We start from the raw sequence: 72,089 nt of genomic DNA on the forward strand, positions 1-72,089 counted from the left end.
AAGAATCAATCGTGGACGAGAATTTGTTTCTGATATCTGCAAGCAATGAGTGGTATGGAGATATAATAATTTATCTCCAGACCCAAAGATTCAGGCCAAATACCTCTCACTCTGAACAAAAACGTATACGATACCAAGCAAAAGACTACATGATCGTCGGTGATACGCTTTACCATCGTGGTATCGATACAGTTCTGAGAAGGTGCCTCACCCATGAGGAGGCCGAAAAAGCCCTGAATGAGTGTCATTCAAGCGCGTGTGGAGGGCATCAGTCTGGATTTGCTACAGCACAAAAAATCTTACGAGCAGGATACTTCTGGCCAACAATGTTCAAGGGTTGCATAACCGCAGTCAGAAGTTGCCATGCTTGTCAAATTTTTGATAGCAAAACCAGAAGACCACCCGCACCATTACAGCTGATAGTTGCTGTTGGGCCTTTCGCCAAATGGGGCATCAATTTCATGGCATGGGTATATTATAGTCGTCGTTGACTACTTTACCAAATGGGCCGAGGCGATGCCTACATTAGATAACACTGGTGAAACAGTTGCCCTCTTCTTTTTCAATCATGTAGTCGCCAGGTTCGGGGTACCACAAGCTATAGTCACAGATCATGGATCACACTTCTGCAATCACATGATGGTTGAATTAGCTACCAAGCTAGGGCTATCTCACGACAGCTCTACTATGTATTATCCGCAAGCCAACGGACAAGTTGAAGCGATCAACAAGGTCCTGAAGCGTATGTTGCAAAGGATGATCGGAGTTCACAAAAGAAGGTGGCACCTAATCCTGTACTCAGCCTTGTGGGCTTATCGAACATCGGTAAGGAATGCGACCGGGTTCACACCCTTCCAACTGGTATATGGCCTGGAAACAGTCTTACCAATCCAGTGAGAAATATCGTCTCTTAAACTCGCAATTGATCTCCTCCCCGGAACTTCAGAGGAAGAGGCTCGTTTCTTGGAATTAATCCAATTGGATGAAACCCGTCGTGATGCCGCTTTGGCTAACGAAGCCCATAAGAAACGAGTCAAGGCGCAATTCGACAAGAATGTCAAACCCCGTGTCTTCTCAGAAGGTGACTTGGTCTTGCTTTACGACCAAGAATCCGATAAATTGGGAGCAGGTAAATTTAATTCTTTATGGATGGGCCCCTATATTGTTAAATGAGTGTTAGCAAAAGGAGCCTACGAGTTAATGGACTATGACGGAATTCCACTGGCGCAACCTCGTAATGGGTTGTACCTCAAGCGTTACTATGCTTAAATAGTGACCAGTATGCTTTTGTTGTATTTTGTTTTCGCTAAAGTGTTCGTTTTGGTCGAGTAATCCACCTTTTTACATTTTTTGCAGATGTCAAACCTTTTAGAGACATGTGTCGGATATGCCGACAGAGCGAGTCGTAGTTTGCGGAACCTGTCCTCCGCAGCCTGGGCCATTTTTTATCCAAGCGGCGAGTTAGTAAGTTTCAGAGGTGTATGTATCGGTCAATCAACAAATAACATCGCTGAGTATAGCGCATTGATAGAACTGCTCTCTGATGCCATCACCCATGGTATACACCGACTAATCATCAGGCTAGACTCACAACTCGTAATACTACAACTCAATGGTATATATTCCGTCCGAAACCCGACCATTTATTGCATGTTCCTAAGGGTTAAGATTTTGGAAAGACAATTTGATTTGATTCAATACCAACATATTTCCAGAAACTTAAATACATTAACTGAGTCATTAGCAAACTATGTGTTAGATAGACATTTGCGACATTTATGAAAAGAAACACATCATCAATGTTTTACATGTGGATCATATAAATCAACCAGAATAAAACCCCGAAAATCAAAATATATATATATAGCTGTTTATGGTTTACATATAATGTTCTGTAACAAAGACAAAATCGGTCGCATGACCCAAAAACTCAAAATGCTAGGGGGCACCCTAGTCTAGTGATGCTCATGATAGCACGTCACAGCCTGTGCGATCATGCGTAAGAGACGAGTCCATCATCTAGGCACACCAATAGTATGACGCTGCAACTGTAAAGGTAACTCCTCGATCCTCACATCTGGAATACCGAGAGTAAGGCTCTCAACCTGCTCCTGCACAGCTGAGAGGGTCTTGGCCACATCAAGGTCACGAAGGATAACCCTCCCAGTGGCCTCTCCTGCTGGGGAAGCGGCTGGCACTCTCAGGCGAACTACTGGACGAACAGGACCAACATCTGCATGCACACATGAGTTTGATTAAAAGTCTTGATAGAATAAAGCACAAGGACATTATAAATAAAAACAGTAAACAGTGATATGGTCGAAGATTTTACCAATAGCGCCCCACTGCTCGCCATCCAGCAGTACCAAATCCGGATCACCCCGGAAGTCCATGCCAACATATGGATGCTCGGAATAGAGCATCTCCTGACGCTCAAACCACCTGAAGAAGGTATCAGAGAAATAAATCCGAGATTGACCAGCATGCCTAGACATATGGTCAACCCATCTCTACATGTGTGGTTCAGTAGGAGAAGGTAAGTCAAGTGCGATGTACTGTGGCTGCATCAGTGGTATCTTCTCCAAGGCAAAGGCGGTCAAAATAGAACCGAACCCAAAGTTCTTCAACCTCTCGTCCTTTATCTTGGTCAACTGACTTTTCATCACAAGAAGTACTGCATCACACCAGTTGAATATTTTCGGTTGGAGGCATTCCAAGGCATGCTGCATATAGGACCTGTTGGCTACATGAAGAGACGCACTCCCGGCCATCCTACCAAAAGTATATAGGATAGACCTAAGGGACCTGTCAGAAACATCACGGATGGCGATCTTGCTGTCTTTACTCGGCTGAGATCCTTCCCTGCAATACTGGCAGACATAATCTCTCACAGAGTCACTCCCTCGGGCCGAACCTGACAAAGAGATGGGGGCACCCCGCCTCGACAAGCCAGTCAAGAAGTAAATGTCTACTGCGGTCAAGGGGATAGATTTGCCCCTAATCTGGAAAACTTGATTGATAGGATCCCAAGCATCGAGCAAATACTGCAGTAAGTTGATCTGTTGTCTCATGCTAGAGATGCGGAAGAACTTCAACAAACCACAGTTCCGCAGCGCGTTCACCGTGACCGGATCATGTAGGGCAATCATGTCCTCTTCTTCATGTTCTCGTTCTCGCCATGTAAGGGTCATTTTGCTCCAAGATCTCTGAAAAACAAACATGAGAGGAGTTAGATCCTGGTTTTGATGAGAAACAGGCAAAAATTTTCATCAAAAACTGTGCAACAAAATCCTTTTCTGCGCCGAGCGCACCTGCACAGTGTTCCACCTGCATTGAAGGTCAAACTGCCTTCATACTGCTTGACATTCAGTGCAAGTTTCGAGTGCCCAAGGTGCGCTGATGGCAGAATGACCCCATCAAACCCCAAGGGCTCAGAAAAGCAGGGAATGAAGCATAGAATGCAGAAAGGAAACCATGAAAGGAAAGAGCTCAGGTTTAGCTCCTACCTGGTCTAGACGGCGCCGAGAATCGTCCACAGAATCTCCCAAAATCAGCTGGTGAAAATCAAGGGGGGAGAGGCACCTCCAAAGCTCCAACAAACCAAGTTCAAATGAAATGGTAAAATGAGAGGTAAAAACACTTTTTAATTGCTTTTTACGTAGTTCAAAGTGAAATATTAGCGTTTTAATCTCATTTTGAAGCAAATGTTATTCATTTCTAACTAGTTTGATGCAGCAATTGAGGGTACAGTACTATCTTTGAAAAGGCAAAGCTATTTATGGTAAAAAATCAAAACTAGACCATGTTATCGAACAGTTTTAGCGCATAGTTCATGCTCGTTAAAAAATAAACATAAGATCAAGCAGTTTTAGCACATAGTTCATGCTCGTTAAAAAATAAACATAAGACCAAGCAAGTGTTTCAATCCGCGTTTAATCTCGTTAAAAAATGAACTACCCGGTAAATAACCACCGTGAATGTAACATTATCAGCCATTAAAGCCTTGGTCGTGTTTGCACCGTCACCTTCACTTTTCCATTGGCCGATCATTCACCTCCATTTGATTGTTTACCCATTTTGAGGAACAACTGCGAAGAGTGATTTCACTAGCCATCCTTGTGACACTGCCGTGCTTGGAAAATTCCAACCCTTACCTGGAATCAGCTGCTACCCATCTTATCACTCGTTCCTCAAAAGACGAGTCTTCTTTAAGCTCTTTTCATCTGACTCGTAAAATATGAAAAGATTGCCGAGTTTTGGCCTTCCAGCTCGTTAAAGCGACCGGAAGTGCTATCCCTCCTCTATATTTTAATCTTTTTGGACCTGAGGGATTATTGCACAAAAAGATCGAGCGCTTGTATTGTTCGGCTCGTTAAAACTATCGAAAATTCATCCCTTCTGTATTGTTTTATACCTTTTCGGACTTAAGGGATTAGATGACGAAAAAGGACTTCCGGAGTTATCTTTACGTTTCTTTTCAGACTCTCTAAAAATGAAAAGGACCGAGTTATCTTTGTCGTTAAACTCGTTAAAAACATTAATAGTGACAAACTTGTCTTTAGACGAGAACGAGTTTCACTATCGCTAGGCTCGTTAAAACATAGCGATGGGTTTGCCCGAAGGGCAAATTATAGAACAAGCATATGTTATCCTCCTCAAGCTTGACAAAAATAAAGAGGTACTAGTCAGCAATGAATGGGGAAAAATTGGGAAGAAACTCAAAGAACCTTTATTGGTAGCAGGTCGCTCTTGAACATGACACTTCCACTCCATGCCTGAGTCGGGTTGGGTTGTTTCATTCACCGGTCACATCACCATGGTCTCGCCATACCATCCACCTTTGGGGTAAATGCTACCAATCCATCACACAAGTGTCGCCGATATGTTCAAGAGAAGTCATCCAGAGAAGTCACCCGTGTCCCATCCACTACCATACATTATACTTCATTCTTTCATGACCGCCACCCTGAAGCATATATCATCGGATCGTTTTCACCTCCATCAAAATCATTTGCTCTGTTCCGTGTCATCGATGTGGGATACATCAAGGCCCTCCTTTGATGGATCGCTTCTTGTCGACATCAGCTCATTATCCAAGAAGTTGATCTAGGAACACCCCCTTCAGTACTTTGAAGCTTGCATGCCTCAATGGCAAGTTTCTCACTTCCGGCGACAGGTATACATCAATGACCTTCGACCAAAAGATTTTGCGTGGTGTTCGATGCCAAGTCCTTTATTCACATCACGTGAATTGTACTGCAGTACCTTGAGGGTAATTATCATTATCGGTGATTCCTCTCACGCTTGTTAACAGTTTACATCATTGACTGGTAATCAAGCGATGTCTTTCCATGTTCGACTTCAGAACATTTCTCACATGGATCGACTTGTACTTAGAGTGAAGATCGGACGAGATTGAAGACCCCGGATCTAGTTTCATCCATCCGGGCTGTGATATATATTCAGGGAAAAATAAAGTCATTGACATGTACAGCATTGCAACACAGATAATCATCCTACCAAAAGGATGGCGATTTCATCAAAATCATCAGTCTACCATCAGACGATTGTCTGTCCTATTTACAGAAAAATGAATTTATAAAGCTGAGCATGGGAATTCCCACCTCAGCTAGATCATGAAAATAGTATGAAAATAATGTATTGTATTGTATCTTATTACAGGTCTCCTCCCAACATTGAAAGAACTTCGGATCCTCCTAATAAAGCATTTCACCCGATAAACGGCCTCATACTTTAGGGGGCAACTGTTATAGACATTTTTGTTCCTTACAGCTATAAGCATGAAATGTCCATAAACCAAGGGATCCTAAGTCCCTAAAGATGTTGTTCCAGCTCCTAAAGAAACAAGGTCAACAAATGACAGCTTCTCCCAGAAGTTCTCCACCAGAAACTGCTCAAAACTAGTCAAATCAGGATCAATTCAGAGGCTCCACTAGCTGCCTGCGTTGCAATGCACCCCAGTACACTAGCTAGGTGCGTTGCAACGCACCTAAATGCACTACCACGGTGCGCTGAGCAAGAAATGCCAAATGGAAATGTCATTCCGCGAGGTGTACAGACACTGGAAGCTTCCAGAATCTTCCTCAATGACACTTGCCTCAATGAATTCGACCAGCGATGAGTAAGAGGCTCTCAGCCTCCAAGTGGAAGCAAGAACTGACAGAGAGAAGCCACAAGTCAAAACATAAACTGACTCATCCTCTCTGCTTTTATTTATATATGGATCCCTCACCCAGAGATCCAGGAGGCTGGAATTTGGTACTTTGCAGAGAATTGTTGTTGGTTTGAGATTGAGATTAGTACATTGGGTGATTTATTCTTTGTTGGAGGAGAGGAAGGGATTCCTTTGCTGGGAGGTAGATGCTGGATCGGGACTCACTTGGTTGTATCTCCTCTTGGACTTTCTTATCATATCAATACAACTATTTGAGTTTCTCCTATATGCTTGTATATCAATGACGCTTTGTTATATTTGCATGTTTAGTTTAAATCTGATCCTAAACTAGTTATGAATGTAAATCTATGTCTTCTGTGTAGTTTTTCTCTCTTGTGATCTTGCAGGAACTTGGTGAAGCTGGACCAGTGAGAGAGCAGGCAGCGGGAAGCGAACAAAGGAGAGAGCGATTGGATCAACAAACTAGCGAAAGACACAGGTTAGTTACATCCTTCCTCTTTGTTTACATTTCATAAAGAAGAATACGAAAATAGTTTTCCTTGTTTGTTGCTAAGGCACTGTCACACCTTAGAGTGGGATAGGGGCATTCTGAATGGATACTTTTCCCAACAACAAATCATATGGATTGAAATCCTTGGGGATGAACTCAAACTTCTCTAAGTGCTTGACCTCGACATCCACATCCTTCGAGCTTCAGATATCATACAATCCAATCTGCAAAGGAAGAGCAGGCTATGGCACCTTCTTCCTCCTTGTGCAATCCTGCTGATAACCCTGTGGAGATGTGATATGCAACCTATTGCATGACCAACTTATCCGTGGCAAACCTTGGTAGCACATGCAAAGACTTCTCTCCACCAAACATCAGGATTAGGTGCCACTGGGTTAGGCATACCAATTTGAAATGTTAAGTAATTCTTGCATCGCTTCTTGGGACATGCAAGGTGGATCCTTCTCAAAGATCATCTTGTAAACTGGGGTGATGAAATGGTTAGATAGACTTGCCATGAATCCTCGGTAGTTGCACTCAAAAAGAAACTTGCAATAAATGTTCACATCATTCTCTGATGGTGTCCATGTAGAACCCATGCCAGGAAACTAATGTTGGGCACATATTACATGAAGAAGGTACTGGGACATATAGAATATCACTTGCTCATCCTTGGGCAGATTCCGAGAATTAGTCACATGAAATTTCAGCTGAAGAGCCAACATATCCGACCATTTGAATGACCTTCCTTTATTTTCCAACTGATCCAACACAACCACCCAATTCTACAGAAAGGTCTCCGTGCTCTCTTGACAATACAAGCGACATGCAAAGATGATCAAGAGTTGGTAGGCCTTTCTGAGTGACTTAGACTTGTAGATCTGATTGGGTGATGGCTCTTTTACCCAATGCTTCATGATGTATCTGGTGTTCACATTACTGTTGGGAGTATAAAAGAGTGCATCCATGTGTTTCATTGGCTATGGTAAGTCATACATCTGATGATAGTTTTCTGTCTTGAAGGTAGCAAGTTGTGTTCCACTGGCACTTCTAAATGGCATCTCCTCCGGATCGGTATGTAAGACAATCCAGTGAATGATGTCTTCACATGGGAAGGTGGGGTACCTACATCCAACCTTATACAAGCTTGACTTGTGGATGTTGACATAGACCTGTAGATCTTCCATATCTTCCTTGAAGCTGCCTACAAATATGTCCTTAATTTCTTTCCATGTTATCTTCATGTCCTCTATGAACAACTATGTGTCTGAATAGACTGACAAGTTCATTGACACCTGTTCAACTACATCTCCAGTGCTTCTCTCTATAGTATCCTTTGATTCATCTCTCTTAGAAGCCATGTTACTTGTACTGTTGAGAAGCTGCTCAACAACTGTTGTACCTGGAGACAGAGTGGACACTCATGGCATGCAAATGTTAGCCTGAAATCAAAAAGCACTTCAAGGGAAGATCATGCAAAAGACTAGGCAACTGCTGGGCAATATTGCACAATTTTGTGTTTCAGAGGTGAGGGACTGTCAACTAGATCTATGCATTGCGTAGTCCCAGCTGCCAGTGAGAGGTGATGATGATTGGAATAGCGTAATGCGAAGTCAAGTGTGGCTTGTAGATGACTGGAACTACACAATGCATAGTTCAGTCTGGCTTTGATGTTGGCTGGGGCTGCACATTGCGTAATCCCAGTGGGCAAGACTCCAGGACTGGCTCCTGGAACTGCACAATGCACAATTGGAGCCAGTCACTGGTAGCCTTTGTGCAATTCCTGGAGCCAAGGCAAAGCCTTGAGATCCAGAAATGTGCAGTGCATGCTGGGAAAAGCTAGATCCAGGCCAAGGAAGCCCAGATCTGCCCATGGGCAACATGAAAACGAGTAGATATGAATGTATGAGTGAAGCTTGGTGCAGATATGAGTGAATGGTGATGCATGCAATGTACACAAATGCAAGAATCAATCAAATAGAAGAACAACGAAGCTTGTGGAGAGAGTCACCGACCCGACGAATGTTAGTGCAAAAACTGGGTTATGCATGCGACGCTTAGGAAAGACAATGCAAAGCTTAAAACAACACTTCTACAAGATAAAAAAAAAAACAAAAAACAAAACACCAACAATTTTTCAATAAAATGGGTAAAACAACACTCTCATAGGCCAAGGAAACAAAAGCGACAAAAAAAGAAGAAAAAGACAAGAAAAACAAGACTTACCCAGAAAAGTTGTGTTGACTGTGCCAAAGATTCCTAGATGCCTCACGAATGCCAGAGCTCCAAGATTGAATGTGAAAATGATCTTTGGTGGCGTCCATTAAATAGATTTGATCAATTTAGGCTTTATGACGCGAAGGCCAAAAATTTAGGAAAAAGCAACACATGGCGGCAGTTTGTAAAAATAACTCAAGTGTAACTCCAACTACCAAAAATAGATCCCTAGTTTTTAGGGATGTTCTTTTTCTTTTTCCTTTTTTCTCTTTTGGGAAAGGATGCCATGCATGCATGGAGAAATTGTGTAGTTATGGGAGAACTAGGCAACTCACTGGCACATGCATCGGACAACAGCTGAGGGAGTGCTTCTGCGCAATTCCTGGGTTGAGTGGCTCTCACTGCCCCTCATGCTCTCCGCAATTTCCGAGCTAAAGACAAGCTACCAGCTGGGTTTGCACAATTCTGGAGTCAAAGCTCACTGTTGGGTTGAACTATGCATTTCGTGAGAGTAAGGTTGGTTACTTTCTAGGATTGTGTTGTGCATTGAGGTAGTGCTAGAACCAGATGAAACCAAGTCACGAGGTCAGCTTGTGGTTAGACAACACAACAAGTAAGCAAACAAAAGCTGCAAAGCGAAAGATAAAACTCAAATGAAACCACAAGTACCTGGGTAGTGTAAGACAAGTTGCTGAGATTTTAGTAGGGAGGCTCCAAAACGAAGCATAGGAAAAATTTTGGAGGGTGGTTATAGCCGCTACATCATTGGCGACACACTGGTATATTCCCAGCTCTTTGTATGGACCTTCTCTCGTGTAAAGTGAGTCTAACTCCTCCGGAAGTATTGTTCAATTCTTTGATCGTCATGGTTCCTTCAGTAGCTTGAGTTAAAGAAATAGTCCCTGCCATTCTCTTGATCGGTTAGCACACATACCAAGCCAAGTCAACTGAGTGTTTCGATTGGGGATGAGGGGTATATTGATGCATAAGTAATATATACTGTTAGAGTTTAAGTTTCATCTCTGTTGTTGCTCCGCTGCCAGCAGGTTTGGACAGTACCCCGACAAAGTCACTTCAGGAACACAAGCATCACTCTGCTACCACGAGCTTGGATAGTACCCCAACGGAGTTACTTGCTTCACCTCTCTGTGTAGGAAGCATTTCTCTTTTTTTGCCTTTATTTTGATTTTTTTTATTTTTCATTTTCAAAGAATTGTGCATAGGAACTTATATATTTCATGAGGCGGAAGAGCGATACCTCCTTATTGAGAGCAGAAGAGGTTGTCCCTTCAGAGAAGGATGTTACACATACCTATACCATACTTGTTAAGGTTTCCCCCCTCACCTTACTCTACTTAACTGAGTTGACAAGGTTTAACCGAAAATAGAAAACTGACTACAGTAGGTGGTACTAGTTAAAAGTGCAAACGTTGTGTTTTCACCAAGACTCACTCTGAAAGGAACATATTTTCCATGAGGGTATCATCGACTAAAAGAAACACAAGATCTTCATAAGGAGAGGGAATAGACAAATAACCAAATGTTGATAGTTGTACAAGTCCTCTTGTATTTCACCTTGCTTGTCTCAAGAAGCCAAACACGGTTTCATGGGAAGCTAATCCTATGGGTTCATAAACAAACAAACAAGAAAATGAAAGTAGTAAAACAAAAGAAAAACATGAAATAAAAAACAAACAAGAAAGAAAACACTACTCCTACTCCTAAGCTAAACAATGCATGGGCCTACTCACATGAAGTGATATTTCCAATGCAACCATTGGCACATTAGTTGGCCCATGTAAGTGAAGGCATGGTTGACAAGAAAGATATTAAGGAAAACCAGCAAGCAAGAAAGATAAAGCAATGGAAACCAACACGCTTGAAATTTAGATGCATCCACAGAAAAGAAAAGAGTAAAAGCACATGACAGGCACTTTGTAAACGTACCATGGTGTAGCATCACACTGTGCACAAATGACAAACATTTACACTCCTTCGATCCTGACAAATGAGCAAACATGCAGAAAGAAGAGAACTTTCATTTCGCAACATGACTTGCTACGTATGACTCCTCTAATGCGTGAGCGATAGGATCATGAGATTTTGGTGGAGGATGTAAAAACTGTAGATCATATTGATTTTCAATGCAAACAAGAGAGTAGTGAGGAGCCTCGGGTGTTTCAACAAATTTCTGATTGGAAGTGGAACTGACCTCAGGGTTGCGAGAACCTTACATAACCATCAGCTTGGGCTAAAGTGCCTTGGTAGCTTGAGGGATTTCCACTTCATCAAAATATGTATCATATGGAAAAATTTAGGGGCTAATATTCACAGGTGGGCTAATTTTCCATGCTTTTTCTAAAAAAAATATTTGCCAATTTCCATTTTTTTATAAAAATGATTCGCCCAAATTTTACAATATAAAATTAATTTACCTTAAAAATAGCCAACATTATATAGAGGGTATATATAAAATCATTATAAAATTGAATAATTTTATAAATACATCAATAAACATTTTATAGTTTGCATATTAGGGACTAGTGAGATTCGCCAATGTTTTTAAACTTCAAGATAATTTTCCATCCTTAAAATTTTCCCTAAGATTCATCAAAGACTGGTGCCTTAGAAATATCAACATTAAGTGAATCAGAATCGTGATCAAATGTATGAATAAAAAGATCGCGACACCCACGATCAGAAAATTTGAGATGTGCATCGACATCCTCATGATTTGACAAATCATACAGAGGGGGTTGATGAGAAACATAATTATTCACCCTTTGAATTTTCAGAAAGAAAAGATGACAGATTGGGTGGATTTGAAAATAAATATTTGTCCTCCCCGCAATCAAATGACGAACTGACATCTTGTGTGTTCTATGAATGATCAGAAGTAGAAACATCTGGGAATGAATTTTCACAAGGAAAATCAGAAATAGAAAAATCACAGAAGATGTCAGGATAGAGCGGATGAGGTGTGAACGAAAGGAGGTCATCCTTCACTACAGGTTCTTCTTCAGATTCCCACACATCGTCATAAAAAATGACAACGCAGATTGGCTTCTCAACAAAAACTCCGTTGACAACTTGATCCTCGTGAACAACATATGTGGATTCCGGAACGGATGAACACAACACAGTACAATACGGAGGATCATAGGAACCAGAGGATGAAGGTTTATATAACGATATCACGTGACAACCATCAAGGTTGCAGTCCAAATCTGCGCAAATATCTAGAGTAGGTGGGGTGGGAGGAGGTAACAATTCAACATAAGGGTTAACAACTTCTCCCACCTTGACCTGCGGAGCTAGAGCTGTTTGATGAGAAGTGGATGGAGGGTCACTTGTGACAACAACATTTTCAATCTTAGATTTGGAAGACCTAACACCGAGGAATGCTGGGAGGGGTTCGAATGATTCTAACTCATGTGGATTTTTAGAAATGTGAAGAAGATATTGAAATATTTCTTTGATAAATTTCCAATCCATTTCATCTTCCGAGATTTGAAAAGAAAGATTACGAAAAAGATCCCAAAATTGTGCAATAGATTCATCAAGTGTTTTTCGTAATTCCATAATTTTTTTATTAAGTGCTTTATGGCCATAACGGAAGAAATCATTACCTAACACTCAGATCTTGTGATTAAAAGAGTGAATAGAGGTTGTGGGCAATGTGAGACACCATTTCTAAATGTGTCATTCAAATGTGTGAGAGAATATCCCACAGGTAATGTCGTCCTAAGGGACTTCATTCCTTTCATAGAAAACTAAGAAGGCAACTTCGTGTCTTAACAGGGCTATTCCACCTTCATCGTTCTATTCAAGTCATGAAAAGCCATCTATGGCATCCTCTGACACTTTGAAATCATGTGCATGAGAAAAACATGCCAGATTTGAGATTGTAATAGTATTGAATGATGTGCAGAGATTCAAAACAAACTTTGAGGGCTCAACTTGTCATTTGGCCCTCCTTCTAGCACCATAAATGTTGACGGTGTTGGACCCACCAACATGTCAAGGGATCTCCTCGGTAAGAAATCCCAGCGAGACCTCAGACCATTTGGAGTAGGAGTCCCAGTAGTGGGTAGTAAAGTAGTGCCTTAACCATGGTAGAGTGCAGAGGTAAGTATGATAACTTTGTCGGAAGCAAGTGTGTGACCTTGCAACGAGTCAAGTGAGATGCATGGGGGTTCTAACACACAAAGGGAAAAAGGAAGTGTGTCCCTTAGAATCTTGTAATAGTACGCAACCGGAAAAGAACACACGAGTGGAATGACATCACAAAATGGAAAGCAAAATAGTCCACAATCCAATGTGACAAGTTAATCCAAAAACACAACTCCAACAAGATTCATACAATTTCATACAAAATAGTTCATACACAAATGCGTAAGTTAAATAACATACATTGCTAAAGCAACCAAAATAGTCCAACTACAATAAAAACATATCACTAGTACAAAATGGCTAATTAGTTACTAAAAAAATGACTAAAATTTGCATATAAACAACCATTTTTTAGTTGGTGGCTAATAGTGGCTAATTTACAATATCTTGTAACACGACCAACTTTTAGTCGTTTTTAGATTACTCATTAATTGGTTATCTCAATTTTATCGTATAGTAGTAAATTTAGTCATTCACTTAGTTATTAATTTGCATAATTAATGACCAAATACAGAACAAAATATACTACTATATGATCACCCAAAAAAACCAATTAATGACCAAAAAGCTAGTCGCGTTGTAAGATACTGTAAATTAGCTACTAATAGTCATATATATGAAAATTTTAGTCATCGTTTGAAACCAATTAAAGACCAAAAAAATATGACTAAATTTTGGTCTTGTTATAAGATACTGTAAATTAGCTACTAAGAGTAGTATATATGCAAAATTTAGTCATCATTTATAATCACAAATTTATCGTTTACAGTAATCACTTAAAAAAAATTTGTAGTTTCATATTCATTATATAAACAGCTAATTTAATAGTTTATATTCGTTTCACTTTCATTAATAAAACTATAAATGACTAATTTAGTCATATATTCATTCGTTCATTGTTAATCAATATAAACTACTAATTTAGTAGTTTTAGATTGATTTTATGTGTTCATTATTAATCAACAAATTAATTAGTATGATTTTGCGACTAAAAAAAATGTTATACAATGTGCACGTTCATCTAATATGAAAACAAAAAATTATATATGTTAATTACAATACTAAATAATATCAAGTACAACTCTAAATAATTTCAACCACGTAAATTATATTATATGAAATGTCAAATATTACAACATGAGTTTCCAACTTAATATTGGTTGGACTACAATTTATACATAAAATATTGTTTCATCACTTCAAAACATTATCATTGTGTTTCCAAAGCATTGTAGGTGAATTCACCAACTCTAAAAACTTGACAATCAGTCTCTATGTGTATATCTCATGCGAGATATTGGCTTTAAGGGTATCACTAGACCGGTTCTCTTATCTCTCTCTCTTTCTGCATTTGCCGCTTCAATGTTATTGGTCTGCTCTTTCTTCAACTCCTACTTCTTACCATCAATACTTAGTTCCTCTTCTGAAAATGAAAGAAGATACAATGAAGAGTATAAGATATGAAAGAATATGAATGTTGGAATATAAACTAAAGTAGACTATAAAAGATTTATAAGACATATACCTCAACATCAACTACGCCAATGCTACTTTTCCGCATAAACGGAAGAAACTCAAACAAGTTTTATTCAATTGGGCGATAGTAGCCACTATGTCGCCAGATGACCTACATAAACAAAGCAAATAAAGTGTCACCATAGAAAAGAACCCCTGAAAAATCTGCATCCAATAACAAAAATAATTATTTAAATTTTCCCATATATTAACTAATCATTGACAATACTAATATGTACTTGTAGCAGAAAAGGGCATATATTTACTGAAAATGTGAAATATAGGAAAAATGTCTTCTTAAGCTAATACCCTTAACATATTTAAATGTCAAAATATCAATGATATCAGACAACTAAATTTAAGGACTATATTAAAAAAATGAAGGAATCAATACAAAAAAGTTATACAAGCCTTTTTTCCGGCATAGAAAAGATACATTGTCACTTAAAATAGTTTTGAGATCTCCTTATCATGTGATCTAAATTTATGGCAAAAATATCAATCATGAAGCTCGAGAAACTCAAACTAGTTTTATTCAATTGGGTGATAGTAGCCACTATGTTGCCAGATGACCTGCATAAACAAAGAAAATAAAACGTCACCATTAAAAAAACATCTGAAAATTTTGCATCCAATAACGAAAATGGCTATTTAAATTTTCCCATATATTAACGGATCATTGACAATACTAATATGTACTTGTAGCAAAAAAAGGCATAGATTTACTAAAAATGTGAAATATAGGCATAATGTCTTCTTAATCTAAGACCCTTAACATATTGAAATGTCAAAATATCAATGAATTCTTTATATTAGACAACTAAATTTAAGGACCATATTAAAAAAATGAAGGAATCAATACACAAAAGTTGTACAAGCCTTTTTTTTCGGCATAGAAAAGATACATTCACTTAAAACAATTTTGAGATCTCCTTATTATGTGATCTAAATTTATGGCAAAAATATCAATCATGAAACTCAAGGGAAATTTACCTATGTCGCTTGCATTAAATAGCTTATGGAGCGCAGATGACCATCAACCAAGTCTACCACATGAATTAGTCTCGAACCTAATAGCATTGCAAGTATAGTAGAACAAAAATAAATAGTTGCAAATAGACAATCTAAAATGCATAAACAAATAAATGAGTGAGGAGTTAAAGTAGCATATTAAAGAGTTGACAATAGTCAAAAACATATGCAAGCTTCAAAAGAAATAGGTTCAAAGATCTATGACCTATAAAATGGTCTCTTAAAGTTGTCCAAGTATCAATGTTCAATAAGTAGAAAGTATTGCATAATCAATATGTTCTAATATATAATAGTCTCATAAATTATCCTAAGAGACTGACTCTGCTGCATACTAATATGACATTTTTGGAAAGCTCTTATTCTGCTAGTAATTTCATGTGTGTAGATTCAAAACCACAAATTTCTATGTTATCTAAAAAACAAATTGGCATCTCTATAAAAATTTATAATAGCATCAAATATTGAATATAGTATTCTATCCTACCACTGTGCCATCCTTTGTTGGGAAATCATTACCATAAATGTTCAACATTGGTTGCCTACCATAACCACTTGTTGGATGAAAGCCATGAGGTTATTTGGAATTCCCTTCGGATATTCACCAATCTGGCTACTTGGGTGAGCTCCAACTGGGTTGAAGTAGCTTAGTAAAATCATTCTCCACTCTAGATCTAACTTATAAATATCATGGGCTATATCTTCAAGGAAGAGTTGAAGAAACAGATGGAAAAGTCATTAATTTCTGTAGCTACATGGTCCATCTAACCACTAATAACGAAATTATTTTAAGCAAGAAAAATGTAAGAATCTACTTAGAAAATATTAATAGTTATTAAAATAGCAGTCGCACTCAACAACTAAAAAAATACAATATGGAGATATAACTATTGGTGCACACATCAAGTTGAACAACATATCTTAGTGCATCCATAGGGATTCATTGCAAAAAGTTGGAAGTATTCTACACAAGGAATCACCTTGGGTTGTCCATAAACTATAGCTGATGATGAAAAAACCATTTGATAAACATATTTGAGTAAAACATGATTATGCTTCAAGTTAAATTACTAAAAATAATTTATGAAATTAACATCTAGTAGTGTCATAACTGAGCAACATTGATACCCATATCCTTGTATGCAATGGATATACTAAAATGGATCAAAATCATCCATAAATGAGCAGCAGACAAGATCACAATAATGCCCAACTATCTCACTCACTTGCATCAGCTTGAATGAAAACATTTTATATATTGATCTTAGAGCAACACTGAAGAGAGATGTTATCCTTCCTTATAATTTTCATTTTTTTCTCTATTGACCCATTTATTATGCCACTAGGGAGGAATTGGAAGCATCAAGATGATACACATCTTAATTAGAAAAAATAACAAAATATATTCTGAGATTCTATATCAAATTAAACACGAAACTTTCACACAATCAAAACAGATGACAAATTTGCTTAAAATCAGGAATTTTTGTGCTTGTATGCTATGAAACACAAGTATTTTGAAAATCCATACCATTACATATTTCATATATTTAATCATAGTGAATCAAGTATCACAAAAAATTATGCCATTTTAACCAAATGGATGACTTATTTAGATCTAGGTGAAACAATGTAAATTTTTGAAAATTTTGCTCAAGTCAAATTGGTTTTATAATGCCCTCTTTGAAAAATATTTGGGAACTGATTTATGTACTTGTAATAAATCAGATAGAATATCAAAATGATGATTTGATTAACTAAAATATCTCAAATAATTCCTTGATAACTCTACTATCATTCGAACTCGTGAATTAGCTTGAGCTGGCGCCACGAATAACCACCAGGATAACAAATTTATGAGCCACTACATTTTGTGGTTGCACAAGTTTATTAGTTATTTCAGAATTGTTTCTAAAGTTGATCCAATTCTTACAATATAAGAAAGTATCTACTAAAAAATGAAGTTAAAAAAGAAATCAAGAAAATCAAGGATATTTCAAATCCACATACTTCATCCTTCAAGGAATCAGATATGAATAGAATGAAGAAATAGCCATGGGATCACCATTGTCATCAATGTTCACTAATATGTACATCAAGTACATTGAAAAGAAGGTATTAGGATCCCTTCCACTAAAACCAGATCAAAGGGACCAATTCATAGATGTATGAATATCGAATGCTCTCATGGAATGAAAATCATGAATGAATTTCTCAATCATCTCAACAACCAAAATGAAAGCATCAGATTCATGATGGAGGTGGAAAATAATAGGAGCATTCCCTTCATTGACGTTCTCATAAAAAATAATTAAGATGGATCCTTATTGGCTTATCCCATCAAGTTTACCAGAATAAAACCCATACCACTAGATACTTGCACGTAGATTCTCCTCATTATCCAGTGCAAAAACAAGTTGCAATCAACACTCTAGTAATGAGCCACTAGGCTCTTTGAAGATGATCATAGAGCAAGAACTACAACACTTGGAAAAGGTATTCAAAATAGATGGCTATAGTGAGAGACAATATAACAACACTCTCCTAAAGGCAAAGATGATCTCCAAAGAAGGCAAGAAGAAGAGAATGCAATATCAAAAATAACATTGCCTTACATCAAGCACTGACATAAAATCACAAAAACTATGAAAAGGGGTAGCGCAAAATTCACCATCTCCCCCCAAATACCATACCAGGAAAGTTAAACTATGTAAAAGGCCTAATCAATCCTAAAATGAAGAAAGGCATCCACACTATAACATGTTCCTTTGGAAAGATTTACATTGCAGAAATTGGTAGGTATATGCAAACTAAACTTAAGGAGCACTATGCTAATATCATTTGATAACTCTACTATAATGCCTCTACATTGGCACAATTCTATAATATACACAATTATAAATATCATTAACAGTGGCAAGGTTTAGAATTACCTTTCTGCAACCATGTTTGGCCATAATCTCATATAGGTTTGAGGTGCCAACTAGATTGTTCTTATAATAATGTAATGGAATTGCTACACTTTCACCAACATCCTTCAATCCAGCAAAATGTATCACGACATCAAATCTACACCATGACAAAGCAAAGATTCTAATTAGATTAAATAATTTACTACTCGTAAGGGTTCTGGTGCAACAAATGGAAGGATAGTACACAAATTCAAGAACAGAGAACCAGTCACCAACAACTCAACCATCGGAATAAGTAGTCTAAAGCTAGATAATATTTGACAGTCTGCAACTATCTCTAATTTATATATGGTGCTAATCAACATACTAAATTGTAGATGACAAAACACAAATTATGACCTAAGCAATCTTGAAACAAAATATAGCTATAGATGTCAAAAAAAAGGCATACAAATGGAATATGTAAAGGAATGATTCATAACATTTTATACCCAATAAAAACATCAAAATAACAACAATAAACATATAAAATTTGATTTAGTATTTAGAATGTAGAATGTAACATGCATAACCAAATATACTACTTACTTGGCCAATGAAAAAACCTTACTTATATCCTCTTTGTTGCAAATATCTCCCTGCAATCATAAGAACAATTCACTTTGATTATTCTTGTCATTTATAGTACCATTTTTTCTATCATTACACCCTAACCATAGTTTAATATATATTCAAAGATATAAGTGACTCTTCTAAGAAAACAGAATACAACTAATTTACAAAGGAGACATCACTGTTGCAAATGACATGCAAATTGAAGACTTGTTTTCCATGATGATGGATGTAATGTCCTCTCGAAATATCAGACATTTTACAAAATTTACACAGTTCAATATCCAGAATTCCAGCATCATGGTTTTTTGTTGAAATCAATGCAATCCAAAGGAGGTGAAAGGTACAACTAGTTAAAATGATCTATCTAAAAAATGAATCTTCCCAAAAACCACAGTAATACAAGCCTTAACAATTTAAGAGTAAGTATATATTTTAAGAAAATATGAAAGATAGGTCAGACCATCTAAGGACTTATGCTCTGTCACAATGCTTACCAATTTGTTTTGTTGAAGTTAAAATTTCCTCAAATTTCAAAGCCTGCAACTGATATCATAGTGTTTTATAGGAATTCATTCTTTTAACATGACTTTTTTGGGTTATATAAAAGTAAATTAAAATAAAATAAAAATTTGATACCTTCACCTGCCATACATTCTTGTCAATGCTCCCAATACATTCTCTCTTGTTTTTGCTGCGAAATCGACTGTAATTTGTGTCCCTAAACACCAATGGAAGCTGAAAATTTGTTCCTGAAGCAATACAGTCTGTGCCTTTTCCTGAAGAAATGCAGTTTGTTCCTATGCTTAAAATACATGTCGCTGTTCAAAACCTAGAGATTTGAACAATTCCCTATATATGTGCTTAAACCTAAATCAACCTGTCAGAACAATGATCTATGTGGCACTAGAAAAAACTACTGCAACACTATAACTCCACAAAATAAACAACTTCAAATTATAATTCTTAGAAATCTCTACCAAATTTTGGGAAAAGGACCATTTCCTCCTACACTAATAAAACCTAACATTGAATCGTTCGAAGAATTCGTTTCCCTATACTAGCTAGAGAGAGAATAATAGAGTACAATGAATGTGCCATTATTGGTTCAATTCATATCTAAGGAAAATTATCAGGACTTGTCATAATTAAATATTTATTACCAACCAATCCTCAACCTGAGGTTAACTACTTCCTTCACTTGTCATCCCTGAGTCAGAGTTTTATCCATGGCATATTCAAACAATGGCTCACTATATTATTCTTATTACCGGGGCCACACAAATATCATTACCATAGAAAGAGGATCCACATGTCGATTTTGTTGTTTCTTTTTCAATCTATGAGCATGACACCTGTTATCACCCTAAAATCTTTGTCTCTAAGCTTTGGAAATTTGCCTTGTTTCTAGTCATAGTCTTATAATTTTTGAGTCATCCCATCACAATTAGTGTCATTCTCATTTACAAACCCTTCTTCTAGTCATGGTGTTAAAGGGTCTCTAGGTCATAAGGTTAGAAGTCTTTTAAGATCATATCTCTTTTCCAAATAATGTTTGACAGCCTCATTCCATGTTTTAGAAGTCTTACCAGGTGTTTATAGGTCATATCTCACATCATTTTGGAGAAATTTTGAAAGTAGCTACGAAATCACTGAACTAGGAGTTTTCGTAGCGCGCTACGAAATCCCTGTAGTAGCCTGTTTTAGCAGAAAAACTGTTTTTACTAGTTAACTTCCAAAAGCTTTCCTAAGCAGCCGAGAACTTAATTTTGCAAACTGAAAGAGGCTTTTCTTCCTAACATGCTGCACTACATAAACCTCTTTCAGTTTCTTCAATTCCATTCTGAGGTGGGAGAAATTTATGGTTAAACTTTCGCTACGAAACTGCTGAAAGTCAGGCTTTGTCTTCTGGTTTTAGCAGTCTTTTTCAAGATCCGTTTCTGGTTACAAGAAGATGTATTTTGGAATTCTGAGGGAGGTTTCTCTTCATAAACTCTCCAGATACAATAACGTATCTCACTTTATTCATAAGTGTTTTCAGTTGAGAGATACTAAGCTTTCATTGAGACCCTACTTTCAGAAAACGGATTTTTCCTGTTTGCCACGTGTTTTTCAAGGATAGTTTCTGGACAGCTGGAGAAATGTTTTAAAAAAACAGGGGAGTTTTTTGTTCTGGAAAACATGTGCTACAAAAACATCCTTCAGTTTCGTAAAATGTGTCATGGATGAAGAGATAAAGGCTCTGTCCCACGTGCCAATTTTCAAGGATCTAAACCTAAAAACAGGGAAACATGTTCCCTAATTTCTAGGGTTTGTCATCAGCAGTTGGGTGACCACGTGGGAGGCTTCATCAAATTCGACTTCTTGAGGTTGCAAGTTGTCAAATAATGCTTTAAATGCTTAGATAAGGTTGTTGAATCATGATAAGGAGTTACACTCCTAGTTGTATTAGGTCACTAGCACTCCTAGTTAACAGCTAGTTCTAATTAATGGTTTGTTTTATGGTTAGAATAGGTGTCACTGATGGAAAATTCGAATTCTCTTGATGAGGGATGATGGAATCCTAATTGTAAATTCTTTATATAGAGCAAGAGGTCGAATTAGCAAAGGGTTGGAAAATGTTAGAGAAAAAGACTACTTTTGTAAATGATATGCAGGGATTGATATATACAGAAGCAGTTGGACTTTTCTGAAGCTGAGATTCTTAGTGTACTTCAGTGAGCTTCATCTTTTATCTTTGAAATGCTTTACTTCCATAGTCTTAATGCTTACTTCTCAGGATTCATGAAGGATTTTTTATGTTCAGAATATGTGATGTTGTCCTTTCCTTAATTCTTATAGTGGTATGGATGTATAATCACTCAGAATTCATTGAATGTGCTCTGACTTCCTGTATACATTCATAAACTGTTGGTCCCATATGAGTTTATGTTCTGAATGTTTAAATGCTAAATGCCCTGACTTCCATGTAGGTATTAAACTCTGATCTATCACTTGAAATTCTTTCCTTTTGAATACCTTGATGTATCATTACTCAGAATTCATGCCCACATGCTCTGACTCCTATGAACTTCAAGTTATTGAGACTTTCTTGAATGTGTCACTCTTTCATTGAAGTATATACAAGCCTCAGTTTTATAAGAAGAGATATTCGTTATCCTTATCTCTGTCACTGACTCCATAGCCCAATGGTAGCAAGTCTCCATCTTCCAATCTACAAACATATAAAATCACAAACCATAGAGTTAGCCATCTATCCATATCTTTAATCAATATCATTAACCCTTTGAGAGAGACCTCTCAGGCTAAGGAGGCTAAGCCTCAGACTAAAGTAGGTTTGAAATAGTTACTTAGAGTCATCCTGACCAGCAGCCTATCAGGGTCTGATTTTGAGATAACATTTTGGTGCCTCTGCCGAGAACCTGAAGTCTATTCATTCCCGAAATTAAGAGGTTGAACTTCTGAAGGTAGCAGGAGCTCAAACATCTATTTGAGGCTGCAAAACTACCTTGGCAACTCCACACATCAAATAACAAATTGGAAGGTGACTCCACTGCTAGAAGATCAGTAGCTTGATGAAGTTCCAAGATGAGTTCCACTGCAAGAATGAATGCCAGGTATGCTCCTATGAATTGGTCTCATATCCCTGGTTTTCCAAATCCTATGCCAAAGGTTGATTGGTTAGAGGATCTTCCTATATTCAAAGATGAAAAGAAAGACAATGCTGCTCTTCATTTGGTTAGGTTCCATATGCATGTACGCAGTCTTAAGGTTCAGTTCCCTGAAGATTGTCTCATGAGGATGTTTATGACCACTAGAAGGAAAGGCATGGTCTTGGTATAAAAGTTTGGAAAATGGTTCATTATATTCTCTTGCTGATTTCCATGATGTGTTCTATGACATGTATAAAGAGTGTCATCCCTCCTTATTGCTGGTCAAAGATTGTTGTAAACATTCTACGAGTTTTATTCAATATTTGGAGGATTGTTATGATGATGATGAATTTATGGATGAAGAAATTTTAGAGGCTCTTCATAACAATGCATTTCAACACCAAGAAGAAAGTATAACATCTCATGAAACGCAGCATGAAGATCAGCAGGGGTTTATTTGTGAAAACCATGTTTCATCCTTTGATATGAATGAAAAGATGCAGCAGATTTGTCAGTCTTTTGATCATAAAGAATATGAAATTGATTGCAAACACCAAGAAGAAATACTGGAAGAAATTTTTTATAATCCTCAGGCAGAAGAAAAGGTTGTTCATTTTTGTGATTCCTTGCAGCAGCTTACATCAAAGAATGATCACAATAGTGAGGAAAATTACATTGTCTATGGGAATCATGCAGAAAGGCAGTTGGATAGCACATCAAAGGAATTTTGTGTGGCTAAGGATCAGTTGTCTAAAGATATAGAAAGTTGTGAGAATCATCAAACTAACCATGTGTTTTTTGACCCTATAGCTGAATACATGGAAAAGATTTACTGTTCAGGCTTCCAGTTATATTTTCATCTTGAAGAACAGTTACACCTCATGCTGCCTTGGTTATTTCAGTATCTGGTTTATTTTTGTTTCAAGCACAGTCAAAGGATTCAAGTGTCAGATCAGATTGATGATTGGCTTCATTGGAAGTTTCATGTTCCTTGAGCTACAATTGGAGAATGCAGCTGATAGGGTAGGTAGGAATGTGCAAATAAGCTCAGGGTAGGTTGACTGAGCATCTATTTCAGTAGGTGCAGTTTGAATTCTTCGTTCAGAAAACATAAAGGCTTGAGGAGAAAATTGGGCAGAGGTTCAGAGTTTTATTCTAGAGGATGGATAGCGGCACTGGAGCTACAGGTTCTTAATGTACCACAAGGGCACACTATCCCTAGTGGAGCCACTGTTATCACCCTAAAATCTTTGTCTCTAAGCTTTGGAAAGTTGCCTTGTTTTTAGTCATAGTCTAATAATTTTTGAGTCATCTCATCACAATTAGTGTCATTCTCATTTACAAACCCTTCTTCTAGTCATGGTGTTAAAGGGTCTCTAGTTCATTTCATGCTTTACGGGTTAGGTCATAAGGTTAGAAGTCTTTTAAGATCATATCTCTTTTCCAAATAATGTTTGACAGCCTCATTCCATGTTTTAGAAGTCTTACCAGGTGTTTATAAGTCATATCTCACATCATTTTGGAGAAATTTTGAAAGTGGCTACGAAATCACTGAACTAGGAGTTTTCGTAGCGCGCTACGAAACCCCTGTAGCAGCCTGTTTTAGCAGAAAAACTGTTTTTACTAGTTAACTTCCAAAATCTTTCCTGAGCAGCTGAGAACTTAATTTTGCAAACTGAAAGAGGCTTTTCTTCCTAACATGCTGCACTACATAAACCTCTTTCAGTTTCTTCAATTCCATTCTAAGGTGGGAGAAATTTATGGTTAAACGTTCGCTACGAAACTGCTGAAAGTCAGGCTTTGTCTTCTGGTTTTAGCAGTCTTTTTCAAGATCCGTTTCTGGTTACAAGAAGATGTATTTTGGAATTATGAGGGAGGTTTCTCTTCATAAACACTCCAGATACAATAACCTATCTCACTTTATTCATAAGGGTTTTCAGTTGGGAGATACTAAGCTTTCATTGAGACCCTACTTTCAGAAAACAGATTTTTCCTGTTTGCCATGTGTTTTTCAAGGACAGTTTCTGGACAGCTGGAGAAATTTTTTAAAAAACCAGGAGAGGTTTTTGTTCTGGACAACATGGAATACAAAAACCTCCTTCAGTTTCGTAAAATGTGTCATGGATGAAGAGATAGAGGCTCTGTCCCACGTGCCAATTTTCAAGGATCTAAACCTAAAAACAGGGAAACATGTTCCCTAATTTCTAGGGTTTGTCATCAGCAGTTGGGTGACCACGTGGGAGGCTTCATCAAATTCGACTTCTTGAGGTTGCAAGTTGTCAAATAATGCTTTAAATTCTTAGGTAAGGTTGTTGAATCATGATAAGGAGTTACACTCCTAGTTGTATTAGGTCACTAGCACTCCTAGTTAACAGCTAGTTCTAATTAATGGTTTGTTTTATGGTTAGAATAGGTGTCACTGATGGAAAATTCGAATTCTCTTGATGAGGGATGATGGAATCCTAATTGTAAATGCTTTATATAGAGCAAGAGGTCGAATTAGCAAAGGGTTGGAAAATGTTAGAGAAAAAGACTACTTTTGTAAATGATATGCAGGGATTGATATATACAGAAGCAGTTGGACTTTTCTGAAGCTGAGATTCTTAGTGTACTTCAGTGAGCTTCATCTTTTATCTTTGAAATGCTTTACTTCCATAGTCTTAATGCTTACTTCTCAGGATTCATGAAGGATTTTTTATGTTCAGAATATGTGATGTTGTCCTTTCCTTAATTCTTACAGTGGTATGGATGTATAATCACTCAGAATTCACTGAATGTGCTCTGACTTCCTGTATACATTCATAAACTGTTGGTCCCATATGAGTTTATGTTCTGAATGTTTAAATGTTGAATGCCCTGACTTCCATGTAGGTATTAAACTCTGATCTATCACTTGAAATTCTTTCCTTTTGAATACCTTGATGTATCATTACTCAGAATTCATGCCCACATGCTCTGAATCCTATGAACTTCAAGTTATTGAGACTTTCTTGAATGAGTCACTCTTTCATTGAAGTATATACAAGCCTCAGTTTTATAAGAAGAGATATTTTTTATCCTTATCTCTGTCACTGACTCCATAGCCCAATGGTAGCAAGTCTCCATCTTCCAATCTACAAACATATAAAATCACAAACCATAGAGTTAGCCATCTATCCATATCTTTAATCAATATCATTAACCCTTTGAGAGAGCCCTCTCAGGCTAAGGAGGCTAAGCCTCAGCCTAAAGTAGGTTTGAAATAGTTACTTAGAGTCATCCTGACCAGCAGCCTATCAGGGTCTGATTTTGAGATAACAACACCCTCAAATCTAAAACACTTTAAACCCCAACCATGGAGTTGTTGTAGTAATAATGTTATCCATCCACCCACGTTACACACAAAAACTTGTAGGTTCAACGCACTCAATCCAATGGAGATGGTAGCTTCTAGCTTTTGAAAGAAAACAACATCCATCTACATGAATACATAATACATAGATGTTTTTTAAAGAGATGGTAGTTTCCAGCTTCCGGAAGAAAATAATATTCATTTATCTAAATATATAGATGGTTTTTAAAGAAAATAAATAGCTAGTTGTGTAGATCTAGCTCTAGTTGTTTGGTGAAAAATCTCTTTTCCAACTATATAGATTCAAGTATCTGTAATCCATTTTCCGACAGTATATATTCAAGTATCTGTGAACAATCCCTTTTCCAACAATATAGATTCAAGTATCCAGAAACCCTTTCCCCAACTGCAGAGTTCCAGTCTCCAAAAACATGTGATATTAGATATTTGACATCTGATATTATCATCACAATTGTCATCTAAAAGATGTTAGAGATGATGTCTGAAACTAAATTTAAGGAGATAATTGGCGTTGATAAGATAGTGCACGATACAGTAAGGGGAACAGAAGACCTGCTTCATCCAGTTCAATAGATTCATTTAATTCAAAAGCAAGTATTTATGATGAATCATTGCTTTCATCATACTTTGCTAGAGGGATGGTTGTTGCCATAATTTTGTCAAAAGAATGCAATTCATCTCACCACGCACTCTGTACTATTGTTTTCAAACAAAATTCTTGATGTTCTACAAATGTTGAAGATACAACTATAATGCTTTGTGGACCTTCATAACCAATATTAGAAGATACCTTTGAAAGCTCATTATGTTTGATTTGAACTTTCCTTTCAATGTCACAAATATCAATAACAATACAAGATCCCTTCTCTGTAGTAACTTTTTTCTTGTCATAACTAGTAGTCACACCGATTCCTTTATTTGCTACTTCTCTAGATGCCACAGTCTGCTCTGGTTCCATGCACTCTCTTTTTTCAATCAGAGTTTCCTGAGTTTCCTGACTTATATGTGATGCTCCTGGCAACAAGAAGATGTTAATTACCTTTGTGTTCACCCTTTCCTTGGTCTTCATGTTCAATTCCATAGGTAGAATGGTATTCCTTGGCATCAAGCCCGTCATTACTTTTATTTTGTTGATAAGACAAACTTATATCCTCTACATCTTTATCAGGCAACTTATTATATCCAGACTGCTTGTCATGGCCCTCTTCTTTTTCCAACCGTGTTTGCCACTTGATGTGTAATTTGCACAAAATCGTTTTTAGAAAGGCCTGCATGATAATTATTTGGCTCCCTAACATCAAAATCAGAGGCCCCTATGCATGGAACATATCCTTCACTTGGATTTTCTTGGTTTTCATTTCCAACCTCTTTTTCCTTTTCCAAGCAGTGTTCACTAATTCCTTGGTTATCTCCTTGTACACTAATGCCCTTGAAATGTACCTTTTCTTCTTGTAAATTAATTGCATCCTGTATTTGGTCTCCACCAAGTACCTCTTGTCTGTCTCTTCTCTCTAGTTCAGATTGTTTTTCACAGTTGAATCCAATCCATCTTTTCCTTTGATGTACAGTTATTCAACATCATAATAGAACTCATCCCTTGGTTGTTCCCCACCCTTGTTTGAACATGAGTGCTCTTGTATTCTGTCTTCAATAAGGCCCTTTATACCATCCCCTACCATAGCAACATTTATAGTTTCCAAATCCCTCATAGAGGAATTCAAAGCATCCTCCTTTTTACCAGTAAATTCCAAATTTTGAAATGTATCCAAGTTAGTTCTAGAAGCATCTCGATGATCCATGGAATAGTGATCATTCTTTTCTTTCTTCATATTCAACACATTTTGACCTACTACATCATCACTCCGAGGTGAATTGAGTTTGGATCCATAACCTGATAAACCATCCTGGCCTAAATTCTCTCATGTTCTCATGAAAGTTGTTACAGAATTGCCTACGACATTTGCATTCTCATCTTTTGATATTTCAGTCACAACTATGCTTGCCAGTAAATTCATATAGCATTGATCCATGCTACTGTTTTTGCTTGAGAATGGATAGAGAATCCTTCACTGGTACCTTCTGAGTTCTCACTAGGTTCACAATATTTTCTTCTTTCTATCTCAACAGTCCCCTCTACCAAGTCTTCCTTTCGCTTTTCCCTTTCACCAAGGTCTGAAGACAGAATTTGAGCTGTATTGCACATTTCCAACATTTTTTCACTATTTTCACCATTAATGCTACACTTCACTCCTAAATAGGTATAGAACTTATGGATTTGGTTTTATTTCTCTAGAAATCCTCTGTATTAACCTTTGGAGAGGAATTACCATCAAAAAGAATATTCAGTTCTTTTATCTTCCCATAGTGCACATCCTATTTTTCTTTCTTTCCAGGAGAAAGCCCATGGTTCCCAGGAATTGCTTTATCTACATTCAATCCACAATTTACACTTCTAGTAGGGCTTCAGGATGGGTTAGGAAGTCTTTGTATCAAGTATCAACCTCTGAATGTTATCCCCTTGGGCAATATTTATTCCCTTGTCACATAATTTTCCAGAGTGTGATTCTTTCTCACCTGATGCATTTCTACTACGTGACTATGCTTTCCCAACCATGGATTCTTCGTGGCTCCCTAATAGAAGTGAACTCTGGACACTTTTGATTGAAATCTTACATGGTGAACTACAAAAGAGGACTTATTACTAACTAAACATACCATATAACTCTGAGTATCTTGTTTTTTGAACTGGACTAGCAACTTTTGCAAATATATAATGAATCAAATACAAAATTTCCTCTTAACTGTAAAATCAAGCAGCAAATTCCCTTTTTTATTTATCAAAAAAGCATTGTTGGAACGTGAACAAATTGATCTATTCATTTAAAACATTCAAGGGATATAGGATCAACTATATCATTAAAACAATAGCATAAGAAAAAAAGTAAAAAATAATGACAAGATGTGGTGAAGTTTCAGTGTCTTTACCAGATTGTTGTACTGCAATCATATCAGCTGAAGCAATCAGTAGCAACCGTACATAGTGGCACAAGAGTTGTGTCCCATCTTTGCCCATGGAATCTTGTTTGCCCCATGCAAAAGGAAAAAATAGATATTCCCTTAGTCCACTATAACATAAAGTTGCGTTCTTCACCCATGTTTCTTTCTAATATTTTTCAACAACACCTTTAATGTCATTTTCAAATCAAGAACTAAATACAATTACAATTGTATTAAAGTTTGAATTGTTTAGGATGTAGAAGTACTCAAATATAGAGTAAAAGAGTACTAATTGAAAACAAAATTATAATAATAAGGTGCATGAGGCTTCATTACACTTTTAAACTTGAAGAATATAGAGATAATAAATCAAAAGTTCCTAAATTCCCAAACCATGCCAGTTTAATATAAGCTATCAACTCAATTAGAAAATTGGAAAATTCTGGAGAGGGAATGAGAGAAATTTAAAGCCACATGAAAATATCCATCCAACACTTCCCTCTGGGTTGATTAGAGGAAAATAGATGCATAACAAATTCTAAAGAGACACAATTTATTTATCTATACATAATGGAATGCCACTGATGAAATTTGAAATAAATTCATAGTATTACAATATCCTTGCAAAATGAAATGACAAGGTAGTCCTTGATAATTGATTTCAAATCCATTAGATGAACTTGCAATTTTTTTAAGAAAATGCATTTAGCATACCAGGATCCATATGTTGTGAAAGCCAAGCCTTTCTTTTGTTCCAGCAAAAGCCTTCATAGTAGCAACAGTTAGCTACAACATCTACTTTGCTAAACATAGACACCCAGTTGTTGTCTTTGCGTTTCCAAACATGTCTTGAAGTAAAGGATATTTTCTAAAAGGATTTTGTTCCCCATTAAGAGATCATTTTCAAAGAACACTAGAAAGATCTCCTACATCAATCCTTATAACCATGTCCCTCAATTCACTTCTTTTACTATCAGACTGCCATTGTACAACAACCATAGCCTCAGCCTCTGTCATGGAATCCTCCATGTTTTCTAGAATGTCAATGCTTCAGACAGATTCTTGAATACCACTCATCAGTGCACCACTAATAGTATCAAGATGCTCTTTACAGGTTTCCTCCCCAGCAAAGAATAAACAATTTTCTACAGGCCTACCCAAAACATCGTAGTCCTCTCCAGAAGCACCAAAGACAACATAAGAATAAGAACACCTATTGAATCGTCCACCACCTCAGTGTGTAGAAACAAATTCAATGGGTTTTGGTATAGTAGTTTCTCCAAACAACTTTCAGAGGATCATGACTGCATGTTTAACATGATCGGAGGTTTCTAAATCCTGGCCATCTATTGCAACCTTTCCAACAACAATAGCAATCAGAACTAGTGCACCAACTCTTTTCTTCAGATTCCAAAACATAAAACATCATCCCCATAACTCTGTTCTCTTTGCAGTTGCCCCAAAATAATCCACACTCTCATCCAAAAAGACCTTCAGGAATCCCATAACTACCTTGTTCAAGACAACAAATCCAAGTTGTTTAATGGAGGCTAATTTCCAATCTGGAAAATCTAGTGAAAACTCTTTTGTATTTTCTTTCAAGCAGCTAAGGGGTACAGTTATTAGAACTACATCACCAACAACTCCTAATTATTCTCAGTGCAAACTTTGACCTCTCTCTCTATTCCACCTTTTGACTTTGGGTCCTTTTGTAGAGTATGAAATCTCTGTTACAACATGACCTAGCTGAATATTAAGACCTTCAGTTAATGCCTCCATAATAGTGTTATAACCTCCTTTAATCATACAATGAGCTCCTCCAAAACCTCCGTAAGTATCATCATGATTCCAGTAAGGGAGTGAAACCCAACTAATTTTTGCTGCACAGCCATACTACAAATTAGCAAAATTCCAATCCATAACTCATCTCTCAAGTGGATTGAGGCTCTGCTATTCCATGTTGGAATTGTCAGATAAATTTAGTTTATTAGGTTGAGATTCCATGTTAATTCCATTTTCCATACCTGCAACTATTAAAACGTTACTTTCAGAAACTGCCTTTATGCTAGAATCAACTGTTGCACTCAATGCCTCTAAGTCTCCCGCTGAGGAATCCTAAATTGTGCTTTGATAGTCAGAATTGTTAAGAAGACCTTTACTGCTTGCCAACACTGAACCAGTTGAACTTGATCGAGCGATGCATCACTTTTTTTAGAGAATGTTCTAACCCCTCATCCAGAGAAATGTGCATTGCTACATCTCCATTTTGAGCAATAAGAATCACCATATCATCAAGTGGTACGTTATACTCTGCTTCAAGTGCCTCATCTAAGGTGGCAGGAACTTTTGACCAGTCACATAATCATATAGAGGGAAGTAACTATTTAGCACTGTCAACTCTAGGCCAAGTTGTGTACAAAGCAATGCAGATGGATCTAGTTTTCTTTCTGTTGTCACATCTACCTCGATGCTAGTAATAATGCTAACACCTAGATCCATCGGCACTCAGAGTGCTGAAAAATCTATATAAACTCTTCCACCTACCCTATCTCATGCTTCCAAAACAATTACATGACAATTTAGCCACTGTAAATGCCTAGCAACTGCTAGCTCAGAAGGCCCTGCACCAATAATAATTATCCTTTTCCAACTTTCTGAAATAGAATTTCCATCATTGGCCTGTGATGATGCATTTCACATGGATTCTTGTTTATCAATTTGTCAGTCCAATTGCAAATCATGCTTACGAAGATTATGCAAAACGTTTGCTCTGTCAATATCACTAAACTCATCTTCACCATAAGAATTTTTTATCTGGTCCAAAGCATAATGAACTTTGAGTAATGGATCCACTTCAATTTTTACTCCATGATCCTTTCCTAAAAAAACTTCATTTTCAGTCTCAACCAGAAATGTCTCTTGTTCCTAGCTTATCATCTTTGTGGGCAACAACAGATTCAATTTCCACCTCATTTTTCAAAACAGAGCTTCTTACAGCCTCCACAGTTAAATTCCCTGTTGTATTGGGTACAACCACTGGGGATCTGTCTATTTTCATAAGAGAAATACCACATTCTTCATAATCCATTTTATCTGATTCTGTTGACCAAGAGCAGTTCTTTGGAAGTTTGTTTCTCTTCACATATTCCACATTAAGCAACATTGTTTGGTTTTCACCTTCTACCTAAATTTGATTCTTCCCACCTGAAAGGTTTTCCTCATAATCCTTAATCTGACCAAGAATGAAAGCAACCTCCTCTTCTCCATCAATCCCTTTGTCGCCACAATTTTTTGTCTACATACTCTCTTTTGAAAGCTTCGGCTTTGGCTCAAAATCATCTTTCGTTTTTGGTTTTTTCACTGCAACACCAACATTTATATACCCCTGCAGTAATAATCATGCACATTGTGAGCCAAAAATTCTCTTCTAATTAGATTTAATTTTTTTTAAGGTTATAACAGATGCATGGAAATACATTAATGACTACCAAAGATGCAACTCCTTTGAAACAAGACAAATGCAGTAGGTTTATCAAGAATTTTATCATAAATCAAAGAAGAAAATAATTTTTCAAATAACTAATAAGGATCTAATTTGCAAACCTTGAATGGAAGAGGTTTTCTGAGAGTATTTCTTCAGGCTATGAGACAACAAAATGCTGACCTAAGTGCACCTTCTGCAGCCTTGTAGAGTGGATTCATAGGCAGAGTTTTGAGACAATTCTGGGCATTCACACATTTATGATTGGGTTTGGATTTTCGATAGCATTTCAGACTCCTTTTTTTTCTGAGCACGTATGAGATTGATACGCTAGTTATCTATGCTCTGCGGCCTATCTCAGTGACTGAAGGCACAGATATATGCACATCGAGCTCCAACAATCAAACAAAAATTTGGGTAAAGGTGGTTGACTGATCTGTGGCTGAAGCAAGCTTTTGAAGCTTATTTCTTAAGGCCAATCTAAGAATTGGAGGCTAAACTGTGATGCCCTAACCAGACTCCCACCAAACAGGGCACAAAAAATGGTATCATTTTGAATGTTCTTAAGGACATTTGGAAGGCAGATCTGTGAGACTTCTTGGCATGATTTTGAGGTTAAATTCCTGGCATAATTCTGAGGATAAGTCCTTTGTTGAGCTCTTGTAAAAAGCATGGTATATTGGAAAGTTGTTGCAAAAAAATACCATAGATCCAAGCTCTTCTTTTGACTTACAAATCTGAGGCAGTTTCTGTGACAAAACTTGGCACTGTCTAACCAAAGATCTGAGTGAATTTTGTGTGCATAGTTCAAGCTTATTCTAAGTCAAACATTTGTGGCAGTCTTGGTACACTAATTGTTCTTTGCTCGACATTTTCATGGAATTTGTTCATATTTTTTTAAGCATATTTTGCAAACTAATTCAGGCCCGAAGTCTTTTCTGAAGTGAAGCCATGAAGAACTTCTGTGCAAGCTGGAGTTTCGGCCTCTTATTTCTTGATGATTAAGCTCTACAATCCGGCAACTATCTGCATCCTTTCTTGAGGCTGCCTGTGTAAAATTTGTTCTGCAAAACTACATGTTCTAGAGGTATGCTATCTGATATTAATGATTGTATTTGAAGGACTGATAAAGGTCATGAACCTGTAACTTTAAGATTTCCTGGCATTGATCTAATGATGAATTTATGGGTCACCTTGGAAGCAATATTAAGATTGTGATTGTGTGAACAATCATCCTTCTTTTGGCATGTCTGTGCAAAGTTGAAGTTGACAGTGAATCAACAATTACAGTCCATTTGTGATAAACCAACTAAGTATCCCTATGCAATAAATTTTTCTGATATGTGTCATGAATCAACAAGGACCACTATGTTAAAGAAGACAGAAGCAAAGTTAATGTCCTTAGGGTTTGCAAATGTATTTGAATAAGACCAAGAGCAAGCAGATACAGGCAGAGGCAACAGACAACAGCAAATAAAGGCAGAAGCAATCCTGGACCTCACTGTACATGTAAAGTTGGGCTTTGGTCATTGTTGTAGCTGTGAATTGCTTCCAAAAGAGTGGAGACAACATGATTTGTGTATGTTGTAAACACAGGGTCTATGTTTGGGTGATGTATAGTTCTTGTATTGAATGGTTGATGCCATATGGTTAAGAAAGGGTGTCTTACCATTATTACTAATGCCATGTGAAGCAGAGAATGTAAGTGTTTATGTTGTTTTGTCATAAGAATTGCTACAGGGATGTATGGCTGATGTTGTGTCTGTGGTTGTTGATTTGATGAGTGAAAAACATGATTGACATGTTCTTGAGTTTGTTGGTAGTGGAGGAAGAATTGTTAAATCATAAGATTCATATTCTTCTCAGAAGATTAACAATCTTGAAGATCAAGGCTCAACTTGCAACATTTTGAAGCTTCCTGAAATCTAAAAGTTAGAAAACATTAGTGTGATAAGATCTGTGGACTGACGTAAGGTTTGCGTACTCCAAATTGAAGAAGTAATTCTAACACTGTGCAGTAATATTTCGGCCTCAATTTACAACAGTCTAGGTATGTTTCTGAAGTCATCCCTGAGATTTTGTGTTACTTATAGCAGTAAGAATTTATCTGGAGAGTATATATTGCTACTACTCTGAATTAGTTTTGAATCTTGATTATATATATCATCATTGGAAGCTTGTTGTAGTCTAAGCATTATAAGCTAGATTTTGAAGATTACATAACTCTTTTAGCACACTAAGAGACTCGAATGTGAAATCTGGAATCAGAAATATGACTTTAAAGGAAAGTACGCTATGGACAATAAAGAACTGAAACTTGTGTATGTATACCTGAGATACACTATGCATTGCAGCACGTAGGAGGAATGGTAGTATCTTATGTAGTTCCTTCAGACACTCATATAGAAGTCCGTCCAAGATTCTTAATTAACTAACCTAGAGCAAATCATTGTGATGATGTACAAGAGAAACAATGATTTCTAGAGCTTGATCCCTCCTTGAAAGGAGCACTGAACCCCTGGCTGCTAACAAAATTGTCTAATCTTTATTATATCTGAATTGTTGCACTATACGTAAGTGAAAAAGTGGTTGGTCAATCGCTCCGAAGAAAGAAGGTTTGATTGAAGATCTGTGTGCCTCAACATTAATGACCAATGGTTGGGTTCCTTGCATAAATACACTATTGCTATTGAGCTGTCATTACTATGTCTGATAGAGCTTATATATATTGTCAAGTTAGTATTTTGGTGAAGCCAGGGTTGTATCATTGATGTGCTACCATCTAGATGCAGAGAAGTTTATGGTGACAGAATTACAACAGTGAATTTGAATACAATAAATGACCCAAGCATTATGTAGTCCATCTAGAGTACGAAGATATTCAGATCAGTGACAATAAGGGCTATGAATCAGGATTGTTTAAAACATGTTGGCTCACTCAGATTTGTAGTAGTCAGTTCAAAAGCATCAGAGCAGAATTCAGAGAAAATCTCTTGATGTCTTTACATAATTGGAAGTTCATGTATAATTCTGCTAAATCCATTGATTTACTGTTGAATGGTTATAGCATGTGTGAAAGTCTGATAGGGCAAGTTTTGTTGATATAGTTGCAACAAGCCGAGGAACAGACTAATGAAGAACCAACTGAAGTAAGACTCCAGAGGGAGCTCTGACAGAATAACTTGATGAATCTTCTTGGCAAAGATGACTCTAATGATGCCTTGATGACTGTGGCTCATGAACAAGGGTCTATAGTAGAAAAAGGGCAGGTTACAGGTGGCTCAATGATTGTGTTTTTAGAGGGAATTATGACCCTCTCATTTGTTAATATAAGAGGGAGTAAGATCAGTCGTGTATGAATATATGATGTTGGATGGAGCTATTGATGATTTGGTCAGCAAAATCATCACTCAGATATGGTCATGATTTTCAAAAAGCAGCATGGCTCTATCCTATATATAAAAGGATCATTGGTTAAGATTGAATATTGAGCTCTGGGAGCTCCTGGGGGCTTGGGGTACTTTTTGAGCTATGAGAGACCATAGGGTGAGTGGTTCACTGATGCGTTGTGTACAGTGTGAGTGGTTCACCTTCCCTTGTGATACCCCATGGTGGCTGACATGTGTGTACGGTGAGTGGTTCACCTTCCCCTACGATTGCAGACACATGTATGTAGGGTGAGTGGTTCACCTTCCACTATTGTTGATGACATATGCATAGGATGAGTGGTTGACCTTCTCGTATCGCATATGAGGAGGATGAGGGGCTCACCTTCTCCTGTGGATACCCCAATGAGAGATGCATATAGGCATTTGTTGACAATTCAATGGGATGTGGTTCATCCTTTCCCCATGATTGATTGTTGTGATGTGTGATTGTAGGATGTGGTTCATCCTTTCCCTACGTGTGATTGTGATTGTGATTGTAGGATGTGGTTCATCCTTTCCCTACGTGTGATTGTGATTGTAGGATGTGGTTCATCATTTCCCTACGTGTGATTGTATTGTAGGATGTGGTTCGCCCTTTCCCTATGTATGGTTGTGAGCAGGATGCGATACATTCTTTCCCTGCTATTGATGCAGTATCATCCTACCCATGTAGTCTAGGACACATGGGAAGTACCTCTCATCTGGCCAATGAGTTGGAAAAGTGGTTAGGGACCATAGCACTACTGATGGATGCATCGGGTACTGTCATACTCCCTATGACTAGGATGCATGGTGTTGTTCAACTTGATCCAGGATCAAGTCTGATTAAGGATTTACCTCTGGATTGACTTTTGTCAATAGAGAGTGGTAAAGTCTTGTGAGTCACTCTCAATCAATTCTTTTTCATTATTACATCAGTGTTAAGCAGAGAAAAGCAGAGCAAAGACGAGATTTAGAGATGGTTCATGGTGTCAGGATGGTTTTATGATCAGTGACAGTGGTTGATGGTTTGACAGGTGGAATTCTCCCTAGTTGAGAGGGAGTGTTAAAATTGGAAACTAGGGTGAAATTCCACTTTGGTCTACTCTTTTGAAGAAGATTATTGTGGAATTAAATTCCTCTTTTCAAGAGGTCCAAAATCGACCTTAAGATCACCAAATTTGGATAGGGAAAAATATGTATTTACTTAAAAGAAATTCTACAAGTCATAACCTTATTAAGGCGGGAAAAATGAAATTTGAAATTCAAATTTGCCTCCAAAATGTTAAGGTCGGCTTCACCTCCATAAGTATAAATTGTTATATAATATATATATATAGGTGTCCTCCATTCTCATTATACATATCTTAGAGACATCAAAAGGCTTCTAAGGTAGCTGAGTTCTTGAAGGAGAACACAGTGCTTGTTGTTTTGGGTCTCTCTTCTCAGGTAGGGCCGAGAATTTCCAGAAGGGCAACCGCAGACTTTGCGGGAATTTATGGAATTTTTGTGTAGGTTAAATTTGTCCTTGCAAGATCCAATTATAGAGAAGAAAGGCTGGTTGTATTCATGTACTTCTCCTAGGTTAGTTTGTGGACGTTTTGAGACTGCTCTTCAGATCTACCCCTCTAGGGAAGCTGCAGGTCTACATCATCACAGTCAAGGGGACCGAGACTACTATCATGGGCCTAGATCAACCCTAAGGGTCGGCAATGGTCTTCTTCATGCATGTCAGTGGAAGTCGTAGTAGAAAAGAGGGTCTTTGGATCAAATGAATGAAATCAGAGTGGACAGTAAGCAACCCTAACCAGATTACAATTGACTGAATATTGGTATTACAATTTGAGCCCTACACTTGTTTAAGATATTGAATCTTCAAATTGTCAAAGTCATTTTGACTTTGGATTATTGTACTCTCTCTCTCTGCTGAACATTCGATATTAATAATAAGAAGAATTGATATAGGGTTTTCCCCATCTTGGGGTTTTTCCCTGGCTTGAGCCATATCCTTGTGTACTCTTGTCTTGGCTTGTCTTTTGCATCTATCTCTTATGTTCTTTGTTTAGTCACTATAATTTTGATAATGTTTCATGAGATTTCTAATGGCTATAAAATAGACTAGCAAATGAGCTTATATGAAATTTTGAAGTGACTGTCCTAAGCTAAGAACATGTTATCTAAATTAAAAAAATAAAATCAGGCTTTTCAAAGTTTGAATGTCTTGAGAAAAACCTGTGCTAATGAATGATTTGCACAACAATAAAAAAATAAAATCCATACGAATTCTTGAAGGCCAATTGTGAGGAAAATATTAGGCATTTTGCATGCACCACTAACCCATGCCATTTGAATGAAATTGCAATCCGACCTATGTAAATATACACCGACTGTAAACAGATGGAGAGTTATTGCAATGATATAGGCTTTTCCAGACTTCTAGGAAGCACAATTAGAATTTCACAAGAGCCCAAATGGAGTTCTTGGAGACAATTCAGGTAACATAGAAAGAGAAAGGAAACCAAAAGGCCAAATTTAGGTACTCAGAGTAAACCCCGCCCACTTCTAATGTGCGTACATGTTGTCATCAAAGAGCGCAGAGGTGTCTGTTGTATCTGCAATGAAAAAACCTCTACATTAAGCCATCAAAAAACTGTTTTGATTACTTTTTGAACATGCCCATTATGTGCCATAACTATTAATTTTCTCTTAACTATTAACTATTAATCCAATGACCTAAAAATCTTCAATCATCTAACATTCCATCCGATGGTGTAGACTGGTACAGAGTGGCAGTTAGGGGAGTTTTTCTCAAAGGGAATGCCTTACGGCGTAAATATTCTTCACAAGCTAAAACACCAAGCTGGTGAAGAATATCTCCTGCGCTGTCATAGCTCAACAGACTCAAGACTCTTATTTTATGAAGGTAAAGTGGTCAAGCCTTTTTCAGTGTTGAACAATAGAGTGATTTTCTAGAACAATCACCAAGCGTTGGAGATGTTTCTCCAAGTTAAGCATAGATCAAGAGTCCATTGTTTTGCTAATCAAAGGAAAGTGCTAAAACCCCACAAAAAATAGACAGAAGAAGAAAATAAAAACAATATGAAAAGAAAAATCTCCTGCGTAAAGTAGATTCTTTTCTTTTCTGTGGTCAAAACAAAATTGAAGTAGAGTGTTGAGCAGAACAAAATCCAAATACTTTGAGAAGGTGAACTCTAGTGTGTAGAAAGCTTCAGTTCAAAGTAGTTGTAAGTGAAGGAGATAGTCGATGAAAGAAGCAAAGTATTTTCAGGGAAGAAGGTAGAATCTAACAACTTAAGGATGGTGTAGAGTATCCAGTTAAGGCAGGATAAAGTTTTCAGAGACCGTGAGAAGTCTCATAGAGCATGAGATAAACAATAATTCCATTTCTACTTTGATTTGGTCAATATTTGTAGATAGTTACCCAATACTCATCATATTTATGATTTGTCTTATATATATGCTATAAAAAATGAAAAAATCAGTAACACTTATGTACAATGAGAAAAGTGATAGCTCTGTGGCTAGGGTTGGAGCGGATCTCAAATAAATGTGGTAGAATCAGATTTCTACAGTGCCAATAGGCCTCGTGCCTATGCCCTAACCATCTCCATTGTTGTTCTCCACTTAAGTAAGCATTTACAAGGCTGATTAATATTCTTCACAAGCTAAGGAACTAATCTAGTGAAGAATACCTCCTAAGCTACCATATCTCAATAGATTCAAGACTCTTATTTAACGAAGGTAAAATGGTTAATCATTTTTCAGTTTTGAACAATAGAGTGATTTTCCAGAAGAATCACCAAGCGTTGAAGATGTTTCTCCAAGTGAAGCATAGATCAGGAGTCCACTATTTTGCTAATCAATGGAAAGTGCTAAAACCCCCCAAAAAATAGACAGCAGAAGAAAATCAAAACAATATGAAAAGAAAATATCCTATGCAAAGTGGATTCTTTTCTTCTCTGTGGTTAGAATAAAATTGAAGTAGAATGTTGAGTTGAAAAAAATCCAGGCAACTTGATAAGGTGAAGTGAAATGTGTAGAAAGCTTCAATTTGAAGTAGCTATAAGTGAAGGAGATAGAGTCAGTGAAGGAAGCAAAGTATTGTGAGGGGAGAAGGAATAATTTAATAGCTTAAGGATGGTGTAGAGTATCCAGTTAAGGGAGAATAGAGTTTTCAAAACAAAATCCAAGTCCTGACTCTGATGCATGTTAGAAGCGAACTAAAAACATAGACTCATTTAATGCATGAGGTTACAATGTGCAAGAGAGAAATAATGCATATGTGGAAGAACATTCAGATGGAAAAAATTATGTAATACATTTCCACTTAGTAGAAATTGTGAGAAGTCTCAGAGAGAATGAGATAAACAATAATTCCATTTCTACTTTGATTTGGTCAATATATGTAGATGGTTACCAAATACTCGTCATATTTCTGATTTCTCTTATATATATGCTATAAAAGATGAAAAAAATCGTTAACACTTATGTACAATGACAAAACTGGTAAAATCATATTTCTGCAAAGCCAATAGGCCTACTTCCTGTGGCCTAACCATCTCCATGCTCACTCTCCATTGCAACCCTATTTTTCCCACCCCTCGAATGCAAAAAAGTTTGAGGACAAGGTCAACTTCACTGAGGATCCACTTGAAGGTTGCAACATCTAGTGTATCCCACTAAAGCCCTCACCGTCTACAAAAACCACTAGCACATCAGATCATGATGACAGTATGACACTCTTGAAAATCCTAGCGAACAACGCAAATGAGGTGTGGGGGGTTTAGAAAGGACATATAATCCTTGACTATCGTTCCTTCACATGTCATGATTATTGGCACTCCTAACAAGATGGCGGTTTCCTTGGAAATATCCTTAAACACTTCTAATTGTGGTAGGGTCATGAGAAAAACTATGATCCAAATGTAATGATAATCCATGATTGAATTCCATCTGAAATTGTGGCTATAAATTGTTACATTTCGTGTGTTATTTAACATATGCCATAAATGGCTAGAGTTCAATCTTTGATAGATATCAAGTAATCAATCATTTTTTCCAATCATCGCTTTGTTTTGATCTCTAATAAGGTAAGAATAATAATCTACATTACTCCATTATAAAAACTCACTTTAACATTGAGGGGAGAGGTTTGTCATGTTATGGTTTGGTAGCAAGTTGGAAAACTTATTATAATGATTCCCCAAGTTTAAGTCACAGCTTGAAAAGTTGTGCTCTTATAATGTCGACATATTCAATAGTAGGTGGAAGTCCTAAAATAAATTGACAATGCATGGATACGATGATTTTTTTTATCGTGGCTTAGTTGCAATGACCATTTTAGTGAAGAGAAAACATGGGAAGGGGCAAGAAATTTGAACCTTGTGCCTCTCACTTGCAAGAGAAATGACTTTAGAAGCACCCACTTAATATGGGAAGGGGATATTTGTTGAGTTGTGGTCTACATATAAGTTGGGGTTCTTACCTTAACGATGACTTGGGTTCAAGTCTCAATCCCAAAGTGCATGCTCTTATTTGCTTGTGTTAAAGGTTGGGTGGAAGTCCTAGATAGAAGAAATTGATGGCCCATGGATGTGGCCATAATATTTCTAACACCAAATTATTATGGCCTTAGTTGTAGTAATCATTTCAATGTCTAAAGAGCATGGGGGGGAGATTTGAACCTTAGACATCTCCCGTGTAAGAATAATGACATTACCAATTGATTATATGATAATCCTCCCTAATTTGGGTGGGCATTGAGGATAACATGTGTAGACTTTAATCCAAATTTCTATTTGCAATCAATGTTATGTGTGCATTACACACTAGTAGGGTACCCATGGCTGCCTTAAGGTATTGAGTTATGTCATTTGGCAGGTGTTGAGGAGACCATGGGTCAACATTGGTCCATATATATGTGGGAAAGGGTTGTGTTATGTGTGCATTGCACATTCAACCACTACCTCTAAATGTTTGCATTGTTGCCTATGCTCATAATGTACGTTCAAACTAGATAAACAACATGGTATCTGAGTTAAAAACTAGTATCCTAAGTTCAATGGATATGGCCCTGATAATAAAAAATGTAGATACACATGAAAAGTTAAGTCTTCAACTAAATAAATGTGCCATCTACTAATTAACCAACACTTCTCCTTGCAGGTATTCTTCATAATGTATTTGATTCAACTGTATGCCCACTCTCATTTGGATAATTTGTCAACCTTTGAATTTAATTCCCCGTGAATGTGGTCAAAGGATATAACCCTGAAGATTCTAATAAGCTCCATAAATATAGTCATCCACTAATCCAATAAAGAAGTGTTTAAGGAAGTATAACCTTTCAACCAATCTATATTAATAGCCTTTGAATCCCCTATCACTTGTAAGTTTAGATTGCTAAAGTGACACAATTAAAATGACGAACATAAACCACTAATTTGTATTACTGTAGTACTTGTTAGGTTGTAGTTTTGTTCCTAAACTAAATTAGTCATTTATGTTAGTCATTTTTAGTTGTATTACTTATTAGCTAGTCATATATTTTAACCAGAGACTAAATTAGTCATTTATGTTAGTAGTTTTTAGTTGGGTCACTTAATATTGCTCATTTTTTGTAGTATTTCACTTTGAAAAGTTGCGGTGACTAATTTTTTTAGTCACCTAGTCACTAATTTCTCATTTTTTTACTAGTGTATGCATGAAAATGTGTTGGCTCAGTTATATTATTAAGTGAAAGTTCCATCCATACATACACCATTGACAACCACTAGCCCCAATGGTGGAACATTACAGTCAACACCGCTTGCTCCTCCAAAGAGATGTACTCGCTCTACGTTGTGGAGAAGCCAAGGCTCGTCATAATACTCTCCAAGCCTTCTCTAAGCAATGCCTAGCCAAAATCTTGGCTCCCAAAAGCTTGTACTATGAGTTATGAGGTTCTATATATAACAAAGGGTGGGGTGACCCTTGGCATTCCCCTTTGACTCTTTCACTACCCTTGTGACTCTTCAACTCATTTACAAATAACTCTTTACATTACATAGTGACAATTCACATTCCACTAATAACACTTGGAATTTCACTTACAATATATTTACAAGTAATAATACAATTTCCACATATACCCATGTGGTACAAAATAGGCTTGAGTATCCTAACAAGACAAACACCATCACTTGGAAACTTGGGGAAAGACCAACCCAACAACATCCTCTTGATGGTCTTTGGTGACAAACTGATACCAAGCTTGGTACTCTGCTATTGTGTCCCCATACTATTTGGTGATGTATTTCTACAAATGGACTCTTGCCTCCATGGCTTCAGGGTATATGGTTCTGTAACCTTTGTCCAACTCATCTTGAAGCATGCGTAGCATTTTCCTGAGTGTTGTTAGACCACTGATGTACTTCTGCATGTTTTCTGCGCTCAGCTACAAGTCATCGTTGGTGGCCTCCCCCATCAACTGCACTATGTACTTGTCGATCTCCAACAGGACTTAGCTCTTCTTCATGGCTTGAGTGAGGGATATGATTGAAGGGATCATGTGTGTCCTCATTATCACATCCAGAATCTTGAACAATCGTGCATAGGAAGCCTCAATGCTAGTGATGAGCGGAGGGAGCTTCTCATAGTTCCAGATCAACATCTGAATCTGTGCTTTGTCTATCTTTGTCTACGATGTCATTATCTTATGCAAGTAAAGCGAGGCTCCCTTGTACCTCATTGTCCATTCCTGTACATGCGTAATAGCAGCATGTATGTCTTTGAGATTTTTGACAATCTTCATGCATTGCTGCTGAAAACCATATAGATGGCCAACCAGGTTATGCATGGTGACAAATATTTCATACAGTTTCCGCATAGTGGTCTCAAGAGTCGATACTTCAGCAAGTATAGATTTTCTCATTTCTTCCATAGCGGACCTTGTGGATTGTTCTGTCCTCTGCTCGACCTCTTGCAAGTCCTTTTCCATATGATAATTCTCTACTAACAAGAAATTGACGGGTTAGCTCATGGCTTCTGCATAAGACTTAGAGGCATCGCCCAAGGAAGTTGGATATCTTCTAACATCTGACACAATCACCCTTTCCTTTATATGTGCAGGTGACGTGTGATCATTCGGGAGATACTTTCTTCATTCTTGTACAATCCTTTGATGTGAATAATCAAATGACAGATTGTACAAATCCATCACTGGATCATCATCAAGGAGGACAACCTCTCCTTGTTCACTCGGGAATGGTTCTGATTCTAGAGGTGGTGGAGACTGAGGTGCGACCTCATATGTTCTCAGCATGAGGTTGGTATCTTGGTCCTGTGACTCCTTTTCCAACTCCATGTCCCTTGCTTCAACCACCTGCTCAATCTACTGATCAAGTTCCAGAACCTGCACCTGCTCACCCTCTTCTTCATTTGCTAGCTGCTCTGACTCCTTCAACTATATAGTCGCAGTTTTCTCTATCATTGCGCCTTGCCTTTCATCATGTTCTTGTTTTTTCTTCTCTTCCTTTTCTCTCCTTCTTAGCTATTGCTCTTCTTTTAGATTCTTCTCTATTTCCTTCAAATTCCTCTCTACATCCTCCAACCTTTGCTCCTCTCTCTTCCTCCGTTATACTCTCCTTAAGTGTTGTTTCCTCTTTGCCTCTATTTACAAAGATACTTTCTCAACGAGAGGATCTTCTTTGAACTTATAGATTTTCTCAACCTCTGGGTTCTTGGCAATCTTCCTCTTGCCTTTGTCCTTCGTTGGTTTGCTACTCACTGTTGTTGTTGTTGATGCTTCATGTGGTTCTTCTGCCTGCAGAGTTGTTTTCCATTCTATAGCCATGCTCACCGGTTCATTAAGCTTAGAGGAGTTGTAGAAATACCTCCAAGGGTCCTCCTTTGGCCAATGACATGCCCCATGGATCCATGGATAATACACCTTTGCACACTGGTTCTTGCATATGTAGTGGGGATTATATGGATTTAAATCCTCGGTGCCGAACTCAAACTTCTCTAAGTCCTTGACCTCGGAAATCACATCCTTCAAGCTCCGGATCTTGTACAATCCAATCTACAAAGGAAGAGAATGCCATGGTGCCTTTTTCCTCCTATGCAATCCTGCTAATAACCCTATGGAGATGTGATATGCAACCTCTTGCATGACCAACTTATCTGTGGAAAACCTTGGTAGCACATGCAGAGACTTATCTCTGCCAAACATCCTGATGAAGGTGCCACTAGGTGATGCATACCAATCTGCAATGTTAAGCAATGCTTGCATCGCTTCTTGGGACATGCAAGGTGGATCCTGCTCAAAGATCATCTTGTAAACTGGCATAATGAAATGGCCAAATAGCCTCTCCATGACTCCTCGGTAGTTGCACTCAGAAAGAAACTTGCAATAAATGTTCACATCATTCTCTGATGGTGTCCATGTCCAATCCATGCCAGGAAACTGAGGTTGGGCATAGATTGCATCAAGCAGGTACGCAAAAATATAGAATATCGCTTGCTCATTGTTGGGCAGGTTCCGGGCATTAGCCACATGCACTTTCAGCTGAAGAGCCAACATATCCAACCAGTTGAATGGCCTTCCTTCATTTTCCAACTGATCCAACACAACCACCCAATTCTGTGGAAAGGTCTCTATGCTCTCTTGACTTTACAAGCGACATGGAAAGATGATCAAGAGTTGGTAGGCCTTTCTAAGTGACTTAGTCTTGTAGACCTGATTGTCGACTTGAAATTCGATGACTCTTTTACCCAACGCTTCATGGTGTCTCTGGTGTTCACATTGTTGTTGGGAGTATAGAAGAGTGCATCCATGTGGTTCACCAGTTGTGGTAAGTGATACATCTAATGATAGTTTTCCGGCTCGAAGGTAGAAAGTTGTGTTCCACTAGCACTACTCAATGTCATCATCTTAGGATCAGTATGTGAGAAAATCCAGTGAATGATGTCTGGACATGGGAAGGCAAGGTACCTACATGCAACCTTATACAAGCCTGACTTGTGGATGTTGACATAGTCCTGTCGATCTTCCAAATCTTCCTTGAAGCTACCTACAAATATGTCTTGAATTTCCTGCCATGTTATCTTCATGTCCTTCTCTATGAACAAATGTGTCTGCATACACTGAAAATTTCATTGACACCTATTCAACTACATTTCTAGTGCTTCTCTCTATAGTATCCTTTATTCCAGCTCTCTTGGAAGCCATATTACCTGTACTACTGAGGAGTTGCTCAACAACTGTTTTACTTGGAGACAGAGCGAACACTCATGGAATGGAAACGTTAGCTTGAAATCAAAAAGAACTTCAAGGGAAGATCATGCAACAAACTAGTGTTGGCTTGATGGGCCCTGACCCAGGTTCAATGTTAATTAGCCAAGAAAATCCCTACACTACTAACACTTTCGGCATCAATCCGTGGAGCGCGGGCTGAAGTCTCACCCGAAGTAGTATGGGGGGATGCAGGAACCAATTTTCCGTACCTAGAGATGGTAGTGATGTCTTTTTATACCCTAAACCTTCCTTTGTGTAGGTCGATATTCCTTTTAGGGCTTATCGATATACTCCTCATAGTTGTCCTCTAACCCTCTGCGAAGGTCTACGACTGTCCTTCGCGTACCCTAGATAGGTGGATCAGACACTTAAGCACCTCTATAACTCCTCTTACTTCCATATTTACCCAAATTAGCTTAAGTATTGAATAACTTCAACATGCATTAAGATGATCTTTGCATAAACATATATTCTTACTTGTGTTCATATAACAAAGAAAAACATATGGATTTGCGCATCAATACAAAATTAAAACATAAATCCAGTATTCATCATAACATAATCATATGCATTTATAACAGAAGTAAAATAGATCATACATAGATAATTCCAGATTAATTCTCTTTATTGATGCTTCAGATCTTCTTTACAGACTCTGACTGCCCTGTGCACACAACTGCAAGGGTCCGCGCGCTCAGCTGCAAATTTCTACCCTAGGCCTCTACGCACACTGCAATAGAGCCTCTTTCCTATGCTAAGACTCTTCTCTCTTAGCTCTCACAGACCCATTACATTCATCAATGACTCAAAACATACCAAGACTCAACTGCCTTAGACTTGTCTAAGACTCTCCTTTTATACAATCCCCTGGTCCGTGGACCATGGGTGGATCTCTTAAAGGCGACATGACTTACATAAACTAAGGGCAGAAAACCTTGATGACTCTTTACATCTTCGTGCTCCGCGGCCATAAAATGCAGAGACTTTACATTCTTTATACAAAAACTTGGGCTTTTAACCCCAAACATGGGCTTTTAACCCCAAAATTGACTCAAGGGGACCTGCTCCCAATAGGCCCCCAACCCAAATATGGTGACTTGCCCCCTGAGTCACTCTGCTGGCGAAGACCTCCCAGATCCACTTGCACTACTACAACCTCGGTGGTACACTGCGTCGCCGCCTGCTTAACTTGCTCGACCAGCTGCTCCGTCGCTAGTCCTGCACTATCTGTCTATATCTTCTGTTGTGTTTCCTGCAGACTAGCCAATTTTCCTTCAATGGCGGCCATGATCACATAGGCTTCATCTAGCCAAGGCCCCAATATGGCCTTCAGTACTGCCTCCCTGCGTTGTGCTACATCCACCTGTTCCTTTAGTGCCTTTGCTTCTTATAGCTTCGCCAACCTCTGTGTGATGGAGATGGTGCATGTCGTCGCTCTGACCTCATCATACCTCTGCTGCAGTTCCCTCACCTCGATCTCTAATCTCTACAGGTTTGGATCTTCCTACAGACTGGTAACTACTTCGAGTGACCGCTCGAAGAGCGTAGTGTAATCCTTCACGACGACATCCACTGCTGCAACTGCATCTTTTGATAGTTGCCTCGTGCTGCTGTCTGACTTCTGGTGGAGTCGAAGGCTAGGCATTCAACTCAAGCTCTGTGATCTTAAGGTTCAACTCAAACTGAATGTTAGCCAGCTTTGTCTTTGCGTCGCGCATACTTGTAGCAAGCTTCTAAATTCTGGCGTCAACCGACACATCTTCTGGGATATGCAGCTTCGAAACAATTCTGCATGCTTCAGCTACCACGGCTGTGGTGCACTCATTCCTCTCCTAAATCTTCTTAAGGATATCAATCACGAAAGTCTTCTCTACAAACATCTAGCAATTGTTAACTTTTTGTTAGCTGATCATATTCAGAGCGCGCTGCTCGCGGGCCCGAAGTTCGTGATCACACCATCTTGCAGGGTGTGAAGGGCTTCACTTGGAAACGTGGCCAAGTTCAACCCAACCTTCTTGAGAGTGCTGATGGTGGCCCTGTCAGCTTCTGCTTCTACAGTCAAAGCTCCATCCAGTAGCGTGACGGCCTGAGGATCCATAGAGCGAACCATCTCTACTGCTTCTGAGGTTCCAGGCACCAAACTAGTCAACACCGCGCTGCCCCACCCTACACCGGCCTGCAGTTGAGTAGCCTGGATCTGTAGCTCATGCATACCCATTTGAATGGCGACCAAGGGTTGTTGTTGTTGCTGCTCAAACTGCTGTAGCAGTTTCACGGTCGTGTCCCTTACTGTGTCCCCTATGTCATTCAGATCACCTTCTGTCAAAGTGATCGGGTCGAGCGGTGATTTACTGGCCTTGGACTTCTTCCGTGGCCCTTCTCTTTCCTGCTCCCTAGTGCGCTTAACCCGGAATGGAGTAGTCTACGGGTCTGCACCACCCTGTCCTAATAACTTCTCTTCTTCCTTTGTCTGTGGTGAAGGAGACTTATGACTTCTGTCAGAGTCATGCTCTTCCTCATCTTCCTTTTCTTCTGTCTGCTCCTTAGTAGTGCGCTCTGCTCTCGCTTTTTCCTCAGCCTCCTTTTTCCTCCTGTCAGCCAACTGTTGCATCTTCAACCAGGCCTCTTCCTTCTTCTTCTTTCCTTTGGACTTATTGGACCCAACTGACAAATCTGAGGCCATGCGTCACTCTGCTGGCCAATGCTCAAGGAGCATTGTGATTGCATCGTTTGTCGCAAGGTATGGGAGATCATACCACTTCTGCTCAGGTTCCTTCCGTGCTCGCATGGAGACACAGTGGAAGTCTGCTTTGAACTCCACATAGCCTGACAACTGCTCGAAGATAGTTGGTGATAGTCGCATCTTGTGGTTTTTCGCGGTGCGGATGCTTGCTTCCATCAGCACCCAAAATATCTTACTGTCCTTGACCCTTTCGGGGTCCTTTGTAGCCCAGATTGAAGCAAACTTCACGGCTTCTGGCAGATCTGAGGCAATGGGAGGAAACTGGCTATCCTCCGGTAATTCCCACACAACCAACACAATTGAGAGTAAAAGCCAGGCATAATGGAAGGTCTTACTCTAGTCTTGTGCTTCTCTGCAGTTCACGAGAAACTCATTGCAGAGGTAGCGTGCCCAATTAAATTGTACGCCCTCTGCGCACTGAGCCACTAAAGATACAACCCGTGTTGGCACCTCATCTGTGTGACACTTCTTCACTATTTTCCCAGCTAGGATCTGGGTGGCTACCTTAACTACAGGGTCGGTTATGCTGGAAAGTGAGTAGCCGCATGGCTTCTTGGCAAGCTTAAACATGTCCTTCATTCTCCCGGCAAGGTCGTGCTCTCCCGTCTTTCCGCCAAATGCTCTAGCCAGATTTAACCCTGAGTGTGGTGGCAATGTGATCCTATGGATCAGCATATCGGTGATTGGTATCAGTTCTCCTAACCACAGGCACCCTTCGTGCACCAAGCACAACAATTGTTTGATCACTATTAGAGTGATGGGCATGGGGTTGTAATGCGACACCCATAGAAGGTTCAACAGTCCTGCCTTGTCTACCCCTTTAATCCATTGCCTCGGCTCTAGCGTGGTGACACAGAGTCTTTACAAAATACGTGGGTCATAAATGTATCAGTCACCAAGAGGGGGAATCGCTTCGTGTCCGCCAAGTCCCAATCCTCTAGCTTGAGATGGGGGTTGCGCACCAAGCATAGGCCATAAAATTTGATCTGGTCTAGAAGCAACGAGGTATTCATCATAAATTTTCCCTCATCTAGGTCCTTCGGGACCTTCACCTTACCTTGGCACAGAGGGATGTATTCTGGTAACTTGGAAATGGGGTCTACCCCCTCAATATCAATACCCTCTGTGTGTGTACCAGTGTCTTCCATGCTCTCATCGGATTCTAGGTCTACCACCTTGCCTTTCCTCTACACAGTAGGCTTCTCTCTCTTCTGGTGCTTCCTTGGTGACTCGCAAACCGGCTGTGTCACTTTCTTCTTGACTTTCTTTGCCTTAGGCCCCTCTTTTGTCTATGTAGGCCTTGGCCTGGATGACATCAACGATTTTGGCACTTTTTCAGGCACCTGTACACTCGCAACCATAGGGGTAGCTCCCTCAGAGGCCATCGATCTTCTAACACTTGTAGTTTCCATGGGCGTCGACATGAGGTTAGTAAGGAGCTCCTAGGTTTCCTTAGGCAACTTATCAAATACTGAACTGGCCAACAAAGCCTCAAAATTATCAAGGTTCATGCGCGCCTGATAGCTCGAAACCTCAATTCTCAAAATGCAAAGTGTTTTTCATTGGGCGACCATCTGTAATTCATAAGCAAATTCGCATTCAACTCCAACCGTTCCCCCCAAAATCTGCTCATAAATGCTAGACTAGTGGTAGATTTTCTAAGATCTCGCACTTAAATTCCGACTTAAATGCCACCCCCTAGCTCCACTTAGCTATTTTCTCACTGTCAAATCATGAACAATGACCATAATGGTCACTTTCTGGCTGCCCTGTGGGGTTTCCTCTTCAATAGCGCAACTCCCCTCGCGCTTCTGCTGATATTGTGACGTTCCTCCTTTCTACGCATTCCCTCCGTCGTGCAGCTCTATAATCTAGGCAGTGTAGTTTATGGTCCAGCGCCTCGTTTCAGCTACCTGGAGCACTAAGACTGTGCTTCCACCAAATATTCATCTAGTTGAATCCCCGATGTATGGCTTTAATCGGATATCATTTACCTTCCCTGGAAATGGATCTCCATTCAACTTCACTAGCTGAACTACTCCACCATCGGTAATCTCCTTGATGACATAGGGCCCAAGCCAATGCATCCAAAATTTTCCTGGAAATTTATCAAACTTGCTATCATATAATAACACTAAATCATTTACCTTGAAGGTGTGCAGTTTGATGTGTCGATCATGCCATGCCTTTTCGCGCTCCTTTTGAACTTGCTGATGGAATATAGCCAAAAAGGTATCCTCTTCCAGCTCAGTCAGTTGCATGAGCCTTTCTCCCAGGGCTCCGTGATCCTCCATTCCTGTGAATGATGCTATGCGTAGACTAGGTACAATGTACTCCATCAGCATCACAACTTCTACACCATAGACTAGCCTGAAAGGTGTTTGTCGAGTCAGATTTTTGCAAGTCGTTTTGTAAGCCCATAGCACCGCGGGTACGCACACATCCCAGATATTCATTTGTGCATTGCAAACCTTCATTAGCGCATTATCCAATATCTTATTAAATGCTTCCACCATCCCATTAGCTTGCGGGTGATATGGCATACTCTTCTGATGATAAACCTAGAATTCCTCCATCAGTGCGCTAATTGTTTCATTAAGGAAATGCGTGCCGTGATCGCTCATCAAAATCTTTAGGCAACCAAACCTAGTCAATACATACTCAAAGATAAACTTTGCTGCTGTTGCCCCTATACAGTCCTTCACAGGTTGCGCCTCTGCCCATCTGGTCAAATACTCAGTCGCGGTGATGATGTAACGTGCACCCGTCTTCTTTCCTGGAGGCTAAATTGGTCCTACAAAGTCAAAATGACATATGCGGATTCAGAGGCAGCTCATCCCTCCTCGATGGCCTGCCTATCCTCTGACATGCATCACATGCCTTACAATAAGCCTTGGAATCCTTATGAAGCATTGGCCACCATAGCCCAACGCGTAAAATCTTCTGAGTTGCTGCATTTCCTGCATAATGTCCTCCCACGGCTCCTCCATGAACTTCAACAATGATGCTGCTCCATTCAAAGTCAGGTACATAATGTCGTAGAATTTCATCCAAGCCCATTTTACATAAATGCCCTGCAATGATAGAAAAGTCTGCCGCACGCACCACCAATTCCTTCTTTTGTTGGCTAGTGTACCCTTTTGTTGCTGTCCCTGTTGTCAGGAAGTGTATGATATCAGCAAAGTGATTGTGACGTAGGAAAGTGTTCCCTTTATGGACAGAGGCAACCCCTCTAGCCCTAGAGTGGGTCTAGTCACAAACAAGGACAGATCAACAATAGCTTTCCTTAAACAGTCATAGTTGGAGGCCTACCTCAACCGGTGGTCAATGGAGTTACGTTGCACTGCTCCAGCTTCTGTTTCCTTCTCCTAATGAGTGATCAACCTGAAACAATGCAAAGGAAATACAACAAAGCACGTAACCAGAACAACAATGATCTATTTACTCACAAAGTCAAGAAGTCATGAGCTATCAAGTACATTACATACAAGACATAGGAAAACATCATTGATTGTATTAATAATAAAATAAGAGTAAGCTTACAACCAAAGTCTTGATGTCACAAGCCTTCTCCGAAGGGATCCAGCTAGCATGTTCCTCAAGCATTCACTCTTTGAAGATGGATCTCCCAACATACAAGAGCTCTCTCACTCATAATTTTTACACAAGATTAAGGGCACTTCACAACCTTCCACAAGCTATCAACAATCCCACACTTGTCACACTCACACCAGCTATCTAGCAAACTCACAAATACTAACAACATTGTTCAACTAGCCAACTATTAGAAACTAGCAATGCATAACAATGGTGAGAGTTTAAATAGGAGAAGGAGTCTCCATGAAAGGTGGAAGAGTGAGCTTATCCCAAAGGATGGTAGCACAATTGATGGAACTGCAATGCCAAAGAAAGGGGGCGATATAAACTATGCCAACAACCAGGTCTGGAGTCATCTGGAAGGCCGACTGTTGGAACAAACTCGCCCAATCTGGATCATCGCGGGGGCATAACTGACTCTTAGCACTGACATCGCTAGTGATCAATGTAGCCAGTCAGATCATCGCTAAAGATAATAAGTAACCTCACGCTAGAGCATGAAATTAGACCATCGCGAGAATCAGATGTACTTCCACGCTGGCAGTGCATCTGGACTGTTCATGAGCGCCCAATGCGTATATTTAGTCCATAGTCACGATGAGGCAAATAACTTAGGAAAAGTGGGTCATTTGGCAGCACAAGAGAGAATTTGTTCAATATGAGCATGTTTGACTTGGACACATGACACAGTAGAAGGATTGGAGTGAAGACAATGACAAATTACTCTGTAACAGATGCCCCCTAAAGTATGAAGCTCGAGAGAGTGGGAGGGGTGAAATGCTTTACGAAACTGACTGAGCTGGAACACCATCTGGAAGAACCTGCATGCAAGTACAACTAATATCTCTGATAATGAAGTACATGTAGTCTAGGCATGGGCACAGCCATCCAAAAGACATACAAACTAGGTCTGTGGTATGGACGCAACCATCCAGCTAACGAGACCATGATAATGATAAAGGTATGGTCGCAGCAATCCATGAAGACTTAGGTATGGTCGTAGCCATCCATCAATGAGTCATGTAATCACGAACCAATCCACGCAGCCCAATCATGGGTAATTTGAGTTCGGGGTCTTGAACCCATCCGATCATAGTACAAATTATAGCATGCGAATAGATGTGCTAAGGTCGAGCATGATAGAAAGTCGCTTGATTACCGGTCAATGATGAAAACCGTTAACAAGTGCGAGAGAAACCACCAATAATGTCAATGGTTCTCAAGGTACTGTCTGGCACAATCCACGAAGTGTGAAGAAGGAGCTGAAGTCTAACACTCGTGGAATCACCCAGTCGAAGACCAATGATGAAAGTCAACCGTCAAGTGCGAAGAACTTGCCAGTGAGGCATGCAAGCTCTAAGGTACCAAAGGGGATCTCTAGATCAATCTCCTGGATAATAAGCTGATGTCGACAGGAGACGACCCATCGCAGGAGGGCCATAATGTTTCCCCCATCAACGACACGAGATAAGGAACAAGCGGTAGATGGCGAAACAGAGTATCAGAGAGAAGGCGAGGGTGTAAATTGCAGAAGGATTATACTCTTGAACATGTCAGCGACACGACTTCGGAGGGTGGCAGCATTCAGATACCAAGGGATCAGAGGCACGATGGAAATGGCGTGAATCAGATGGAATGAGGCTAAATGACAACCCAAACCCGCGGAAGGCCAAATGATGATGTATGGATGTCCCAACCCGACAAGAAGCAAAAGTGTCGATGTTCAAGAGTGACTAGCTACCAATGATGATTTCCAAATTTTCCCCACCATTGCTGGCGAGTACCCCTATTATTTTTGAAAACAAGCTTGAAGGGGATAGCATATGCTTGTAAAAGAAGTTCGACCATTGGTCGAATCCAACCTAGTAATGGTTTAATGAGCCCTAGGAAGGAGAAGCTCGAATCTCGTCATGGTGACGAGTCCAATGTCATTAGGGTTTCACGAGTCCGACATAAGTAAAACTCGGAGTCTTTTTCATGTTTTAGAGAGTTTGAAAAAGACATGGAAAAGAAAACTCTAGGGGGTCCTTTTTCGTAGATTTGTGTCTCTTGAGCCCGAAAAAGTATAAAACGATACTCGAAAGAACCGCCCGACCACTATGACCGAGGAGTACTTTTCGTGATTAGTGACTTCGACCCAAAAAAGTAGAAAAGTGATCAAAATCACGTCGTTTCGTAACCAATAACGAACCTAAAACAACAAAAGCCTGACAATCTTTTCGTGTTTACACGGTCGGAAAAGAGCTTAAAGCAGATCGCCTCTTATTTTGTTTAACGAGTAAAAAGGGAAAACTCAACAATCTTTTCATATTTTATGAGTCAGAAAAGGGTTTAAAGGTGACTCGTCCTAGAGGAATGAGTGGTATAAAGGGTAGCAACTGGTTCCAGCAATGGTGGAACTACTCAAAACATGTAATGGTCAAGAGGCTGGCTAATAAAACCACTCATCGCTGCGGTTCCTCAGGAAAGGATAAACAATCAAGTGAAAGCATATGATCAGCCAAAGAGATGGTGGCGATGGAATGAAACAACCAAGGCTCATCTAGCAGAATTTAGCGGATAAAAACGACAATCACGAGGTGTAAATCAGGTATGGGTTCATTTTTACACAAGCTTGAACCATGGAGAACTCTGCTTGGATTCGGTTTCATGTTTACACAAGCTTGAAACGAAAAACTATGCTTGTTATAAGTTCGCATGCCCCCAGCATAATGACACAAATCGAGGTACATGCCCCCCAAGCTTCATTGCATTCAACAAGGTGGATGGAATGAAGGTTCACTTTCGAGATCTTGGAAAGACTTGACTTGGATTTTACGAGATCTTAATCAAAGACTCGATTTGGAAAGGGAGATGTTTCATTTTTTAATGAGGTTGACACAGTAAAAGAACTATCCTCATAACCCTTGTTTCATTTTTTAACAAGGTTGACATAAGATCAAGAACTTTCCTCAAGACTCCTTGTTTCATTTTTAAATGAGGTTGACACAGAACAAACTATCCTCGTGACACCTTGTTTCATTTTTTAACGAGGTTGACACAAGATCAAAACTATCCTCGGGCCTCCATGTTTCATTTTTTAACGAGCTTGACACAAGATGAGGAACTATGCTCGTTACTCCTTGTTTCATTTTTTAATGAGATCGACACAAGACAAGGAACTGTGCTCCATGATTCTTGTTTCATTTTTTAACGAGGTTGACACAGGAACAAACTATCCTCGTGACACCTTGTTTCATTTTTTAACGAGGTTGACACAAGATCAAAACTATCCTCGGGCCTCTGTGTTTCATTTTTTAACGAGCTTGACACAATATGAGTAACTATGCTCGGTACTCCTTGTTTCATTTTTTAATGAGCTCGACACAAGACAAGGAACTGTGCCCCATGATCCTTGTTTCATTTTTTAACGAGGTTGACACAGGAACAAACTATCCTCGTGACACCTTGTTTCATTTTTTAACGAGGTTGACACAAGATCAAAACTATCCTCGGGCCTCCGTGTTTCATTTTTTAATGAGCTTGACACAAGATGAGGAACTATGCTCGGGACACCGGTTCATGGGCCAGATGAGAACATGGCTCCCAAGAGGTTTGCGCGGGATGGAAGAAACGTACTCTGGGAGGAATACATGTCATGATGCACCAATGACAGATCGGATTCCAATGCCCCCAGTACATGACGTATGAGACCATCGGCATGATCATCAGCAGAGGCGGAGATGGAACAGGTAGCCACATAATTGACCTGTGGTAAAGAAGGTACTACTTGCGAACAAGAACCGAGAGGGGATGACAGCTGCGTAGGAGGCACCGGGGGACTAAAGAACGATAATTGATCAATAGTCATCATTCTTCCATCGTGCGGAAAACAAACCACATGGAAAAGTGAAGAGACGAGGGCCCCCATGGCATAAACATAGTCACGACCAAGGAGAAGACTTAAATCTAAACCACCTTGGGCAATCAGTATGTCTATATAGACGGTTTTTCCTCCCAAAGTAACAAGGAACTTTGGAAGGATCCCTAATGGTTGGCTGGTTCCTCCGTCAAACGCTAACAAATTATGTACAACCGACACAAGCTATGGGGAGCCCAAAGCTTGCCAAGTAGTGGAAGGCATAAGAATGACAGATGCACCCTCATCCACGACAGTGCCAGGTATTGCCTTATCATAGGCATGTACTGTAATCTAGAAAGGCACATGGGATGGAAGGTGGAAGGCGGTCAAATGACTCCAGTCAAAGGAAACGACTGAACTACTTGGTGGGGGAATCATATGATTGCCCCCCTACTCTACAGGAACCGAAGAAGGACTCTCGTGATCAGCAGGGATAGGAGGGTTGTTCTCGGACTTAGGAGAATTTGACGAGACGAGAAGAACATGAGCATGATGCTCTTCCAAAACAAAGTGATCAACAGGTGGTGAATCCAAGTTGACACTCTCCTTGACCAATGGTTGGTCTGGAACAGGCTTAGCACAGCCAGGATCGGAAGGAGGAGGACAGACAAGAAAAGAATCTAAGTCAATCTCTTGGTTGACAGGGGGAGGGTCTGAAGAGAGCCTCTGATAACCAATAGGAAGTTGGGGTGAAGAGGCTGTAAGACTTTCCAAAATGGCGGAAGCTTCATCCATGAGTGGACAAAGGTGAAGGGGATGGTTGCCTTCACAAAGTCTATAGGGGAATCGAATCTTCCCTTTCTTCTTACCGCTGCCAGTTGATAGGGTAGCATCATCATGAGGTTCAGAGGACAATGAGGGATGAGCCGGATCGTGAGACCATGCTTCTAAGATCCTAAGAATACCAGGACAATCACGAAGAAGATGGTCACCCTTGCACAATTTACAAGGAAACTTAACCTTCCGCGGAGGAGCAGAAGGTGTTTCGACCTGAGATGTACTTGGAGCAGTAGCTGCACAGGTGGCCTCACGTTTATCGGGCTTCTTCTTCTTCTTCATCTTCTTCTTCTTCTTCTTAGTCTCCTGGTTATTAGATATGGAACTTTCGCCAGGCGAAGGAGGAGAGGAGGGCAGAGAAGCAGGGGAAGAAGGCGCAGGCTCAGCCTTGGAATCAACATGTTGTGGTTCGGACGAAGTAGATGGTGGAACAGGAGTCATGACACTCAGAACCACCGAGGTTGAAAATAACCATATGGGAAAATCGATGGTTAACCCAGGCAAAGACAATGTTGCCATATACGGAGCACCGACATTTCCAAATGAAGGAAACGGACCAGGATTTCCATCTGGGGGAAAACCTTGGCCGGTAGACTCGGGGAATGTTGCCATCGAGAACGAGCTTGAAAAACACTTGTATCACAACCAAGAACTCGAACTTTTACCAGGAATATTTCATGGGCAGTAAATTTTATGACACAGGAACAAAACTTGACCTTTTCATGTTTCAAGAGTCGAGAAAAGGACGAAAAGGTGACTCTATCTCTTTCAAGGTTTAATGAGCCTGAAAGGACAAGTGCTTAGATGGACCTTTTCTTTTAGGGAGTCCAAAAAGGAATGAAAGTGACTACTCTGGAGAAACTAGGCAAAAGGTTTACCAAACAAGCCGTAAAACTGCATATACACCTTGGTGATCATATGAAAACCAAGGACTTTCCGTACGGTAGTCAATCTTCCTGAATGTTGTGTTCGGTGCGTTACGGTTCGCAAGGCAGCAAACACGGCTTCCTAAGGATAAAGGATGATAACCTAGTGGGGTATCCTAGCATATACTCGACGGTACATGGGAGCACAATTCCGTACTAGACCACTATTGAGTCACAGAAGGAGGAATCACCCAACCTTGAGTGGAAACAATAATGACTAGGTTTAACGACGCCAGAGCACGTCTCTAGCCTAGACCTCCAAGTGATGAGCGTTATGTTCCAATGCATTGTTAGGTTTATTCTTTTCATTTTAGAGTTGATCTTGAATTATGTTTCAGTTTTCAGGCCTTACCGTATGTATACAACAAATCCTAGGATGCAGCTAGAATGAGCAAAAATATCCTTTTTCTTCAATGAACACCTACCTACGGGAGGGTAGAGAGATCATTCCCAAACCAAGAAAACTAAGACAAGTGAATGCAAACACTAAGAAACACAATGCATCAATACACTAATCTCACGATTCATCGATACTACTAATGAAAGATTTAAAATTTGCTTTCCAATTTCTCAAACATGAAAATTCGTAATGCAAATGTACTTTCACTTTCGTATGCTAAATGAATGCAAACTTTTAATTTTTTTATTTTTTTTTTGAATTTAAAGAGACAAACAAGCAAGTGTGAACTGATCGATCCAAACAATTGTGATCTATGCTTGGTAGTGAAGAAATCGAATCAACATAAAAAATTGGTTCAATAATCGACACTAAAAATCAACCAGCAAGAAAACAAGCAGTGAAAAAGCCTCAAGCAAATCAATAAGACGGTTGTGGATGAACCTTGAACAGAAAAGTAACCCAAGCAAATGGTTTCTCGATGAAACTTCTAAAGGGCCAGGTCACATAGGCAAAAATGCAAGATTCATTCAATGAAATCAAAGAGACAGTACCCTAACCAAAAGCAATTAAAACAAGCTAATGAGAGACAAGAAACAACAGGGGATGAACAAGATTGATGAATTTAGGAGGTAAAAAGCTGTAAAAACAACTTTACAGGAATCATCGCAAGTGTTACACTGACAACTAGAGATGTCATCGCTAAAATAGATACCATCGCTTGTGATGCACAGACAACTAGAGATGTCAACGCAAGTGTTACACTGACAACCCGAGATGGTCGCGAAAGTACACCTATTTTCCGCGATGATGCGATTTCAAGAGTTGTCGCGGGAATTAAACTAGAAATCCGAGATCATCGCGGGTTCAAAGCTATAAAGTTGCGATGACATCGTGACTGTTAAGCTTTTTTTCGGCGATGATGTTCAAAAACAATGACAAATGAACAAAAAATCCCAAGAAAGAACCAGTCAATCCAACAGAGAACAGAGGGACTTCCCAGATCAATCTAGGTAACCCAAAAGACTGATAATTAATCCCCAAAATTCAAAAGAGGACAAAATAAAAATCAAAACAAGAGCAAACAAAAGAAGAACATAGGCCAAAATCCCCAGTGGAGTCGCCAGTTTTTGATGCAGGAAAGTGTTCCCTCTGCGGACAGAGGCAACCCCTCTAGCCCTAGAGTGGGTCTAGTCACAAACAAGGACATATCAACAATAGCACGTAACTGGAACAACAATGATTTATTTGCTCACAAAGTCAAGAAGTCATGAGCTATCAAGTAAATTACATACAAGACATAGGAAAACATCATTGGTTGTATTAATAATGAAATAAGAGTAAGCTTACAACCAAAGTCTTGACGTCACAAGCCTTCTCCGAAGGGATCCAGCCAGCATGTTCCTCAAGCATTCACTCTTTGAATATGGATCTCTCAACATACAAGAGATCTCTCACTCATAAGTTTTACACAAGATTAAGGGCACTTCACAACCTTCCACAAGCTATCAACAATCCCACACTTGTCACACTCACACCAGCTATCTAGCAAACTCACAAATACTAACAACACTGCTCAACTAGCCAACTATCATAAACTAGCAATGCATAGCAATGGTGAGAGTTTACATAGGAGAAGGAGTCTCCATGAAAGGTGGAAGAGTGAGCTTATCCCAAAGGAAGGTAGCACAACTGATGGAACTGCCATGCCAGAGAAAGGGGGGTGATACAAACTATGCCAACAACCAGGTCTGGAGTCATCTGGAAGGCCAACTATTGGAGCAAACTCGCCCAATCTGGATCATCGTGGGGGCATAACTGACTCTTAGCGCTGACATTGCTAGTGATCAATGTAGCCAGTCAGATCATCGCTAAAGATAATAAGTAACCTCGCGCTGGAGCATGAAATCGGACCATCGCGGGAATCAGATGTACTTCTGTGTTGGCAGTGCATCTGGACTGTTCATGAGCGCCCTTCAGCGCGTATATTTAGTCTATAGTCGCGATGAGGCAGATAACTTAGGAAAAGTGGGTCATTTGGCAACAAAAGAGAGAATTTTTTCAATATGAGCATGTTTGACTTGGACACATGACACAGTAGAAGGACTGGAGTGAAGACAGTGACAAATTACTGTGTAATAGTGATTGTCCGCGATAAGCACTACAAATAACTGCATGTCAGGCAATCCTTACTCCAAATTAGTAGGCTCCTCTCCTATTTCAATGTGCGACAGATGATACGGTCTGACATTCAATCATCCTGGATTCACAATAACTTCGAAATCATATTCTTGAAACAACAACAACCATATGCATATCTTCCCCCAGAACATAGGCTTGTTGACCAGGTATTTCAACGTGGAATCGTCTGTATACATCTTAAAGTGTCCACCTAACAAGTAGTGTCAGAACTTATGGAGCACATACACCATAGCCAACCCTTCGTGCTTTGTCATTGAATAGTTCTTCTCAGCTTTAGACAATTTTCTACTAGAAAATGTTATAGGGTGATCCAAATCTCCCTCACTGGCTTGTGTCTGCCCCCAACACAATACATGACGCATCCACATGCACATGAAATTCCTTCTTCCAATCCGAGAAGACTAGGATTGGCGTGGTGATCATCTTTTCCTTTAACACATCTAAGCTTTGCTGACACTCTTCATTCCAACAGAACGTAGCATCCTTCTTTAGCAGCGTCTCCATCGGTGCAGTATTCTGGGCATAACTCTTAATGAAATTTCTATAGTATCCCGTATGCCCAATGTTGTGCGCAACTGTTTCACACTTCTTGGTGCCTCCAAATTAATTATAACCGTGATCATAGCAGGGTCTACCATCAGGCCTTGTCTTCATACTACGTGACCCAGCAAGATCCCAAAAGGGACACAAAACAAACATTTCTTCAAATTGAGCATGATCTGGTACCTCCAGCATGTATCCAACATCAAGCGTAGACTAGCTACGTGGCGCTTTACCAATCCAAACACCATCCAATCATCGAAGTATACCTCCAAAAATTTGTGAATGAAGTCCTTGAACGTTGCGATAACTACACGCGAAAAAATCTTCGGCACGTTCTTCAGCCCAAACGGCATCACAATATACTGAAAGCATCACCATTCAGTCGCGAAGGTCGTCTTACTTCTATCCTCTGGTGCGATCTTGATATGATGGTACCCAGAGAACCCATCAATGAATGAATATGCTTCCTGACTGCCAACATTATCTAGTACTTCGTTTGTGAACACAGTCAGAAAGGGATCATGTACGCAGGCATCATTCAACTTCCTGAGATCTACACATATCCTTATTTCATCATTTTTCTTCTTTTCTTGGACTACTATTGGGCTCACCCAATCATATTCTTCGATTGGTTCATTAATATCTGCGGCAAGCATTTTATCCAACCCTAAGTGGACCTTTTCTTTATACTTGGGGTTGAGGCGATAAGGCCTTTCCTTAATCGGCTTCGCATCTAGTTTCAATGTGATTTTCATAAATCCTAGGTCCCCTATTATCCCTTTCAAATCTAAAAACTTTGTAGGGAACAAGTCTTTATATTCGTGGAGAAATTCGACAACCTTATCTACTGTTGCATCATCCCAGTAGTCCCAAATCTTTCAAATTTTGTCTCCGCCTCTGTCCCAATGTTCACTTGTCTCGTTTTCAGAGGCGCGATGATATCTGGATTCTCAATTTGTGGTCCTTCATCTTTGCGGTGACCTTCAATCTCCGGGATTTTAATGTGCCTCGGGTCCTCGTCCTCCTCTTCAGTAGTCACATTGTAGCACTCCAACATGTGGCGTAGCTAGGTGGTCCAATCTAGTTAAGTCCAAGGGATCCTGCGGTATTCTAAAGATCGTTGCCTTGACTTCCTGTAATGCCTCATTAATACATTCAAATCCATCTTCAAAGCTAAACGTCATCAAGAATCCCTGTTGCAAAATGTCCCATTCTTCAGTGCCATGGTGAAGCTCTGTTTCCGAGTACCAGTTCAATGGTATTACATCCAAAGTATGACAAAACAGATGCACCCATTCAGGCTAAGGCTCTGTTCCATAAACCTTAGTCCATTTGGGTAGGTGATCGCGCGGATCATCCCTTCCATCATATCTCTCTATTAGCCACACTTGTGGGTGACCAAACCGCAATCTCATCATATTTCTGTACACGCGACAATAATCAAAACTGTCTTTGTGCGCACCCCACCATCTTGCAGGCGTAGCGCGTAGTGCCCAATCCAAGGCCTAGAAGCGATGCTTCTCTGGAACTTCCCTCTAAAATGCATCCAAAAATTTATCATCATCAGTTAAACCATCATAATAGGGCAGATTCCTTACCTCCGATGATACACAGTGCAACGACTTGGTCATCATATTACAGGGCAGCGTAGATACTTCATGTAGTTAGTTCTGCTAGTGTTCCAATTCCTCATCTGAATCTGATGTGCAAGAAATTTTGTGGTCCCAAAAAATGCATCCATCTTCTGTGGGATTCACCCAATCCTGGTCTCACGTTGTTATCTTATAAATCTGGTCCAAATCATCATCTCTTTCATAATCGCGGGCAGGTTCAGTATAGCATGGTCCTTCTACAAGGTCCAGGGGCACTACTACACAAAGGGATTTCTTCTCAAATATCATCTTCTGCTTCTTCAAATTGATTACCCCATTCATGTTAGTGGCCCAATCAATCCCAAGGAGTGCAGGGTAGGGATTGTTGTCATCCACAATCTCTATCACTTCGAAGTCATCCAATGCACTCACGCCCTCAATATCAACTGTCACTCACTACAATCTTCCCATGGGGATGATTTTCTGTTGATTTTCCATTCTTAACTGGATCGGAGACCACTGCAGCGCAAGTCTCCCCATCCTCTCCCATGTCTGTTTAGGCAAAACATTCACATCTGACCCCATATCCAGAATTACTTCATCCATCTCATATTCTCCTATCTACACAATGAGCCTCATTTCACGCCCTGTTCTTGCCTTATGCTTACCAATCTTCCTCACTACGCATGGTCTGTCGGGAGCATTTTATTTTCCGACACACTTATTTATTAGCTCCTGTAGTCCCTTCACAACCTTGCTATCATGCAACAACTTCATATAGGTCTCCAAGAAAGTAGTAAGCATGGAAAGGTCCATCTCTTTAGTTGACTTATCCTGACTTTCTAAGGTAGAGGCCTCAGCAAAGCTTTTCTTTGCTTCCATAAATGTTTCCCTTGCACGCTCTAGATCAAACTCAATCTCCTTTTCTGGGGCTTTGCAGACCCATTCACTTTCTTCAGGCTTCTTCCGCTTATCTTCGCTAGTCGTCATTCCACTCCGCAGCAAATATTTACCTTAGGATCCTCTTCGCGAGGCTTAGCCCTCATCATCTGCAAGTTCTGAGTCGGTTGCAGAGGTTGCGCCCCCGTTTCACGTATCTTAGCTAGGAACACCAGGCAATCTTCAGTTGCATGGTCAAATTGAGTACAATATCAACATGACAGATGCGTCGGGTTCATGCATTCTCATGCGTAGTGTCTCGGTCCTCCATAGTTGTAACAAATGACTTGTCCCCGACCTCTACCAGGTCCTCCTCCACCCCGACCTCGTCCACACCCCTGATATTCCCCTCGCGCTCCCCCAATGCCTTGGTCCAGAGGCCGGGTTTCTGCCCGCACCGTATATGTAGGTGTTCTATCCATCATTAGCTCATAACTATGGAAATTACACTCATCATGACCCACCGATTGACAGAAGTTGCAAAAGAGTTGTTGCGGTGTTTGTACAAATTTCTGTAGCAAATGGAAATTGTCAGTCACATGTTTTCCAGCTACCTAACAGATAGCACACCATAGTGCGAGCCCTGTACTTGGTCCTGCTTGAGCTTCCAGCCTCAGAGGCATCGGTCCCCCTGCTGCAACATAATTCACGAAGACTGGATAGTGATCTTTGTCATGCCGCTGACTTTTGCACTTCAGGCACCAAACTTCTTCGCACACCTCCGGCGGAACTATTCTATCTTTCTTCAGGCTCTAAAATTCTAGGCACAGGTTCTACAACTACGCGTGAATTTGATAAACCCCCAAATTAGCATCTTGCATTGGAGTCTAATGCAATCTCATTGCAATCTATAGGGCTTCCGCTTGGGTCCCAATCTTTTGTTGTGACAAATCAACCCTTAGATGAGGCAGGAGCGAAGCCAAAAACCATTCATTGTGTTGCCCATCCGTAAGGCTCGTGTTGGCTTCATGGATTGTGCACTTCAAACTCTGATCCAAATCCCAGGGTATTTATCTAGGCTTCATCATGATCTCCTTCAATCCCATAATTGATTGAGCTTCAGACTTAGGCCTAATGAATTCCTTATTCAGCGCAGTTTGAATATCTGCTAATGAAGCCATCAGATTATTAGTGTAGTACTTAATGTACCATGTTAGTGCGCATTCCTACAATGCTGATAATCTGTAATACCCTGAGCTTCCCATATAGCCTTCGTGACGAACCAAAATTGGTTTGGGTCCTCAGTTCCTGACCCCTTGAACACAGGAAATTTTACTGAATTTGCCTTATTGGATGGTGGTGGAGGTGGCGATGGTGTGGGTGAAGGCGTATGCGGTGGGGGTGAAGATGGAGGTGGTGTGGGTGGATGGGGTATTCGCAGGAACCCTTGTCTTATCAGTTGAACAACGCTCTGCGGAGGAGCCTGTGCTGCTTCCTCGTCATCACTCAGAGAGGAGGTCCAATCAGAGGGCTATATTTAGGGCTTGTTTTCCATCCATCCTTGAAGATATTTCCACTTTGCGTAGCTCCAAACATCAAGGTAGATGCATAACCTACTTTTCAGAGAAGAGCATCTCAATCCAAGTATTTAAAGACCTTAAATACTTACCTCGCGGTCTCTTGAAGAAGTGGCGCTCTGCTTCGCTATAACTGACTGACGTATCAACCGCGAACTCTGTCACGAATCCTCCTATGATACGATTGAGGCAATGATCAACAACACGTGCGATCTTATCTTTAGAGGCTTCCAATCTCCACACTAACTCCAGGGTCCAAACTATCAAACTGTCAAGTCTCCACCTTCCTTGCTCATCTGCTAATTTCATGATCCACTCGTATAACTCAACTAGGAAGGAACGGAAGAAGATTTCTTGTATCTCTATGTACAAATATCTGTCCAACCACTGTTCTTTTGTCAATCACGAATTCTTGTTCTCTTGCGCCATGAATTCATGGATATTTCTATCCAACCAGTCTTTGATTTCTTTCTTGGTTGGATTCCAGTGATGCGACATCACACATCTCTTTATGCAAATCCTGATCCCGACAATGGAACCATTTGTTGGCTTGATGGGCCCTAACCCAGGTTCAACATTAATTAGCCAAGAAAATCCCTACACTACTAACCCTTTCGGCATCAATCCACAGAGCACGGGCTGAAGTCTCACTCGAAGCAGTATGGGGGGATGCAGGAACCAAGTTTCTGCACCCAGAGATGGTAGTGATGTCATTTTATACCCTAAACCTTCCTTCACGTAGGTCGATAAGCCTTTTAGGGTTTATCGATATACTCCTCTTAGTCATCCTCTAACTCTCTAATGAGCCCCAAAAATGGGTAACTTATTGGGCTCATTTTGCCTATTTTTCTTCATCAATCCACCATTTTTCATAGTTTATGCATGTTTTCTAAGTATATTTATGTTAGTTGAACGAATGAGAATAGTCACTTGACCAAGAAGGCTAACACGTGGTTATTGCAGGTTTTTGGACAAAGTTTGGACCAAAGCCAAACATTTATGAGCTAGATGACAGCCAAGCATGAAGGAACAAGGGTGAGGATTCGTAGGAAGGGTGTCTCCTGCACTAAATGGCCCCTTCCTTGAATTCTCCACCCTCAGCTCGAAGTTCAGCAAGCCACCGAAAAGGATTCCCAAGGGCAGCCAAGCAGTTTTGTGTAAAGTGACTGATCACTAGTAGTTCAAGCAGCCGAGCCCCTCGAGTTAAGGAGGGCTATTGGAGACCCTCGTAGTGCATAAATAGGAAGGCTTCCAGCCTTCGTAGGTTACTTTTTGAACAGTTGTATTCTGCACTATAGTGCTGCTAGTTTCTCAGCTCATTTTGTAGCTTCTGCTGTACAACTTTCTTTGTGACATGGTTATTTTTGAATAATGGAAAGCAGTTTCATTTGGCATTAGTTCTGAGCTTTTTATTAGGAGCCTGCAGCTCTTGGGGTTGGGCCCAACCCAAGTGCCAAGGCCTCCTTCGTGTATTGTTATATGTTTTTAATGTCTTTGCAAAATAATTTCTGTTAAGTAGATTACAGTCTTGCTTAGTTACCTAGGTCATTGTTGATGATTAAAAAGGTTTTTCATGTTTAGATTGATTTGATAGGTTAATAACAGAGAATATCTTCAGAAAAAGGCCATCAAGCACCCCTGATCTCACCTCTCCCTCTGTGGGACCATGAGCTAAGACCAAGGTGTCCTTGCCGCCACCAAAAACACTATCTTTGCTTCATCATGCAATTGTTAGTGTTAGATTCTCATTTGCAGAAGTTGATACCAGTTGTGGTTACATGCTTAGGTTCATGATTGCTTAGTTTTCATAGCTATTTCACATGATTTCGTTGCAAATGAACTTCTGTTCATTTTCTTTGCTGATATTTAGGTCAGATTAGGTTAAAGTAGCTAGGTCTTTGGTTTTCCGAGTTTTTGTTTGAATAGTTGGGAAAATAACTTGCAGAGCACCTCTGATACCTCTTTTCCTACCCCTACTCCATCAGTACTGCCTGCTCCATCCTCTAACTCTGATCCTTGCCTCACATTTTCCATGTTCCCTCACTTTGACCTAATTTCCATATCTTTGTGCAACATCGCTCTATCCACCCTTGAACAAATCTCACCATCCCCCTCACTTCTCAGCTTCACCTGCCAGGTTCTAAACCTCTTCACACCCTTATCTCACCTCCATACCCACTTCTTCACCTTTTTTCCACCATCAACCCTTCAAAATTCCCTTTCAGAACATCCTGTAGAAACATCTTGTAGAAGCTACAGTACATCTTGTAGAACCCCTGCAGACTTCTTGTAGAAGCTCACGGAAGCGGTTTGTTGAGATCCAAACACTGTGAAACTCTTTGGAAGGGTGCTAGGGACCCCTTAGGCCCTCTTCTAACCTTCCCAACCTCCTGCAAGTGCCTACTCCATTCCCTTTCGCCAATCAACCTCTGCACAGTAAAAAACAGTTAAAGCACATGTAAAATAATTCTGACAAATTACTCAAAAATGAAAAAATATGTTTTCTTCACATAAATTCTCTTCATAAGTAGCTTAGTCACATGCATTTTACCTTTCTAGAAGTCAATGGAATCCATTTCTGTAGCTTTCATCCTTTTAGTTGCACCAGTAGGGTTAGTCGGTCAAACTAGGGTTTGTTAGGGTTTGCGTTCCTTTCTAGCTTTCAACTTCTTTCTGCAAGTAGATTAGCCTCTGGTTGAGTTAGTTTTCATCCATCACAGTTAAAAGCTTCTTTTAAGAGCTCATAGAAGTTGGCTTAAGCTCCTAGCAGATTTGTGCCAGCTAATCAAGTGACAACCTGCGGCAAGAGCTAGTACTTGTGCATATAGCATCGTCGCTTCCAAGTTTGTTACGAACTACCGGGTTGATAAAAGTAAAGAAGGGAGTCCCAGGAGTTGCAACATTATTGCTACAATACTGGAGCCCACCATTCTTTTTGGCGTCGTTGCCGGGGAAGCATCAGAGTATTTGTGATTGCTGCTTTTCTTCTATTTTCTACTACAACCTTCTACTAAGTAGTTTATTTCGTTTCCATTCTGCAATTTCATTTATGCAAAAGTAGATTAGACATTTCCTGCTTTCCTAGATTAGCATTTCACTTCCGCAATTTCATTTCTGCAAGCGTAGATTAGCATTTCAATTTTGCAATTTCAATTCTGTAAGCGTAGAATAGCATTCCATTCCTGCAATTTCATTTCAGCAAAATAGATTAGTCCTTTCCTACTTTCATTTCAATTCTGTATTTTCATTTCAACAAGATAGATTTTAGTTAGTTGCAGTTCAATCTACTTTAGTTTTGCAGGTACAAGCAGAAAAAACGCCAAAACTCCACCAAAAATATTCCATTTTCATGCCTCGTAGGAACAAAGATAATACCGGAAAATTCCTACCCAACACCCCCACCACATCACTGAGTCACCCTTCTCTCTTCTTCGGTGGCAGTGATCCAGAAGAACCTATAGGTGAACCTCTAGAGATATACGAAGATCCTATAATAGAAGAAGAGCCAGAAAACATTCCTTTTGAGACCATGGCTGAAAACAGAAATGGTAGAGAAGATGAAGAGAGAATAGAAGGTGCCTTTCCCATCCGAGAGACCAACGGGGAAATGAAAATGAAAAACATAAGTCCCTCAGCCTTACCTCATTTCCATGGATTGACCATTGAAGACCCTGATACCTTCCTGTTTGAGTTTGTTGTCCTTTGTCGAACTTATGACTATGCAGAAGATGAGCAAAAGTCGAAACTCTTTCCCTCTACCCTCAAGGATGCAACACTACGTTGGTTCATGGGGTTACTTGGAAACAGTATCACAACTTGGGCTCAGATGCATAAAGCCTTTAACAACAAATATTGGGACCACTGTAGGTCAAAGGAAACAAAGGGAGAGATCTTTCGGATGACCATGGGAAGTGATGAGTCTTTAGAAGACTACGAGGAAAGGTTCCAACTTAGCTATAAACGGGCTAGGTGCACACTTGACCCCGAATCTCTGAAGCTAGTTCTGCTCCGAGGAGTCCCTGAAGACCTTCTAGATACCCTCCATTTGTTAGCTGGAGGAGACATCTACCAACTACCTTATGAAGACATAAAGACTATGTTTAGAAACCACTCTAGGGCAGCCTGGAAAAGAGGTAGGGGGAATCCACTTTCAGCTAGTGCCACATTCTCCAAGCATGAGTTTGCAAATAAAATGGAAGACCTAAAGAGTGAGATGAGATGGACCATTTCCATGCAACTGGATACCTTTCGAATCCAGCAGAAGAAAGAAGAAGCCGAGAAGGCTTTGGCCATCTTTTGTCCCAGATGTACAAGGAAGCATCTTAAGAATGAGTGTCCATTGCACTCAGTAGAGGTATGTTTCATTTGTGAGGAAAACCACCCCACAAACCAGTGCCCAACCTTACCTGGACTTAAAGCCATGTACCAAGGGACTGAAGGGACCACTGAGCCACTCTACTTCCTCAACCAAAGGAGGTCGCATGGATCTAGACCTTACCAGCAGGGGATGCAAGGGACATCCCAAACTTATTACAACCCCAACCAATCCGCTCATATGCCTTCTTGGGGCCCCCTTGCTCATCCTTCCTGGTCTGCACCTCCTCCTTGGTCTTATCCATCTCAATACCATACTCAACCTGCTTCTCATTCATTTCACTCTCATGTCCAGCCACAACCTCAGTGGAATGCACCTCAACCGGGGTGGTGGCCCCAATACAACTCTCCTCCCGCTATTTTGCTGCCACCTCCTACTAAACCACAACCATTACCTCCTGCTCCTCCAAGACAACCCCATATGCCTGCTCAACCGAACCCGAACCCCAACAACAAACATGCCCAACAGGTATACACTGGAGAGACGACATGCCCTACCTATGCTGTGGAGATTCAGGAGATCAACCTTCGATCTGGAAAGGTCCTTCCAGATCGCCAACCTCCTCCCCTAGAGGATGAGGAAGGGAAATAGGAAAGTAAACCCAAATCCATTCCACCCTTTCCTAAGAGACTAACAGTAGCCACGCAACCAAACCTAGAGGAGACTGAACTTCTGGGAGAACTTAAACAGTTGTGTGTGAAAATCCCACTTCTCTAGGCCATAAAAGATGTACCAATCTACAACAAGTTGATCAAGGAGAAGTGTTTCAGGAACCCAGGTGTTGTTGGGAAAAGTATCCATTTGGAATGCCCCTATCCCACTCTAAGGTGTGACAGTGCCTTAGCAACAAACAAGGAAAACTATTTTCGTATTCTTCTTTATGAAATGTAAACAAAGAGGAAGGATGTAACTAACCTGTGTCTTTCGCTAGTTTGTTGATCCAATCGTTCTCTCCTTTGTTCGCTTCCCGCTGCCTGCTCCCTTACTGGTCCATCTTCACCAAGTTCCTGGAAGATCACAAGAGAGGAAAACTACACAAAAGACGTAGATTTACATTCATAACTAGTTTAGGATCAGATTTAAACTAAACATGCAAATATAACAAAGCATCATTGATACACAGCATGTAGGAGAAACTCAAATAGTTTTATTGATATAATAAGAAAGTCCAAGAGGAGATACAACCAAGTGAGTCCCGATCCAGCATCTACCTCTCAACAAAGGAATCCCTTCCTCACCTCCAACAAAGCATAAATCATCCAATGCACTAATCTCAATCTCAAACCAACAACAATTCTCTGCAAAGTACAAAATTCTAGCCTCCTTTGGATCTCTGGGTGAGGGATCCATATATAGATGTAAGCAGAGAGGATGAGTCAGCTTATGTTTTGACTTGTGGCTTCTCTCTGTCAGTTCTTGCTTCCACTTGGAGGCTGAGAGCCTCTTACTCATCATTAGTCGAATTTATTGAGGCAAGTGTCATTGGAGAAGATTCTAGAAGCTTCCATGGTCTTTCCACCTCGTTGAATGAGCTTGCCATTTGTCATTTCCTGCTCAACTCACCCTGGTAGTGCATTCACCTGCGTTGCAACGCACCTAGCCAGTGTATTTGGGTGCTTTGCAACGCAGGCAGCTAGTGGAGCCTCTGAATTGATCCTGATTTGACTAGTTTTGAGCAGTTTCTGGTGGAGAACTTCTGGGAGAAGTTGTCATTTGTTGACCTTGTTTCTTTAGGAGCTGGAACAACATCTTTAGGGACTTAGGATCCCTTGGTTTATGGACATTTCATGCTTATAGTTGTAAGGCACAAAAATGTCTATAGCAGTTGCCCCCTAAAGTATGAGGCCGTTTATCGGGTGAAATGCTTTATTAGGAGGATCCGAAGTTCTTCCAATGCTGGGAGGAGACCTGTAATAAGATACAATACAATACATTATTTTTCATACTGTTTTCATGATCTAGCCGAGGCGAGCATTCCTATGCTCAGCTTTATAAATTCATTTTCATGTACATAAGACAAACAATCGTCTGATGGTAGACTGATGATCTTGATGAAATCATCATCCTTTTGGTAGGATGATTATCTGTGCTGCTGTTATCACAAAATCACTACTAAGGGCTGCAACCAAGTAAGATTTTATGTAACTCTTTCAACCAAACTTTAGACTAGGAATTAGCCTTCCTAATCAGAGAGGGTTCTCTCACAGATTTATAATAGAAATCAATTAGAACAAAAGATGGCTAACTCT

General features: G+C 39.7%; 1 long non-coding RNA gene and 1 pseudogene across 3 annotated transcripts; both read right to left on the bottom strand.

Annotated features, from left to right (window-relative positions):
• Positions 1-14,164: 14,164 nt before the first annotated feature.
• On the bottom strand, positions 14,165-29,621 carry LOC149206353 (uncharacterized). Of its 3 annotated transcripts, XR_016251920.1 has the most exons (7): positions 29,135-29,620; positions 19,121-19,170; positions 18,554-18,689; positions 15,585-15,661; positions 15,028-15,164; positions 14,602-14,703; positions 14,165-14,499 (listed from the first exon to the last, which is right to left on the bottom strand). It is a non-coding gene; the product is annotated as an uncharacterized LOC149206353 (long non-coding RNA). The 3 variants fall into 3 exon arrangements; XR_016251922.1 differs by lacking the exon at positions 19,121-19,170 and having other exon boundaries at positions 29,135-29,621; XR_016251921.1 differs by lacking the exon at positions 15,028-15,164 and having other exon boundaries at positions 29,135-29,617.
• Positions 29,622-29,851: 230 nt separating this feature from the next.
• On the bottom strand, positions 29,852-48,549 carry LOC149206354 (lysine-specific histone demethylase 1 homolog 3-like; annotated as a pseudogene).
• Between the last annotated feature and the right edge of the window lie 23,540 nt (positions 48,550-72,089).

The sequence above is a fragment of the Pinus tabuliformis genome, chromosome 1_2 (genome assembly GCF_031772625.1).
Source record: "Pinus tabuliformis cultivar Carrire ecotype Pingquan chromosome 1_2, CPIR1, whole genome shotgun sequence".
Taxonomy (NCBI): domain Eukaryota; kingdom Viridiplantae; phylum Streptophyta; class Pinopsida; order Pinales; family Pinaceae; genus Pinus; species Pinus tabuliformis.